A 72,089-nucleotide genomic window follows, 5' to 3' on the forward strand; every position below is an offset into this window, starting at 1 on the left:
ATAATGCCTCTGACAATTCTTGTGCTTTTTTAATGTCACTTTGGTCTATCCTCAGTTTTTCAATTTGCTGGGTTAACAAATGATTCTCTTGTTGTTGGGCCAGCAATTGTTCTTCTGCCTATGTTGCCTTATTCCTTGCCTCTATCACTTCTGCTTGCAATGCATATACCTCATGCTCTTTAGTCTTCAAAAGAAGACTCACTTCGGATGCTTTGTCAATGGTTGCTGCTGAATAAGCTCCCGCAAATTGCGACAGCTTTGTCAAATCTTCAGAGGGATCTAATTCTCCCTTCCAGACAACATTGCCCGTGACTGTTTGCTCATTTGAAACAGAAGGTTGATCAAGCCTTCGCCTCTTCCTTGAGCGCCTTACAACGGCTCTATGCTTAGGGCTGTAGAAAATGTCTAGGGGAGGAATTTCCTCTACCTGAAGATCAACTTGATCAGACGGATTCTGAGTAATTTCCTCAACATTCTGTACTGTGGGTGGGCCGCTGGTTCCTTCAAGAACCGGAGGAAAAGTAGTATCGGGAGTCTTTGAGACATCTGAGTCTTTGGAGGCTTCCTTGCCGCTTATAATGGAATCGAATTGGTTCCATTCTTTAATCAATTCAGTATCAACAGAGATTTGCTTACTCTGTTCCTTTTCTTTCTCGATCCTCTGTTGTTCCTCGAACGCCTCCCGCTGTTGCTCCTCTTGTACTCTTCGTTGCTGTTCCTCCAATTCCTTTTTCTGCCTATCTTCCAGTTCTTTCTTTTCTTTTTCTTCTTCCTCTCTTTTTCTCTGTTCTTCTTGCTCGCTCTGCTTTCTTTGCTCTTCTTCAATTTGTGCCTTTTGCTGCCTTTCTGCCTGCAGCTTGTTTTGCCTTTCCTCCTGTTCTCTAGTTGTAACGGGAGGTGAATTTATTTCCAGCTGATCAGGCTCGCTTGAGGATGAAGTTGGGGTTGTGGATAATAAATCTAGGGGCAAAGTTTGCAACCTTTGCTTTCTAAGTTTATTAAATTCAGCTAATTCCACATCTTCATATCTCATTGCAGCAAGTTGTCTGACTTGGCTTATTGAATCGGCACCCATGAACAGGTCGTCAAACTGGTCTTCTTGATGAACAACTTTTGTCAGCTTAGCCTGTTCTAAGGCAATGAAAGCAGTCTTTTTCGGGTCATAGAGTCTGTTTGGAATAGAAGCTAGAGATACCATTTGGAGTTTTGCTGCTTCCTTTTCTGCATGTTTATAATTTAGCAGCGTAAAAACTCCAATTCTTAAAGGAAAAGATGGCCATCCTCTCTTCTTCTCTTCTTTGAGAGTTTGTGTTACACCCTCAGACATGATTTGATAGGAGATTTCTCGGGCTAGCAATTTATCTGGCATGTACAAAGGAAGAACATGTGGCCTAGCCTTGCTTCCAAAAACTCTGATATAGGAAAAACATTCTTCGCCGAACCAATGGGCTACGGCTGGTAGGTCAAAAGAGGCTTCATAAGAAATTCTAGGGATAGGTCTGTCAAAGATAGAATAGTGAACGGGAACCATAAAACCATTGCAAATTTGATACAAATGGTCTTTGTGAGAAGGTTTCCACAATTTGCGATGATACAAATGAATAGGTGTTGGGTCATGGGTTGTCCATCTCCAACCAAGGACAGGAAACTCAGAATTAAAACAAAGGGTATCCATAATGTAGGCAAAGTAATAGAAGGGGGGGATTTTTCTTTCGGTGACTCTGGTTTTGGCCCTAAAGTCACGAATAGCTAAGACCAACTTATCAGACAGAATAGTGGCCCAATCCATGATTACACTATTGACGGCCGCGTCCATTAAGGGAACCATATCAACATGGATATTTGCAGAATCATGAAATCCCCACAATCTACACATCATAATTCCAGCATAGCAGTAAGGTGAAGCCAAAGAAGCATTGGAGTACTTACCCGACATATCCTGCTTGTGTTTTGCTGGATTTTGCCTCCAATCTCGGAGAAGTTCGGATGGTGATTCATTTTCTCTGGCGAATTTCTCCACAAAGGCTCTGTTATAGAATTGCTCGGGATTGGGCAAATGATACATCCGTCTCAAGTCGTCAGGCTTGAAAGAACCGAAAATCCTTCCATCCTTAGTATGGAAGGTTCTATTAGTAAGAGTAATTTCTTCAATTGCCCAACGTACCACATCAGTATAAGGCAAGACTTGTTCTCTGGCTGCTATTCTGTGCAGAAAGGAGTCAGCCAAATCTTTAAGAGTTGCCTCAGACTTTCTAAGTTCATCCACACTTGCCTCCGTTACTGTCGCCTCTGGTTGTTCTGCTTCTAGCAAATTGTATGTCCCTTGCCATGTAGTACCAGGAAGACCAGTGCATGTAGTGTCTGAGATCAAGCCTTTCCTCGAAACTGTAGCAGCTTGGCCTGAGACAGGTGTTGCAGTAGAACCTGCCACCTTCTTGAACTTCTTTCCCATCATGTTCAGATTTCTCTCGTCAGTTGAATTCTACACAAAGGCAAGAGAAATCGTAACAAAGAAATAACAATGACAATCCATAACGGGATAGATATATCATTTGAAGCGTGGTGAGATTATTTCCAAAAGAGGCTGCGGATCTAATGATTTGAGAATGCACCGTATATGCAATGATGGTGATTTTACAGCCTGCAGCTCCATAAATGACCATTACTTAAGTTATTAAACCGAATGACCCCTTAAAGCATGCAATAGATTTTTTTCAAAGGTCTAATCGTAATTGCTCGTTAATTCGAAGGGGCAAAGCTTTAAATACGCATGCATTACCTTATCCCTTTACTTAACGGCATTTTGAAATCTGTGCTTTTGTCAAATCGAGCTTAAATATAACTTTAATGCTTTGAAATAATCACCTTTTGGAACTGAGGTCATCATTAAGCGTCATCGCATCGCATCGGAAGTGTGTGTGGCATTATCACTTGGGAAAGATCTTTAGCGAACGCCGATTGCGATATCGCATTAGGCGTGCTAACATAATCCTTAAATGTATATCCATTGATTTACCGAATGCCGATAGCGATATCGCATCGGGAAAAGGATATGAACGTCTTATGAAAATGCGTAGGATTATGCCGACTGCCGATAGCGATATCGCATCGGGTAAAAGCTTTAAAACATTTTTCACAAGAAATAGCGCCGATAGTTGATCTCCGATATCGCGTCGCATCGGGGAAAAGGTATGTGCCTTTTCTGTGTGTGAATTGGCTATTGCCGATGGCCGATAGCGATATCGCATCGGGAAAAACCAAGATGGCAACCGACCTTGCGATTACTCTTTCGGACTTAATCAAAAAATGCTTATTATTTGTTCAACAAGGGTTTTATGCACAAATTCATTTGATTATCATACCTTATCTAAACAAGTTTATTAATGCCGATTAAAAATTTTAAAAGGGACCCATTTCATATGTAAATTGTTTATGATAAAAATGTTATGAAATGGGGGGTTGTTGTAGGGCACAACAGTGTGCTGAGAAGAAATTATTTTACATTGATTGTGAAGAGGAGGAAGAAAAGGATAAAAAAATGTTAAAAGAAGAGGATATACACTAGGAACTAACCCTAGAGAAAGAAGAAATGAATTAGACCATATCTTGTAATGCATTGGATGGAATTACCACTCCTCAAACTATAAAGATAGAAGGACACATCAAGAAGAAAAAGGTAATAGTGTTGATTGATTTGGGCAGTACCTGTTAGGACTCAGAAATGTCACCTTTTCGTCCACCTTTCCCTTCACTATTCCTTACATTCCATCGTCCTATAAATCCTTCATCATATCATTTTCATAAATTCATTTGGGTTTCATATTATTATTTTCCAATCTATTCATTCTAGTATTAAGAGTGAATTTATGATTAATATTAGAAAATATACATGTTTTCATATATATCTCAAATATGGGTGAGCTTTGTAATATGTAGGAATATGAGAATGATTAATTCAAAGACACTTCTGGAATATCTCCTCCACCATTTCAAATCCTTCAAATCCTCCACCATTTCATGGAGATAGTTATTCAAGCCTATTCTTAAGGAGAAGACCATGGAATATTTGGTTGGCATATCTTATTTAAGATATGTGAAAAATGTGTGGAGGATTTGAAGGAACTATCTTTTGTAATAATGGGGAAGTGGTTAAGAGTAGTTGAGAGAATAGTGGGTATGTAATTAATGCATTCTTATCTTATCTTCAAATACTCTCATGTATAAAGGAGAGTGCTCCCTCTCCATAGGGAGGGGAGGATAGTTGGAAATTGTAAGAAGATTGATTAGTCTTAGATTCTTTCATTGTTATGCTTTCATGTTTGTCATTTGATTATTGTAATATTGATTTATGGATGTGATCTCACATATGCCATTTGTTGTTAACTCTTCACATGTTGTAATGCTTTTCTTTCACACAAATCTCCATTCATAGATTAAGTTGATTTCAGAAATGTAGATTAGACTAGATTAGTTCTACTTTAGTCCTGCATATATGGTTCACGTGTTTCATTAGCTTACGTACCCTGGATTGACAAGTAAATAGTTGGGCAACTGTACTACAATGCTATTCTTATGACATATATTTTGCCTAACATTTTGGCATCGTTGCTGGGGATCGAAGCCATGGCGCCAGAATGTTAGGCGAAATATATGTCATAATAATAGCATCGTAGTACAATTGCCCAACTATTTACTTGTCAATCCGGGTTACGTAAGCTGATGAAACACGTGCACTATATATGCAGGACTGAAATAGAACTAATCTAGTCTAATCTACATTGCTGAAATCAACTTAATCTATGAATGGAGATTTGCGTGAAAGAAAAGCATTACAACATGTGAAGAGTTAACAACAAATGACATATGTGAGCTCACATCCATAAATCAATATTACAATAATCAAATGACAAACATGAAAGCATAACAATGAAAGAATCTAAGACTAATCAATCTTCTTACAATTTCCAACTATCCTCCCCTCCCTATGGAGAGGGAGCACTCTCCTTTATACATGAGAGTATTTGAAGATAAGATAAGAATGTATTAATTACATACCTACTATTCTCTCAACTACTCTTAACCACTTTCCCATTATTACAAAATATAGTTCCTTCAAATCCTCCACACATCTTTCACATATCTTAAATAAGATATGCCAACCAAATATTCCATGGTCTTCTCCTTAAGAATAGGCTTGAATAACTATCTCCCTGAAATGGTGGAGGAGATATTCGAGAAGTCTCTTTGAATTAATCATTCTCGTATTCCTACATATTACAAAGCTCACCCATATTTGAGATATATATGAAAACATGTGTATTTTCTAATATTAATCATAAATTCACTCTTAATACTAAAATTAATAAATGGAAAATAATAACATGAAACCCAAATGAATTTATGAAAATGATATGATGAAGGGTTTAATAGGACAATGGAATGTAAGGAATAGTGAAGGGAAAGGTGGATGAAAAAGTGACATTTCTGAGTCCTAGAAGTACCCATAATTTTGTTCATTGTAAGATAGCCAAGGAATTGAATTGCTTCCTATATTCAACACCAAAGTGTTAAGTGATGGTTGCATGTGGAGGAACCATAAATTGCTATGGAAAGTGACATAATATCAAGCTATCAATGGGAGAATATGTATTGAATAATCCAATGCTTTCCATTCCAATGGGTGGTGCCGACGTTGTATTAGGAGTCCAATGGCTACAATCCTTGGGTACAATAGCTTTTAATTTTCAAGAACTTTTTATGAAATTTTCTTTGGAAGGAAAGGAATTTGAATTAAGGGGTATCACAGGGAAATCGAAAAAGATAATCAGCTCTAACGGAATGACAAAGCTTCTAAAGAAATAACAACACGGCCTAATTGCACAATTATGTTCGATAGAGGTTCCCACATTGAAATCATATATTTCTCCATATCTCCAAAAGGTCTTGGATCAAGGAAAATTTTATGGGCTGATATTCGTAGGTGTGCTAATTTTCCATTGTTTTTCCAAATAAAAGATTTGCCAATTTCCATTTTTTCTAAAAGTGATTTGCCCAAATTTTATAGTATAAAATTATGTTATCCTAGAACTCGCCAAAATTTTATAGAGATTAAATAAAGTCATTAGAAATTTGGATATCTTTAAAAAATTATCACCAAAATTTTTACAATCTACATATTAGGAACTCGTAAGATTCGCCAAGGTTTCTAAACTTTAAAATAAATTTCCATCCTTAACATTTTCCCTATCTTGGACAATCATTCCAAGGTATTTGAGACTCCCAAATGTTTCCCACCTATTCATGATCATGATCATGCTATTCATTTGATTCTAAGAAGTGTTTCTCCAAACATCAGGCCTTACAGATATCCATATGCCCAAAGGAGTGAAATTGAACGTATGGTTGCAGAAATGTTAGGGGTTGGTATAATTATCCAACCAAATTATATAAATGAAGCTGGTTAGGATATATCCGTTGTAGTCTAGCTGGTTAGGATACTCAGCTCTCACCCGAGAGACCTAGGTTCGGGTCCCAGCAATGGAACCATTTGTTGGCTTATAGGGGCCTGACCCAGGTTCGAAAGAATTATTTAGCCAAACAAATCTTGTACGTACCGTCCCTTTTAGAAATAGCCCACGAAGCGCGAACTGAGGTCTCACCTAAGGTAGCAAGGGAGGGTGTTGGAACCAGGTTTCCGCACCCTTGGGATATCTAGATGTGGTATTGAGGCTTCGCACATTGTTCTGTAGCTTAACACTACTCTGTATTCACACAGATCCGGAATAACGCTTGCCTTCTATTAGCGCATTTTTTACTGGTCTATTCTATTCAAGATGAAATAGTGTAAATCAAATCTATTGAATAGGGTCTTTAAGCAAACATTTAACAAAGATAAGCAGTTCACGTACTTCGATTAAACCCAGATTCATGTGTATTCAAAAATGTAATTATGTGCACATAGATTTAATAACCATACAATAAGCCCAATTTACGATAATCCAAACTTAACACAGAATCACAGAAAAAAGTTATCTTCGATTACTTTCTTCACCATTACATCTAGATATGCCCTGCTCACTCAGCTGCAAGGGTCCGCACACACAGCAGTGGACTCTTTAAGGCCTCTGAGCACACAGCTGTAGAGCCTCTATCCTCTACCCAAACCCTTGACTCGGACTCACAGACGCTTTCAAACTATCCTCCTCAAAAGCCCATTACATTCTAGATCCAAAATAATACCACCAAACTTAGCTCCCTCTACCCATAGAGCCTCGCTCTATTTATACATTCCCTGGCCTGCGATCCATGGGCGGGCCGACTCAACTTACATTTCTCTACACTAATTTGGGCAAACTACACTCTAACTCATCCTATTATAATTTGTGTTTCGCGCATCCCGTGGAGTCTTTGCCCTAACTTTACCCCAAATTTCGCGCTTTGTGCCCCATGACTATTACGTGGGGCTTTTGCTACCCAACAAAGGGATGAATGGAAGAAAGGCGAAGAAGGGTGGGAACTAATTCAAAAGTTGCAGAACATCCTAGTTCAAACAATATTTCCAGAACTTGACCAGGAAGGAAAAATCATATTGGAACCTGAAGCAGTCACAGAACCGAGAAATCGACAGCTACGAAATCGATCAATTTCAGAGTATCTCATCAAGTGGAAGAACTTACCTACTGAAGATTCCACATGGAAGGATGATAATTTTATACAGAAACATCTAGAACTACTCAAGCATTGAGGACAAAACTTTTTGAAGGAGAGGGGCATGTTAATCCCCTACACTACTAGTGTAACCCCTTATTGTTATTAGTGCAACCCCCTTATTATATTGTTATGCCCATGTAGTACCCATATTGTTATTATTGTGCCCCATAGAAGCCCACTATTGTTATTGTTGTTCCCTTACATTATTATTTTTATGTTGGCTCTGATTATATTATGACCCCTTAGACTCCTATATATATAAAGGAAATCTTGTCATTTGTATCATCCAATAATTGTTCATTTGTGTAATGTAAAGGGGGTTTCCCCCTCGAAGAGGCTTATTTCTAAGTCATTGATCTATCTTTTCTATCTTTTTGTGAGCTAGTTTCATAACAAACTATTTGATGACATACTCAATTCAACCATGATACTTTGTAATGATAAAAGATATTATCATGATCCTAGTTTTCATGGAAGATTTGATAACATGGTGTTGATAGGAGTCGAGAAGATACAACAGATCTCCATGGAAGAACAAGTAGCTGATGTAAGAGAGAATAAGTACTTCCGCCACAAGCTTGGGCTTGTAGATATATCCTCTTGTTTGAGAGGGAGTGATGGATTTCTCCTCCTCAGTTGAGATGGAGTGAGGTTGGACACATGGTTCTCCTTGTGTCATTTATTGTGACCATGAATAACAACCATAAGTCAAGCACATGGACATGGATAAGGAAAATGGTGGATTGGATAAAAATCTTGGACAAACATTCTTGACTCATGTATTGTGAAAGATTAGGATTAACACCATAATTAAAGTACATGGACTTGGATAAAGAATGGTCTGGTGGACTAACATTTCCTTGAGGAAAATGGTCTTATCGAGGACATACTCTAGTGATCCTAGGTGGAGTATGTGCCTCGGAAAGGCAATATCGTGTCCTATTGAATGCCTCCCAACATTGCACTTTAATCTAGTGGAGAGATAAAGTGTAATTGTCAAGGCCATGGTAATGTGACAATGCTAGTTATGATGATGTTATCATCATTGATTCTTATTAATTTGGATCCTTTCTTAGATGAATATTTCAACTTGAGATTATCTGGTTGAGCCATCATGAATTGTTATGGGATAAAAAACCCTTAGTTTTGGGTTGAAAACCCCAACAAATTGAAGGGAATAAACCAAGAAGAAGCAAGAAAACAATAATTCCTAATGCTTAAACTACTAAAGTGGGATGGAGAGAAAGTACCTGTAGGTCATACTTTTGAAGATGTTCCCATAAGGTTCAAACCCTCTACTTTATCCAATGTTTCAAAACTTGCAACTCATTCCAGAAAATCATATATACTATAAATAGTTCGAAGCATGTTCAAGATATAAATGTTAGATCATATACGCATATGGATATAAAACATGAAATCATAGATAATTAGATCATAACATGAATTAAGGCACAAATATCATAACATCAGGAACATGAAAAATATTTTGTATTGATATTTGCAAAGAAATCTAGAAGAATAGAACCTGATTCGACAACGACTCCAAGCGAAACCTTCCTACAGATCCGTCCAGCCCAAGCCTAAAAAATCCTCTTTCAAATGCATACACATAGATTTCATATAAAGGAGATGAACATCTCTTTGAGGAAAAGGTTTTCCTATACCTAGGAGTGTAGGAGGCACAAGGATAAATTAGACTTGATCAGGGACCAATTGGATATAATATTAATATCCTATCCTTCTCTCCCTTTAGGCCTTCCCATGAGGTGTATTTATATCACCCCAAAACATTTGTGTCATTTGTGATACAGTTAGGCCATGGGCTCCTGTAGGTGGACTTCTGGTGTAATCTGTAAACCCCACCCAAAAAATGGGGGATTCTATATTTTTTAATATTTCAAATTATATACACGGGTTGGATATAGGTGAACCCATGTGTGTACATGGGTTGGGTATAGATGAACCCACGTGTGGAATTTAAAATAATGTTTTTTTAGTAAAAGGACCAAGTGTGAAGGGAAAGGGTTGCCCAAGGCCATGACTCAGAGCATCAAATCTACTAGGGTGGTGAATGGTGCTATAACATATGCCCCCTAATATATGAGATCAGAAGGGGTACATGATGGAAAAAATGTATTGTGTATCAAAAGAATCATGCGAGGACTTGGGAGGAGATCACCAGATTCTAGCCTGCCAAACAAGTGGAAGAGATCATAAAGAAATCTGATGTCTAAGGCAGGCATACCCATGCTCAAAGATAGTAAAGCATGTCTACATATCAAGTGTAGAGCAGATCCAGTATGTATACAAGTAAAAAGGAAACTAAGAAATATAAGGCCATGTCATAATATCACATATAAAAGAACTAATCAATGATGCTGAAGGATATATTTGATCATTGATCTCACATAAATGATCCTTAAAGTACCAAGTCAAAAAGTGGAATAATGGTATTGCATGCAACTCGGGTGCTAACATATAAATGTTGTTGTCATAAACTCCAACATATAAGATGGATGGTGTCATTGGCAAAAAACTGGAGGTACTGACAAGTGAACCAAAAAATGATGATGCAACCTAAGGTCTTAACCAACTGCCATGGTACATTTCTACACTATGGGAATAAATGAGTTGCAGTCGACCATGTGAGAAATCGTTTGATTACCGGTCATTGATGTATACCGTTAACAAACGCAAGACAACTCTCCAATAATGATGATGAGAGTCAAGGTACCTCAGTAAAATCTAACAAGTGTGAATAAATGAGTTGAAGTAGAACACTCAAGAGAATCTACCAATCAGGAGACATTGATGTATTCTCACTGTCGATAGTGAAGGAGTGTCCACCATTTATTTCGCATTCTTCCAAATTTTAAAGGTTAAGACAAAAAAAATAAGCCAACTCTAATGAGTACATAGACCATGCCATAAAGTAACATAAGCCAATTTCAATGTGTATAAACTGTAAAATGATTGTATATATTTTTCATAATCAATTTTTAACTAAAACTTTACACATGAGTAATAGGTTGTTCTCTGGACAATCATTATTTTCTGTTGAAATCTAAGGTTTCAATCAACTAGAATGAAAATGGCTTCCTTGTCTAGAACATGAATCAAATTTATAGTCATATTAAAAAGTTCCATCCTCTGATGATTTGTTACAAGTTGGTGCATTTTTCTTAGATATGCATGTCTTTGTTTTACATTTAGAACTGGTATCTCCAAATTTGAAAACGTTAAAGTCCAATAATGTAGTTAGGCTCATTATTAAAACTTCACCTCTCCTCTCCCATGATTATGTGAATTTGATTGCAATTTGGGTACTACACTAGGAATTAATGGCTTGAATATAAGCCCTCTCTCTTCAATATCACCCACACACTATTTGAACTAGCAACATGTTTAAATGTTTGGATATACATGTTATTATTTCTTAAAGAGATGCAAGGTGAAATAGTTTTGGACATGAACCATCTTCTGTTGAAGAATATATGACATGTACTATAGCAACCTCATCGACATATACTGATTAGATTGTTGTCTTTTCATAAACATCTTTGGCATAGATTGTTATATATTTTATTTCTAAGCTAGACCATGGCAATCCTTCGGGACATGAAAAACTTGAATCCATCCTAACAATTGTTGTGATAATCCTTAAACCTGGTGGTGGAACACCTCGCTAAGTCATATGTGAACAACTGTATGAGTTTGAGCCTCTTTTTCTGGAAATAATGTTTGAGCCTTTTGATGGAAGAAATGAAAAAACAATGGCATGGACAATTGCAAAATTTCATTTAAAATTTTATATAACTATTTATTGATTTATTTTCCAGTGAGAAGTGGCCCTCTAAACTTGTATTTATGAATTTAGAACTTGTCAAAGTCTTAATTGAAATTTTCAATATTTATTTATCATCATTTTCCACTAATATTTGTAGTGTAATAATCTAGAGTAACTTTGATGCCTTTCCAAATTTGCTCCTCCTTGTGAGTGCAATCATAGCAAATATTTCTCACGTGTTATTTTTTGTATACCACCTAAAACACGTTCTTTGAAACACTATTTTTAGCTCTATTATATCCCCAACCAATAACAATTTTATTAATTTTGAAAGAGGCTTTACAAGAGAAGCATGTAGAACAAAGGAAATTTAGCAAGGGTGTAGCCACCTTTCTACTAAGCCTAGCACATAAGATTTGCTCAAACATCGAGATAAAATGTGATGCAGATGTAAGGGAGTGATTTTGAAATAAATTCCCCTGTAAAAGTGAACTATTGATCTCTAAACTTTCTCCCTATAACTATAACCACTCTCAACCATTTTACATTTATCCACATTCCTAGAAATGTTTTATGGGTAGTCATACCTTACAAGCATATGATTACAACAACATTATATTGGAATAACTTTCATATACATATTGTATATAGAAAATAGAAAATAACATGAGTTGCGTAACTGTATAAAGTGCTCAAAACTCATGGAATTCCATTTAAAAACATCTAATTTTGTTGGAACAAACAATGGTACATGCTACTACATACTCTTTATTCATGAATTCAAATCTACCTAGGTATAAATGAAAGAAATGGTTGCAAGCTGCCACAAGATTGCTTTAGTAATTCCCTTGGGTTCAACAACTAATACTACTGATTTTACTTGTTATTTTATAGGTCACTTGAGGATGAGAAAAATGCAAGGATTTTTAATGACTTTATATCTTGTTCATAGTGTCTTGAGCATGAATGGAACAACATATAAGGAATTCATCGGGAAACCTTTGACATCAATGACGACATAACCAACAAACCCTTATAGATGTGTCAAATCATGATATAAAGTGTATTCTCCTAGTTCCTAAGTAAAATATAGGTGATGTGATGAATAATTATGGAAATAAGAAGGGGAATCATTTCATGTAGTGACCCTCGAAGTCAAACGATATGATGTATAGGTCTTATATCTTTAATCAACTAGGTTTCAAGAGATAGGAATTTGTGTATAGAAGTCTTTAAGAGGGAGATTTTCATTTAGTTTCCTTTCCTCAACTTTGTCTCTTATTGCCCCTTTTACCTTTTTCTTTAAGTATTCATTTCATTAAACAAATTCCTTTCTCTTTAGATATCATAGACAAGCATATGAATATGGGTATTGGCCACATAGAAATTTGGCATAGTTAAAGCTTTATATTTTGGCTTTTAATTTTGTTAACTCTTCACCTCTAGATTTTTTTAGCTTCATTGAATTAGGATTTCCCATTTAATCCCTTTTGGTGATCTTTGAAAAGTCAAACATGAGTGAAAATGGGAAATGGATAGCATTAAACATGGTCAGAATATCGAGGATGCTTCCTCAATAAATTTCCTAGTATTATAAACTAACCCAAAAGATGAAGACACTTCTATGAAAATTATATCCCCGATAGTACAATGAGGAAGATAGTGAAAATATAATGTTACGGAGTGTTATCGACTTTCATTTAGTGTTTACCACTTTCATGGTTAACTCAAAAGCTATAATACCACATCCAAGTATTAAAACAATGCATAGAACATCAAATAACTCATATCAAACCAAAATATACTATCCATATGTGAATTTGTTAATTTAAGAGGTGAGGGTGGAGCATTTGACATACCATAGCTGAGCTAGCGCAATCACATACTTGAAGGAGAAACAAAGAGAACTACTTGAGTGTAGAAATTTTGAGAAAGAAATATCATGCAATCAACAACTATACACCCTTGTGAGGGTGTCTCTAATCTAGTTACTCCTTGGGGAGGAACACATTAAAGTTTTTTCTATGACTAGTACAAGCAAGTACAACACAAAAACATACAAGCAAGCATGATAACTCAAAATCTAAAATGGGTAAAGGATAAATATTTTGGCAAAGATCAACCAAGAAATTATACAACCATAATATTGTTTATATGATTTGGATTGTTGAATTATTTATCATCACAAGTGAATTGTTCTAAAAGGAAAACTGATCAAATCAATTCAATTAAAATTAAATTGAAAATGAGAAAGATATTATACCAACGTAAATTGAGAACATGGTTCATACATCTTGCGACACAAATGGCCTAATGAAAATGATTAATGCTACTTGTGATACAAATGAAATAATACAAATACGTGATACAAACAAAAGATACAATTGATTATTCCTTAAATCATTAAGAGATGGAATTATCCATTAACAATGAATTGATGAAAACATTTTTTGTTAAAGATAAGTCAATGGTAGAAGATGTTAAAGCACCAAATGATACCAAAAGAAATATAAATGAATGCAAACTTAATTTTTCTTTTAAAGTCACAAAAGAAATCATTCATGGATGTTTGGAAGAATATCAACAAGTGCACAATAATTTTTCAAAGTTCAATGATAGACCTTGGGAAGAATTGCAATTGAATAAAAATCAACATGGCTTAGGATTTGAAAAAGACATCAACTTTCATATTCCTAAATATTCCAACACAGTTATATTTGTGATTGTTAAACTTTTTTGTGAAAAAATTGAATGAAGAAGATTTAAATGTTCAAAAAGTTAATGCAAAAGTTCATAATCATTGGTGATATAGTTGATGATAAATGAATTGAGGAAAATATAGAGTGTTTGCAGTGCCATTAAGTTGGCCATATGGAGATGGAGTGTTTTGATCTCCATCCTTTCATTCATTGTGGAAGACAAAAAATCATTCAAAAAAATATATTCAAAAACATGTCAAAAGAATAGTGAAGTTAAAGAACAAATAGTCCATCATTGTTGGATCAAATCTTGGTGATGACATTTAGGATCCAATATTTTTCATAAGTGTTACCATCAATTTTAGACACATGTAAAACCATATTTGCAGGAAAATTTATAAAAGTAAATGGATTTCCATCAATTGTTACAAATTATAACTTTGGGGATCACTGAAACCCAATTCTAGAAAATGGAAATTTAAGTCCATGACTCAAAAATGGTACTCCCTTGCACCTTAAGAGAGGGAAATACACAAATGAAGTGATACATGTACTCTTTTACACCTCAAGGGTGGGAATACCTTGATTAATTAAAAAATGGTTGCAACCAGAACCACCACATACAACGATGAAAGAGCTATTGAAGAAGACTCTAAAACTAAATTTTGGATCCTTTCGACATACTTCTTACCTTACAACTGACGAAGGGAGTGATATTAATGATGATTATCAAACTTGAAGTTTTGACGAAGACAATAACAACCACAAAGTTACAAAAAATTCATCGAGTGCGACAAATATATGGTTGGAAGTTTCTAACTTTTGTTTGTAAGCTTAGTAGTACCTTTCATTCATTCATATATAAATAGGTAGGTCACAATTATTTGAGTCATTCGATGGCCACCGAGTCGCATTATAAGCCATCCAAAACATGAATAGTTTGAGTCTTTTCAGCCAAGCTTTATAAGGCTAATAGTCTAGAAACCAACTAGTAAACATCATACTGAAAACATAAATTCTACCTGACATATACAACAAAATTAAGCCAAAATTAATACTCATATCTTCGACCCACTAATCATCTGAAAATTCCATAGGAGCAAGATCTTTAACACTTTATCCCGACAATTCAGATTGCAACAAACATGGGATATGTTGCTCGATGCATCCTAGATAGGCATTTTGATTCTGCAACTAACATTGTATAAGATGGAGCTCATTTTGATTGACTCGTAGGCTCGGCTTGGCCACACTGTGTGCTGTTGTGTTAGTGTTCGCAGCCATTGCTTTGGCCACTATGCACTTCAATAACCAGTAGAGATGGATGGATTGTCTAAATAGGGTGCGACGATTGCACGTGTTCCCAGGGTCCGTGATTAGTTCCTCCCAGTCTTCGGATAGTGATTCAAGCTTAGGTTGTGAATTCAACTCTACCTACGAGTTAGCAATCAATTTTTTTACCTACATCGAGGTCCCTTCACAGTAAGCCTAAACTATTGCCTACAACTTCTCAGAGATTGTTTTTCAACCCATCTGTCGCATAGTCCCCTACCACGCGGTCCCTTGTCGTGTTGTTCCTTGCCACACAGTCCCCTATCACGTATTCCTCATCTACGTCATCCCCTGTTGCACAATCTCTCATCGCTCAGTCCTATGCTGCTCAATTCAACTAGAAAATTTTCCAACATCTTGACCTTTTTCTTCCTAGTGTCTTCTACCTGTTCTGCCTCAGCCCAAGGCGCCACTGCGAGGCTAAGACTTCATGATATCTGCTGAGGTCAGACATCCTTTCTTCACCCTTCTCCCACCTATCCACGCTCGTGACCTAACCCACTATATAGAGGCCAGAATTGAAGACATCGGAGGCAGATCTGGAATATAACTTGTATAAAGAACCACTTGAAAGACATGCATTAATGTAATGAATGGATGGGAAAACAAATAAAATGGTGAAAACACTACTTCCCTTCATAATTCCACCATAGGAGCTAGAATATACAATTAATAACCCTCCGGAGGTGGGAGGTATCACCAGAATAAGAACGATGTTCCCCATGCCCCCCAGAGCCCTGAGTCCGTAGATTTTCCCCTCATCATTTTCCAAAAATATTGCTCTCCATAGGGCTTGCCCCAACAATTCAAAGTTAAATCAAGTAACCCAATTATCATCATGTATAAAAAAAAATCATGAGAAGGACTTGAAAACCAGTAAACATGCTCATGCGAGAAAGGATATTGCCAAAAAATATAGAAATCAACATTATATAATCGAGAAGGTCTATATTTCCAGACATAGAAACTACTAATTTAACCAATGTTTCTTTTCCCCTCCTGGCACAAATTTTATCCCATGTAGCCGCCCCCCATCCAAGATACAAAGATAACATTATAACATACCAGAATTTATACACCACCTTCGAGCAGAGACATCTAGTAGCTGTGTATACCTCTCACATTCTCAGTGCCACGAACTCGTAACCAACAAACTTAGGCTCCTTAAAGCTGAGGACTTGAGTTTATAGTCGAGATATATGGTCTTAAGTCCACCTTCTCTCCCACCACCTGTAAGTTCCAAGGATTACCAGCCTTCATGACGTGGATCTTCCAAGATCTGCAATGCTACATATTATCAGAGTGAGTACATGTGTGAGGGTGTGGGGGAAACCACCCGCCATCTCAAAACAATAAAGGCTCTTTCATATCAATCAAACCCAAGAAGGCCTCTAGTTGTATCACACCCCGTCGAAGGTTCTTATTAAGAGCTAGGTCCTAGTTCAAGATTTGAGTCAATTGGTCCATTCCTACTTCCCAAATCTCACTTATCCAAGGCTTATCTATATTCACTCCTAGGTGAAGACAACCCCAGTTTGCGAAGAATTTCACAGCTTTGTTGCCATTGCAGCGGATATGTGAGGGGATAATGTAATCGAAATATTGAATAAGCTCATTAATATCCTAGATCAAGTGAGAAGTCCTCCTACTTTTATTAATATTTTCCCATTGGGACCCCTGATTCAGCTTTTTAATAGTTTCTCTATTCAGGCTTCTGTGATCCATAATGAATTAAGCAAAGTCTTTCAGTAAAAATCACATATTAATGACCAAAGAAGAGTCTCCTTCCACCACCATTATTCTCAGCCCTTCATTTCTGGTTATTATCAAACCATGTTTAACAACATTGAATTCAGATTTATTGTTACTTTCCATGCCACAATCCAAAGAATATATTCAGACAACCCGACCATGTGTGTCCCTAATGACCCCTCCAAAGCTCGCATCCCTAGGGTTACCTTTGGATGTCCCATCAAAGTTTAACTTGAGAAAACCATTAGAGGGGCATGAGAAGCGAGAAGGAGATTCGCTGGGAGGCAACTTTAATTTCCATGATGAGGGTGCAATCATTTGTGGGGATAATTTGACATTAGACAGTATCCGCACATCTTGGGGGTTTGACCTTCCAATCATCAAAATGCCATTTATCTGCTAGTATAGATTCTCTTACATTTTATAGTATTCCTTTCCATATTTCCAAGTGTGACCATTTCTGGTCCTTTAAAATCCTTTTTTTTCTTTCCTTCCATATTGCCCATAGAATAAATCCAACATATAGACACCAGGCCTAATTTACAACTGAACTACTGAGAAATTCCTTTCCTCCAACTCCCAATGGTGGATCAAATACTGGTATTATCACAGTTTAGAAGGTTAAAACGAGTATCTATATTTTACCATAGTCGGGTTACAAAGGGGCATAAGTTCAAGATATGCTCTATGGTTTCAGTCTGAGAGGCACACATACTGCAGAAAGAGGGCCCATGGATTCCTCTCTTCTGTAACTAGTTCTAGGTGAGAATCCTACCACTGCACACTAACCACATGAAATACATTACTTTAGGCCAAAATTGTCTCATCCATATTTTCCTCCAGAGTTGATTGTAATGATTCAGATGCTCCTATGCTTCCAGTTGGTAAGCTTGTTTTATAGTGAACATACCATTGGTTTTATGGCCCCACATAAGAATGTCATTTCCTTCAATCAATGCAATTCCTCTAGTGCATAGCTTCGATTCAAACACATCCCATTGATTTGAGTCAAGAGGGTTGTGCCAGTCTTGTTTCATTTTCCACTTTATTCATTGATTCCTGGGGATCAGGTCCCAAAATTGATTAAACATCATGTTGTGGGGTATATTAGTGAAAAGGAATATCTTCACCAAATCATGGCAACTTGATATTTTTTCCCATTGTTGTCACTAATCTGGAGAGAATACAGCTCTCCTCTCATCTTCGATTTCCTAGAATGTATGGTTATGGATTAACTCTTTATTCTCGGAAGATAAGTTCCAAATTGAGGATCCTCTTAGAGTTCCATGCATTATCAGCCTTTCCTCTACAATTGAAGGCATGTTGTAGCCCCAAATTACCTTCCAAAGATCAAACCCACCTTGAATCCATCACCACCAAATGTTTTCCCCCATCACTTGGTTTAGTAGAAAGGGATCCAGAATACCTAACCCCCTTGCCATTTTAGGTTTAGTCAGTCGATTCGATTAAAGGAGTGCCCATTTTTTAGCTTCCTCAGCCCCATGGCATAGGATTTTTTTGAATATAGTTGTCATATAAGAGCAAGCAGTTTAAAGAGCAGTTATACCCAAGAGTTGATATATTGGGATCAATTGCAGCACAACCTTAAGGAAAATTACCCTCCCAACAATGTTTAAGGATCCGGAAAGACCAGTTTTGAAGCTAGGATTAGATTCACTTAAGGAGGGTTTTCCAATAAGAGGTCCTAAGAGAGTTAGTCACTAGGGAATTCCCAGGTATTTGGATGGAAGGGAGCCAATGTGAAATCCTAAAAGCCTGGCTAGGAAATATTGGGAAGGAACCAAGGTGTTGAAGAAAAGGATATTTGATTATTCATTATTAATTTGAGTACAAGAATATTGCATAAAGTATTTCAATATGGCTTTTAGAGCCTTGGATTCCCAAAGGGAGACTTGATAGAATAACATTATATCATCCACAAATTGTTGGCGGGATAAGGGAAGGTCATTGCCCCATAGACGAATTCCTTTTAAATGGCCAACCTGAACAACTGATTTATATATCTTGCTAGCCTTTCCACAACCAAAATGAAGAGGAAGGGTGAAATAGGGTCACCTTGACGAAGACCTTCGGTTGCATTGAAGGTGTGGGAGGGAGAGCTATTGATGAGAATCGAGAATACTGAGGAGGAAATGAGAGAGGAAATCCATTGGATCCATCATTGGTAAAAACAAAGGCTTTCAGTGTGTTCATAAAAAAGGACCAACTTAGGCGATCATAGGCTTTAGATAAGTCCAATTTTATCATCATGCCCTTTGATTTAAGGTTCTTGAGAGACTGGAGTTCCTCCAGAGCGGTGACAATGCCATCTAGAATTCGGCGACCTTGGACAAAATCGGTTTGCTAAGGAGAAATGAGAGTAGGAAGAAGGGGTTTAAGTCGATTGAACATAATGGTGGAGATAATTTTATATATGTAATTACATAAATCAATAGGTATAAATCCCTGAGGGTCTTCAGAAGAATATTTTTTCAGAATCAAGGCTATAAAAGTAGAGTTAAGAGCAGGATGTGCTTGTTGGGATAACCAAGATTCTTCAACCACTTCCAAGATACCCTTACCATAAATAGGCCAAGCTGCTTGGAAGAATTTTGTAGTGAATCTGTCGAGTCCTAGGGCTTTGTTCTTCACCAAGCCTTTTACTACCTCCTCAACTTACTTCATAGTGATGGCTCTCATTAGTGCCAAATTTTGGTCTATTCTGACCAATCGTGGGATGTGTCTTGTAATGCGCCCTATTAATTCTGATTTATCTTGATTTGGTTCTGACAGAAGGTTATGAAAGTGGTCAATCAGGAGGTTTTCCATGTCTTCATGTTGTACTAGTCGATTCCCCTCTGCATCAAACAACAAAAATATACAGTTTTTTTACCTATGCTCAATCATAGCTTTGTGGAAGAAACAAGCTTTTATCTCCCCTTCCTGCAACCATTGAACCCTAGATTTTTGTTTCAACAATATCTCTTCCTGCTTTCTTCATTCCTTGATCTGAGTTAGGCTTTTCCTTCTTCTACTATTAGGGGCCCTAAATGCCCTTGGTTGATCATCTGTTGTTGTACCTTTTGCATGAAGGTTTGCAAGATCTGGTGCTTCTGAATGTGACCAAATTCTGATTTGTTCCAAAAACAAATTAAGGTGTGCATGCAATTGCGTCCCTTAACCACACTATAGTTCCACCAATCCTTTACTTTGTCTAGAAAGGATGTGTCCCATAACCAAAAGGACTCGAACTTGAAGGGTCGATTATGTTGGCCCAACTTAAGGTCGAATCCAAGACATGTCAGAGTGGAGACTTTGAATAAAATTTCCATACTAATAAGGTCTTCAAAGACTGATAATCTATCTAACCCATAGGTAACTTGGTGGGCTCCACCTCTCCGGTTGTTCCATGTGAATATCTCGTTGATGGTTGGAATATCTACTAATTTTAAATCCGCTGTCCAAGTTCATAATTGATCCATTTCTGGCTCCTACCATCTTATCCCACCATTTTTCTCTTCTATAGAGGTTATGAGGTTAAAATCTACCCCAATCATCCAAATTTTTTCCTCACTCTTTGTGTAAATATTTCCTAAATGTTGGAGGAAAATTTCTTTCTCCCCTGGAATATGAGGACCACAGACTGTTGATAGTAATACCCACTCTTTAGCCCCAATATGTCTGAATCTTCTGGATGAATATGGGGCATATTGATCTAATGGTCAAAATGAATCTTAGTAGGGTTCCAAAGTATGGAAATTCCCCCTGCACTACCCCTTGCATCTAAATCTATTACTTTGTACCTGGGACACATCTTACTGATCATTGCTTCAATTCTTACCCCTGTAACCCTAGTTTCCTAGGCCAGCGCTATTTGGGGTTTCACCTTTTTTAGGTGATCCTACAGATATCTATGTTTATCTTGGCTATTGAGGCCCCTCACATTCTAGGAGATAACAATCATTGAGAGAATTTGTTAATTTGGTGGAAAACCACCGATAGCAGTACCACCCATCCATAATTGACTAATGAATCTCCTACCTTTTGGATCGATTCCTGAAGATTTTTCCTTCCACATTTCTTACCTCCCTTGTTTTTGTTTCTGGGTTCTTGTGAACCTCCCAATTGGGAACCATTGATATCCGGTAGTTCAGGTGGATTTTGACTCTAGTTCACCTAATATTTCTAGAACGTGTCCTTATAGATCTTCTTTTGATTCTCCAGAATGAACCTCTCATCTAGATTCCTCCATTCATGCAACTGTTTTTTCAAAATATGTTCTTCGGAACTTAGATCCTCCTTTTATGTATCAATATCCATGTTAGTAGGTTCTGTAGGCTACTCTTGTTCTCCATTGTCTGAGGGTTCCATCAAGGCTTTTCTTTTTGGCTTAGGATTTCGTTGCTTTATTGCCAAATGCATTTGGGCCTATTTCACATGCTTCTTCTTATGTGAGACCTCTTGAAAGCCTTCATTATCCCATGGGTGTTGTAATTTATTGGACAACACCCATTGCTTTATTGCCAAATGCATTTGGGCCTATTTCACTTGTTATATATAATAGTCATTCCATTTGAAATTATTAAAGAACCATCGTTACAATTGGGTTGAAGGTGCATTGTCTTGCTTCGAAATGACAACCTAACACTTTCAAATATGTGTGGAAGGATGATGTGCAGAGCAAGGGACATAAACCTTCGCACTTCAATGAGGCACAATCGCTTAGTAGTTTTCAAACATTAATTAGTGGTATCCATACATTGTATTCATGTAACTGTTTTAGGAATAAATTTTATAATATTTCACGCAAGTGTTATAGGAAATTTCACTTCTGCAAACAAAAACAAATTCCCTAGATCTACTGGTATGATATAGAACAACAGAGGAAAAAAAGAATCAACGCTTTCCTTAAAGAAATTGGAATATAGAAAAGGAGCCTACCTAAAATTCGTAGAAAGTCTTTCTCTCTTCTTCACTTGTAAGTTTCAATCCTAGCTCCACACACTATAAATGGAACCTGCAACAATGACTAAAATAAACAAAGAAACTACAACGTCCACATAGCATAATCCAATATCCTTATTTAATGAGTCAACATGGCATTGAAATACAAGAGCATAAGCATAACACAAGTATAAGAAAACATGATGCCTTTTTGTATTAATAATAAAGGAGAGAGTTACAACCATATATAGAAGTTGACTTTGTAGATGTGTCTCCCCACTTAACTTGTCCTTCCTTGTTGCAAAACACACTTTCACACTCAACCCTAATGCAAATGAATGATGACTCCTTAAGCTCAAAGCAGCAACATAAGGGAACTTGCAATTTCCAAAAGCCAAATCAGACTCTATGGGAGGTAGTACATTTATAGGGTAAACATGGTAGTTTAAAATTTACCAATCTAAGCTTGAGATCCACTTATCAGGAACGATAAGTTCCAGGTATAAGATATAACATTACTAGAGTAGGATCAGATATCCATGGTAAATGGTTAAAACCACCTTGAAAGCTCCTAGAAGGAGAAGATTCAAAATTATTTTTTACTTTTCCCAGATTTCTAGAATCAGTGCACCTACAGAATGAAGAAACCTATGTTGGTCAATGCTATGCTCAAGTATGTAACTTGCACCCAATTCTAGTGGACATAAAGACAGAATGTGCTGGTCCTAAAGAGATATTTTTTTAGCAAATAGATCCAGAAATTCAACTTTTTGGAGAATTGATGCTTAGGGATTTACAAAAGGATTATGACAAAGTGTTCAAGTATGCTGATTGATCTGATTTTTAGGCCTTTTGAGCTGATGTGAAAAAAGGGCTTGTAACAATAAGTAGGTCATCTGAAGTAGAAATCCAGATCTACCAGTAAAGTCAACAAGATAATAATTAAAAATTATTTGTAACAATCATTAGATTTAACATTATTAAATAATTATTGTTACAATTGGGTCGGAGCTAAATTGTCTTGCTTTTAAATGACAACATAACACTTTCAAATATATGTGGAAAGATGGACATAAACCTCTGCACTCTGCACAGTGAATTTCCTCCACACTGGGCGCTGCTTCGAAAAGAGCACAAAAATGTGGATGTTGCCTCTGTACTCCATATCCTCAAAGAATACCGTGAAAACCATTAAAAAATCATGCTCAGTCACAAGGTTAGTGTTCACATATGTTCGACCCAAAATATTGTCGGCTTCCGCGGTTCGAGTGACTTGTGTTCCTTTTGTGGTAGCATTGCAGACTGTGATATGTCTATGGAGATTATAGATTTTTGCTTGAAATTAGAACCAAATGGTCCAAATGAGATAATGGAGGAAAAATTTTGTGAATTTAAGAATTTGATACCAATTGTTGTCATTCAGCTTTGGGAAACCCATTTCGTTTTTATCATAGTACGTGTAAGAATTACAATTAGGAAAAAAAAATGTATAGCGTCAATGAAAACCAAAAGGGTGAAATAGAGAACTAGAATTCAAATAACCAGAGATACGAATTTGTTTGTGCGATTAATGTTATTTCATTCTGGGTCATTGAAGAACTTACGAGTGAGGATGATAGAATTGATAACTTTATTCGTGGGATGGACGACAGGCCACACATCGAAGTTAGGCAGGTCATTTACCTCCACCATGGGATAAAGAAACACACTTTCTTTGTCCATGATTCAAAGGAGGAGGAACACCCCGGGGGCCATGTGCTGCTAGAGATGCTTTACGAATGGGCCTTTTTGGCCCTCTCCATCTCCACTAGCACCTCCAGGAAAACCACGTCGTACTTCCGAAGCTCCGTTGTCACCTTGCCGTATTGGTGGCTGGTTCAAAGTCATAATTGTTGAAGCGAGCGGAAGGTAAGTAGTGCAACGCCAGTATGAAGGATTTTAGCAGTAGCGACCTGGAGTCGAAGAAGGAGACTCACTTCAGCGAGGGCATGCCCATGCCATGTAGTGTCTCAAATATCCTACTCCCCGTCCAATGAATCAGAGGAGAGTGAGTGTTGCCATGTAGTGTCTCAAATATCCTACTCCCCGTCCAATGAATCAGAGGAGAGTGAGAGCTACACTGCTTGTGAATGTCAACAATTCCTTCTTTACCCTCACTACAAATATAATTAGGTGTTTTGAATTGATCGGAGAATCCACAGTATAAACATTTTTGAACCAACGTTTCGAATCCCAAGTGGGATCCATCATCAGGGTTTGAAGAATGATGATAAGAGAAGAGCAATCAGCGAGAGGAGGAACAAACACTTATGATGTCCCTCATTATGCTGATCAATCTTCTCATAAAAGAAATTTTCTAACAATTATTTTAGTGTTGGTGGAAAAGGATGGAGGGATATCGTGTCACAAGGGGTAGCTATAGCAGAGCTTTTAGCATTGGAGATTTGATTCCTTATAATGATAATACACATTATTATTACTAGCACTTGCACCTTATGTTACAAAGGAAACACAGTAAGACATAGAGTGGGGAAGAATAGGTAATCAAATCCGTCAAAATTAAGATTAAATTAATCTATTAATTTTTCATTTACATACATTGAAATCTTATGCAGCCTGGGATAAAAATCTCAAGAATCTCAAGTTATCATTGAGATAAATAAATCTCTATAGTACATACTCGTTATATATATATATGAAGATCTCTGCTATGATTTATATTACTTTCTATAGTCCATGCTCTATTTTAAATATTTTACTCTTTTGTCATAACTAGAAGAATCTCAAGTTATCATTGAGATAAATAAATCTCTATAGTACATACTCATTATATATATATATGTGTGTGTGTGTGTGTGTGTGTGTGTGTGTGTGTGTGAATGAAGATCTTTGCTATGATTCATATTACTATGACAATGCCATTTTTCTCTCGCAAAGTAGCATCCATTGGTTTTTTTTAAGACATTAAAAGAATCTAGTTGTTATGGTTTGTTATGATCGATGGGTTATCTTTCAGATTATATTGTAGATGATATTAGATACATAAAATCATTTTGAAATAAACAGAGACATGTTGTTGGCATTGATTAGCGGCACTATAAGAAAATTATAGTAAAAATATCAGTATTTGATCTTTTATTTTAATTTCTCTGATTGGTTCTCATAGATCTCTGGATTTTCTACTCTTCTAGATTCATTTAGCATTTTGATACTCTATCAATTCAGTATTTTGGTACTCATCTAGTTCAACGTTCCAGTACTGGGGAAGCTCAGCGATCCGGTATTTCGTCCAATACTCATTCGACAATCTTGCACTCGTCAACCACCTACGCACCTATCTAGTACTCGAGCAATAGTTGTGTTCTCAACGATCTTTCTCACCATGCGTGCATTCATCCAACACTTGACCCATCACCCGAGCTTCTGGTTAATGCGCTCATCACAACCATTCCATTGTTAGATTCTAGTAACCAAATTGCTCCACGGTTTGATTCTGGTACCAACTGCTCCAATTGTTCTATCGTTTTAACTCCAGTACTCATATTCTTTGTTTGATGCTGGTACCTGTATTCCATTGTCTACTGTCTGAATCCAGTACCATACTTCATATTCAGACATAGTGCTTTAGCAAACAATCCACTATGGAACCAATGAAGTTGTTGAAGCCATCTCATTTACTTGGTTACCCAAGATCCACTTCCTCCTCATGAGGACAAAGTTACAAATGTAATTTCAATTTCATTACACAAATTATGGTAATGACCCTCTTATTTATAAAAGAGAGGTATGTCGAACAATTAGGTTAATCAAAATCTTTCTTGAATGGTTAATAATTAATCTCTTAGTCTTCAGAGAGATCCAAGAAGGGAGATTAGGTTGGAAACAAAGCACTCTGAGATTTGTAATGCTGATATTGTAATCCTTTTTTCATTAACAATATGAACAACAATTGTTAAGATCAATGTGTTATTTTACTTCTTAACGTTGTAAGTCTTTAGCTTACCTAGTAGATCAGCAAGGGCCCACCGAAGCCATCAAGGCAAGTTTTCCCTTTGTTTAAGTTATTAAATAGTTTAGTCTTTCCAGTTTTATTTTACGAGTGATGCTTTCGTAGTTCAAATTGTATTTGTGCTATAGATTTAATGATTAATTGTTTGAAGTACACGTCAGATAAAATTTGAGATATCACCATTCACCTACATGCGCCACTAGTGAAGACTTATATTTCCTTTACTAATTTTGATTGTCTTGTTTAAATGCATTGAATTGATTAAGAGTAACAGGAAACAAAGTTAGATCCATCTTGTTATTTCATATAAATGGAGATTTGTAACGTTGATATTATAATCCTTTTTTTCATTAATAATATGATAGCAATTGTTAAGATCAATGTGTTATTTTATTGCTTAGTGTTGTAAGTCTTTAGCTTACCTAGTAGATCGGCAAGGGCCCACCGAAGCCATCAAGGCAAGTTTTCCCTTTGTTTAAGTTATTAGATAGTTTAGTCTTTCCAGTTTTATTTTACGAGTGATGCTTTCGTAGTTCAAATTGTATTTGTGCTATAGATTTAATGATTAATTGTTTGAAGTACACGTCAGATAAAATTTGAGATCTCACCATTCACCTACATGCACCACCAGTGAAGACTCATATTTCATGCACTAATTTTGATTGTCCTGTTTAAATGCATTGAATTGATTAAGAGTAACAGGAAACGAAGTTAGATCCATCTTGTTATTTCATGAGCCTATAAATGGAGATTTGTAATGTTGATATTGTAATCCTTTTTTTCATTAATAATATGAACAACAATTGTTAAGATCAATGTGTTATTTTACTTCTTAGCGTTGTAAGTCTTTAGCTTACCTAGTAGATCAGCAAGGGCCCACCGAAGCCATCAAGGCAAGTTTTCCCTTTGTTTAAGTTATTAAATAGTTTAGTCTTTACAGTTTTATTTTACAAGTGATGATTTCATAGTTCAAATTGTATTTGTGCTATAGATTTAATGATTAATTGTTTGAAGTACACGTCAGATAAAATTTGAGATCTCACCATTCACCTACATGCGCCACTAGTGAAGACTCATATTTCCTGTACTCATTTTAATTGTCTTGTTTAAATGCATTGAATTGATTAAGAGTAATAAGAAACAAAGTTAGATCTATCTTGTTATTTCATGAGCCTATAAATGGAGGAACTTGTTCCTTGATTTAGAATATTCAATTGCGGTACTTGAGCATTGTCTGGTTTTTCATTAATTGTGTGACAAAATGAATTACAATTTGTAGAATGAAGTGTTAGTTTGTAATACTCACTATCTAGACCATAGTGCAGCGAACAACAAAACTTATCTATCGTCAGCACATATAGTGCATTAGCTCTACTTATTATGATTCCTAGGTCGATAATTAAGTATCGAGGTAAACACTCAATAAAAGAGTATTATCATATATAATATATATACATGATGCCATAACAAATTTCCAATTTTTCATTAATTGTGTGAAAAAATAAATTACAGATTGTAGAATGAAGTGTTAGTTTGTAATACTCACTATCTAGATCATAGTGCAGCAGACAACATAACTTATCTATTGTTAGCACATATAGTGCATCAGCTCTACTTATTACGATTCTCTGGTCGATAATTAAGTATTGAGGTAAACACTCAATAAAAGAGTATTATCATATATAATATATATACATGATGCCATAACAAATTACCAGTCTTTCATTAATTGTGTGGCGAAATGAATTACAGTTTGTAAAATGAAGTGTTAGTTTGTAATACTCACTATCTAAACCATAGTGCAGCAGATAACAGAACTTATCTATTGTCAGCACATATAGTGCATCAGCTCTACTTATTATGATTCCCTGGTCGATAATTAAGTATAGAGGCAAATAGTGATTAAAAGAGTATTACCATATATAATATATATACATGATGCCATAACAAATTACCAAAACAATTCCCTCTGACCAAAATAGCCTAGAATATAATGACTATACAATTATATTTTGATTCCATCATAAGTATCCAAAATGATTTGCCCTTTAAGTTAATCATGAGTTAAAATAATCTATACAAAGTAAAGAATTTCAATCACAAAAGTTTCTTTATACACAATGTGAAATAATTTCTTTACAAGACATATTCAATGCTTTAATAATTGCAATTATATCAATCATCTTAATTTGGTAATTATAGAAATAATCTAATTTAACACATTATTAGACATCAAATTTGGATATCAGAACCCCCCATCCCCTTTCTAATATTCTCTCACACGGCCGCGCATACTGATACTAACTGGATTTAATTGCACAATGCCTCATCAACACACAGCGGCTAAATATAGTAAAATCACAGGGCATTCGCTAAAATTGCTTGTATGGTTTCTTTTTTCATCCGAGAATAAGAGATTATTGTATTAAAGTGGCCCAATAAAGAATCTGAAAGGGCCCTTGACCCTTGAATGCCCGTAAACTTTACTTCGCATAAGCCCCCAAAATAAGCCTAGACAGTTGCATCTAGTGATATAGAAAATGGAATAAGCATCAAAATAATGATGAGGATTCACAATGCCTAGAACCCTTGATATTCGATCAGTACAAAAAACTCAGCAAGAATCCTTCTTTGCAGCTCCTATAGTTTAAAATCCACGCACATTACAAACCTCTTGTGTGAATTAAATTTCAACATCTTCACATGAAATACTATTGGTAACCATCACATATAACTAGATTGTCTTAGGCACCTTCATAAATTCAAAGTTATGTTGAGAAAGTTAGGTGTATTGATCATTTGATAGCAATATTTATTATCACCAAGTCAACAGCTTCAAGCACACGAATGTCACCGCCTAAAGAAATAATTAAAAGCGAAACTCCTTGCCATATAATAAAATAAATATGACCTTGGCCGAAGAATATTAATGCTAAAGTATATGATGGATCAATGTAAACATTGTACATATTTGATAGCAATATTTATTATCACCAAGTCAACAGCTTCAAGCACACGAATGTCACCTCCTATATTACTCCTTGCCATATATATAAAATATATATTGTATATAGATATATATATATATATATATATATATATATATATATATATATATATATATATATATATATATATATATATATATATATATATATTCGAAGAATATGCCTTCAAAGGTTTACTGGATGCTAAAACCAAAACAAAAGTATCCAAGAATGATGGACTTTCAACTACCAAAGAGTAAACATGCGTCGTACATCTTTTTTCAACATTTGATAGCAATATTTATTATCACCAAGTCAACAGCTTCAAGCACACGAATGTCACCTCCTAAAGAAATAATTAAAAGCGAAACTCCTTGCCATATATAATAAAATAAATATGACATCGTCATATTTGGCTATTGGAATATATATATCTATATCTATATCTATATATATATATATATATATATATATATATATTCGAAGAATATGCCTTCAAAGGTTTACTGGATGCTAAAACCAAAACAAAAGTATCCAATAATGATGGACTTTCAACTACCAAAGAGTAAACATGCGTCGTACATCTTTTTTCAAAATTCAACACAGTAACCAAAAGAAGGATTAAACTCACAAAATTAATTTTGACCAAATGATAAAATCGTAAGTAACCCTCAACTCTGTCGAAGCCCACTCTATCACACTTAATGGAAGAAAAAAAATGGATTCATATTGCATTGAAGGCTTTCTTTGCAGAACCACTGCTAGAACCTGAAGGAATCACCTTCAGAACATTAAACCTTACAGTCTTGGACAAGGGCCTGATACAAGCAATTCATATAAAATGTTAACAACCAATAAAAACACAAAAAAGAGTCACAAATTTTAGTGGATATTCCCATAAATAGATTTACCTGCATTGCCTAATGATAACATGATCCCCTTATTTGACATGGAAACAAGGTGAAATATGGGCTGGTATGTTCGAATGTCTCTTTTCATATCTGTTAAGTATGTAGACATTCAAAAATTACTACTTAAATGGAACTGTATAGAAATATAATTGCAATTCACTATAATGTTCTCTAGTTACCTTTGATATTTCTTGACAAAATGGAGATAGTCCCTACGGACAATAATTATCCGTGTCATTTTAGCACCGTAACATGTTCCAGCGAATATACAACCTCTTATTGAAACAGTACCACTGAATGGGCACTTCTTGTCGATGTAGGTCCCTACATAAAAACCAAGAAAACCTAGTTCACACAATCCAGTGGAGAAAGACCCAAAAACATATAACGAACAAATACATGTATTGACAAACTAGTTGAGAAAAGACTGCAGCAATACAAAATAATATGCACCAATCAGAAAATATTTGCACGAATCAGTGGAAACCGAAAGACCAAAATAAAAATTATAGATAAAAATAAAATAATAAATAAATAAATAAAACCAAGATGATTGCACAACTTCTAGTTCATGCATCAGAATCAAGAAAAAACAAAAACTAATCATAAGAATGACATCTTGATTATTCTTAAGATTCTTAATTTTGCTTTTATTATCATATGCTAACGATGAAGGAAAAATAAAAAAATTAATCAGTGCATATCGATAATATTAAAAATAAAAACAGTAGGGCAATGATCATTCAACTGCCTCTCAGCACTGAGTATCATAGTTTCTTGAAATTAGTTCCAAAGCTTTGAATCTTTCAGGTAAGATCGGATATGAAAAACAGAGTCTGTAAAGAAACAATTAAAAGTGAAAATCGTGTTTGTAAAGAATACCATCTTTCTCTGTAAAGAAATAATTAAAAGTGAAAACCAAGTCCATATTATTTTTATGACAGTAACCCCGCAGATGATTTTCCTACATCTGGAATGATTGTTTGTTGGCCACAGCTGATACAGGGCAAGCATGGGTTATCTTTGCAGATGATGATTTCTTGCTAAGTTCCCTGCTGGTAGTGAATTTAATTAATTTCCTTGGCACTGATTGACCAGATAGTAAAAGTTGGTTCTGTTGGAAAACCTATGATGGAGGGAGTTCCTACATTCTTTGAAAATGCTTAAAAGGTGTCTTAGAACACAAGATATATTGTAAACGCAAGAGATAAAACTGTTGCAAGCTAGTTTTGTTGGCAAACCTATGATGAAGAGAGTTCCTATCTTCTTTGAAAATGCTCAAAAGGTGCCTTAGAACACAAGATATATTGTAAAATATTTAGACAAGATTGTTGCATCATTGCTTATGCTATTAGAATTTGTACTCAAAAATCACTTCCATAGCTGGCATGCTACTTTTACCACTAACGTTCTTACTAAAAAGGGGCTCTTCAGCTACAGAGACCTACAGAACGTGTGTTCAAAGAATTCAAAACATCCTACAAAAAGGATTTTTATTGTATCAATTTGGATGATTCATCATATAGATATTTTTGAATCATAGCAGCTACATCCCTGACTTCACAGACACCATATATTCTGGTAAACAATAAGAAAGAAATGTGATTCTGCATTCAATTAATTCATATGGATTGATAGTTGAAGATCTAAAGCATAGTGTGAGCCTGGTAAGTGATTGATGGACGTATTGGGCATGAGAAGTCTGTTCCAGTCTATATCAAATTATAAAGGGCTCTTGTTTACAGGTTTAATTGTGTTTTTATCATGATGGAGTCAATTTTCAGTCTTAAATATGAAGACTTAAAATGTATTTCAACCTCAAATGTATTTATGGGAAACAACTAAAAGGCAGTGTTAGAATTTTCTCCAGAGTCTAATACACATGGATCAAGTAAGTTACATTTAAATTGGGAAGCACAAAGACATTTCAAATGGCACCAGGATCCCCCATACTAATAAACAATATTTTGGGAATTCATAACAACTACACCATTTCTATACCTGGTGTGTCTTCTTACTCGTGCAACCTTGCTACAAGGAAGCATTTTGGCATTCAAATGGATAATTTAATAGAAACAACAATTAAATGCACAATAATATATGCAAACAAAATATATCGCAATAATCAAATATGCCCAGAATTTAATCACCATAACTTGAATAGCTTCTTTGGGGTCTTGAAGCCAAGACCCACATTCTTCGAAAACCTGTTGCCACCTTTTCCAGGACGTTTCCCCTTCCTAGACTTCTTAGAACTGCAACAATATAAATTAAGGATCAAAAGAGAAGCAAATCAAAAGATTCTAAACATGAAATAAAATCAAATAATACTGCAATATGATTACCTGAGAAAGACTTTTGGTTGCTTTAAAAAATCTCTCTCAATCTATGAAAACAATACAAGGAATTTGTATTAGAGATGTCCCATTAGTTGATAACAATGACAATACTAACAACAACGTTTTCACTATTCACCCACAAATACAAGCTTCAGAGTGGCATAGAATATTGGAAAAAGGCGTTTGGCTTCTATTAAAGGGCTTGTTATGGTTAACTGCTTTTTTATAAATAAATCCATCTACCAATACTTGAGCATAGCAATAGAATAATAGAATGGATGATCGAAGAGCCTATCCCAATATTACATATATACCCATACCCTGCATTGAGATTAATAGCTTTAACATGAGCTTGCAACTCCAAACATGCAAAAGAACCATGACAAAATCAAGAACCCTATTTGATAAAAGTACTAAAGTCCAAACTCAAATCCCCATTGTTTAAAAAAATTAAAAGTCTTGGGCAAATCCTAAGCTGGACGTTTGTAAGACAACTAGAGAAAAAAAACCACCTCAAGGCACCAACACATTAGAATATCTTGTTTTTATTATTTACAAGATCCTAATAAGGTTGGCTTCATGGAAACTTTGTCTACTAATTTATGTTATTTACAAAAGTTTCCAAATAAGGACCAAACAATCTAACGCGAATCCTACAAGCCAAACTAACAAGGGACCAAAAATAGCTTTTGGCCATTCTACACCCCAGATTATTGAAGGTCTAACCAGTAAACACTTATCAAATCTGGGCCATTAATCAATGCGTTGAACCATTCCACACAAAAACAAACACCATACAAAACTTTTCCAATGAAACAAATCCCTACATTAGCCCTATTTCAAGTGAATCTCAGCAAGTGAATGCCCCAACGACTAAAGCTAAAGATCCTTGCCTTATTGCATATAGCCAGAACGAGGGACTATGCAGAATGTTGTCCACAAAAACATAACCTTCTCACTTTCTAAATAGGGCAGATAGCAGTTCAATGCGAAATAACTGGTAATTGCAATGTATGTCACCTTGATCAGCGCTAGAGTCATACAAAACAAAACCGCTGCAAATAGCTTAAGCCCCAATCCCATGTTTTTCATAGGAAGAGAGATAGGATGAAAAAGAAGGGTTTCCTTAATAAAAACTAGATATTGTGGACCAAACAAATGTAAGAAAAACAACAGCTACCATAAAACAACATGAATCTGAAAGAGCTCAATAAACCAAAATCTTCTCCACTCAAGAAGCTCGCTTGTTCTTCCGCGAAAACCCTAAAAAATCCAAACTACATAAAACAAACCATAAAAAGCCTTGAAGGAATAGAGCTAGAATACCTGTTCTGCCATGGCTGCAGGAATTCAATACTTCTAACTTCTCATTTCAAGGCCTCAGTCGCTCCTGCTCCTACCTAAGAAGTTACAACATTTTGGATGGAAAGATGATGATTTCATTTTTCTCACCAACATTATGAGAGAAGATTTCTTCTGCTTCATCATCGTGATGGTCTTTTTTTTGCGCATGAGGCGGAGGTTCAGAGCTCGAGTCCAGGTAGAGCCCTTGTTGGTAGTGCAAGCCAAGCACATGTCAGTTGCAAAACAAATGGCTCACTAGCAGTGTGTCCGTCCCGCTTCCTCATTAACAGTTCAGTTTTGGATCAGTGTTGGATCAACGATCACAATTCATTCAATCATCTAACACCACAAATCCATGGTCAACAATAGGACACAGTGGCGGCTGGGGCAATTCATTTCAAATGGAAATGCCTTACGGCATAATTATCTTATCTCAAAAACATGCAAGAGGAAAATGGACTCACTAATGTTTAAAATATTTCGGAATTGAGAAACGAAGATGGTCCATGGAGACAACTTTCAATTCCTGTTAAGGTTCCACTAACATTTCATAGCCTCATCACCATAGTAATAGATGCAATAGGGCTCGATATTGTTTTCTTCACCTTTATTATAGGTTGCATACCCTAAAAACATTACATAAACATTGAAACCACCTAAAACAACTAACCCTTAAACCCCTAACATACAGAAGGAGGGGGAAAACAAATTTTAACAATCAAGCAGGCACATTTTTAATGAAAAATAGGTTATTGTATATTCTTCAGCATTATATAATGATAAATAGCTCAGAACATCACAGGTAGACATCCATATAACCTGGAAAACATTTTTTCTTACCCTAGTCAAAAAGTTGCCTTTGGACAAACATTTACTACAACGAAGCAATAATCATTGAAAATAAGGTAGTAACATTAACCTAACCCGCACAACAAATCCAAAACACAAGCCAATGCTCTAGGCATTAGGCATTTATGTAAATCAGGAACCATTAAAATTATCATATCAATGCTAACTACCCCACAATCCAAAAACACAATTCTCCCTTGCACATGCTCTTGAAAATACCAATTGCCAGCAATGCATATCCATTTTTGTAATTGTACAAAAAACAAAAAATGGTGTAATCATCAGAAGTCACACTAACCCTTAGAATCACAAATTTTCCATTAGTTGTGGTAGACTGTATTGAGGGAGTTTGTATCTAGACGTGAATTGTTCTGCACCAAGCTGAATCGCAGTCTGAGTTCTGTGATAGAGAGATCCATAGTGGTTCCCATAGGCAGTGGGTGAGCCCCCACAGCCTGCAATCCACTGCGTGAAGTGGAAACCATTCAGGAGGGATAGAATTTGTGTGTAAGGTGGTTAAGGCGGTTAGGGCATAATAACTCTTTTTTCTAACTAATCATATCCTCTGATCGAACGACTAAACCTATTTCAATCGTCTAACATATTATCTAACGATGCAGAAAAATGACAAGTGGGCAGAGAGGGAAGTTCATTTCAGAGGGAACGTCGTACGACGTAATAAATAAATAAACTAACATAGATCCATCTCAACCCTTGGGCGTTCTTTTATACCACTAGCCTATATCCATCTTTAGCTCCGGATCTACCAAGCGCCAAGAGGGATCAAATCTCTCTCTTGAGGTGCAAACATTTTTTAGAGTGAAGAGATGGATCTAGGTTGGTTTAATTATTACCCTTCATATAGGCTACATTAGAGAACAATACCATGTGGAAAAACCATGGGTTGGAATCCAAAAATGTTAGACAGGACATTACAACATCTTTGTCATTCTAGGAAGTCAAAAGGTTAAACATTACAACATCACTACCATATTGGGCTGGAGAGCACCTCTCAGCGCAATGAGAGGTTTGCACATTGTCTTTGATCAATGATACCTCTCTATGCTTGATAGATCCAATCCAAGGTTAAAACAGATTTTCTATTTAAAAAAAATGGAGGAAAAGATCCTACATTTAAGTTCAAAGCTAGAAAGGTGATCAGCATGCACTAAAACATGGCATGGCCCTTATAGCAAAAGCATGGCTGATATGAATCCAACCCATATGGAAATAAAGGACCTACATTATATAACATCATCAGAACACTAGCTAAGAACATTGCACACACAAACTTATGAAGCCTTAATATAAGGAAATTGTTCCAACCATCTAAAAGCATTCACAGCCAATAATAATTGATGTTACTATTAAGCATCATGTTAGGATGTGGTTACTATATCAAGGAAATAAACTACATTGTGAAATTCAGTTGTCTACATTACTGCCATCTTCCCATGCAGATATTTCAGCCATCTTCTAACTCCTAAAACATGGCATGGCCCTTATAGCAAAAGCATGGCTGATATGAATCCAACCCATATGGAAATGAAGGACCTACATTATATAACATCATCAGAATGCTAGCTGAGAACATTGCACACACAAACTTATGAAGCCTTAATATAAGGAAATTGTTCCAACCATCTAAAAGCATTCACAGCCAATAAGAATTGATGTTACTATTAAGCAACATGTTAGGATGTGGTTACTATATCAAGCAAATAAACTACATTGTGAAATTCGGTTGTCTACATTGCTGCCATCTTCCCGTGCAGCTATTTCAGCCATCTTCTAACTCCTAAAAGCATAAAAAAAGGGGGGAAGAATACTCTCCATACTTTTCTCATAACATCCATTCAAAATAAAACATTGCAAAAATAGATAGGCAAAATCATTACTGGAATATTTTAACAAATGGTGCATTGTTTACAAAAGTTATGTACCCATGAATCTCCCAAACATGAAAAGGTTTCAAAATAAATTATTATGACTTATTGACCGGTTCTGAAGCTTCAATCATCACAACATTGTTCCCTCTGATGACCTACAGATAAGAAACAAAACAAATGAATCTCCTAGTAAATTGAATTTAACTAATTTTATATGACATTGAAAATTTTGAAAACGACATGAGAAAGAGGAAAAACCTACCACCATGCCTATCTCATTTCTTTCATTGCCATTTACTTTGACAGTACCATCCAGGACTAAATTCATGAACTGGTCAAATCCTCGTAGAGTACCAACCACCACTCTGTTGGCGTTCAACTTTACTGAATTCAGAAATTAATTTTCAATATATTAGAAAAGTGAAACAGTAACTAAAAAATAATTGTCTACTCTTATTCTCTACCTCTATTGTGTTTAGGCAAGAAAATTTGTCATGTACAGATATCATGTCAAAATATACAAGCCATTGAATTCATAAATTTAAAGAGATCAAAATGCCTTTCCTTGAAACTAAAAAACAATGGAATTAGATGTCAGACTTCTTATCATGCAAAAGAAATTAAAGTATCATTGAAAATGCAATCTACGAGTAAAACAGAAAAGGCAACATCATCACAGCCATAACCAAGCAAAAGGAAATGAAGCAAAAGGGATAAAACATACGGTAGGTAACTATCTACAAATTAATAAACACTAAAACAAATGTTTATCAGACAGCACAATTTGCTTATTGGGATTCCCACGTGTATCAATCAAGTCAGAATGGAACAAGAAAATAAATTGCAAAACCAAATGTTCTCTAAACTATGTAATAGTTACCCAGAAAGGGAGAAATCATAAATATTCTACAGTAACATCATATACTTTCTCAAGGGAAAGAAATTATATATGCTTAAATCATATCTTCTGAATATGTCATAAGTCAACTTTTTCATCTGGCTGAGGGAGAAGGGATAATTTAGCAAGCACCTATATTCATTAGATCTGAATCCCTAAGACATTTGAATAGCATCAAGGAAGATTCAAAAAGCACCAATCCTAAAGATGAAGGCTTTGGAAATGGTTTTAATCTTAATGGCATTGAAAATATCTTAATCTTGACTAGGCAAAGAACTATTTATTGCACTCCAAGTTTATAAGGATTGGGAAATCACTGAAATATTGCTGAACATGGCAGTTAGATTTCATTATCATCACCTAGTTGCTCTATCCAATTTGGTTTATTTAAATAAAATACGAGAAGGTTAGTCTGCAAAGATTGAGTAATGTTGTAAACATGAAGTATGTAAGCAAGTTCATGCAGTGTAACATGCACAAGCTATTAGGAGAGAATGAGAGTTATATTCTGCTTTTACCAGTGTTTTCTTAACACATTAGAGGAAGATATATTTTTTAGGAGGAACTAAAGGCACACTATGCTATAAAGAGAATTAATTTCTCAAGCAAGATCTCAAGAACTTGTGAAGCAACATCTTGTATTCAACAATTAGAAAACATAATTGCCAACAGACTAGAGGCAGGAAAGTTAATGCAATCAATGCCTAGAGTTAGGCTTTAGTTTCCACCACACTCCTAATTGCAAAGAACCGATGAGGAAATCACTGTAAAGAACTAAAAGAGTAGATCCCTGTTATAATCAGGTGGGTTTGGTGGGCACGAAACAACGAGAACAAGACAACTGACAAATCATACAACATGAAAGGACAGCCTTAAAGAAAATGACCTGTTGCATGCAATATATTTGATAAGCTACCAGCAGTTCGGGGAATAGGTATTGGTATCAACTTCCAAGTTAACATAAAAATAGTTGCATCATTATAAATGTCTCTTGTGGGCGTTTCACACTTTCTTGCAGTTGTCTACAGTAGTAACATATCTGATCTATTAATATTCAATACTCTAGAGTTTTCTGATATATATTGACTACAGTAACTGCAGTTTTGTTTCAACATCGTTGCACTTTAAAAATTGCAGATACTCAACTGAGACCAATGCATATCATGACCTGTCATTTTCTTTATGTCTATGAGAAGAGCTGTTTACTCTGCCAATGGCAACCTAAGTGTTGGTTTATAGGCCAGAAGTTCAGGAACTCTCTGCTGCACCTACAGTTTTCTATGAGAGCATGCTCAACCACTAATGAAGTAAAACTAAGTGAAACTTCAGTTATTCTGTAGGTTTTTATTTCAAAGTTTAGTACTGAAGCTTGCGACAGCTGGAAAAAGGTGGCAAGGTAATGATCAGAAAACATAGAAAACAACAAAAATTATTAAATCACAAACAAACAAAAAGTTAAAATCTCATATGTTTGATGTAAATTAGAAAACCAAGAGAAACAACTAAGAACGAAGGTTTCATCTACTACTAGTGGACAGCGGTTGCCACCAATCATCACAATCCAAAATTCCACTGGGCCATTGCACTTGCAAACACTGTAAAACAAGAAGGTGTGCTAGAACGGGAATGTGGTCACTCTAGCTTGGAAAGCTCACTAGTTAAGACAAACTGCACAAGTGCCTATCTTCCCATAAGATGATTGTTATGGAACTAGCTCAAGAAAATATAGAAAAGATAGATCAACGCCTTAGAATTCAGCCTCTTCGAGGGGGAAACCTCCTTTACATTACATAAATGAACAATTCTTGGATGATTCAAATGACAAAACCTCCTTTCGATATATAGGAGTCTAAGGAGTCACAATATAATCCAGCCGACCTAACAATAATAATATAAAGCCACAAAAATAACAATAGAGGGATTCTATGGGGCACACTAATAACAATATGGGGGAAATAGGGGCACAACAATATTAATAAACGGTATAACTACAATAGTAATGGGGTAATCACTAGTGTTATAGGGACCCAACATGCCCTTCTCCTTCAAAAAAGTGTTGTCCTCAATGCTTGAGTAGTTCTGGATACTTCTGCATAAAATTCTCATCCTCCCATGTGGAATCTTCAGCGGATAAGTTCTTCCACTTGATAAGATACTCTGTAATTAAACTATTATAGCTGTTGAGTTCTTGTTTCTGTGACTGCTTCCAGTTCCAATATAATTTTTCCTTCCTCGTCAAGTTCTGGCAATATTGTTTGAACTAGGAGCTTGTCGCCTATAACCTTCTTTAAACTTGAAACATGGAAAACTGGGTGCAATCGAGAAGCTGCAGGAAGCTTCAATTTGTATGCCATAGTACCAATCTTTTGCAACACCTTGTACGGACCATAATACTTTGGTGATAATTTATTATCATTCTTAGCTTGCTTGAGGGACATTTGCTTATATGGTTGTAGCCATAGGAATACCCAATCACCTACATCAAAACTTCTTTCACTGCAATTGTTGATCTGCCTGTTGTTTCATTCTATTCTGTGCCAACACGAGGTTATCCTTTAAGAGTTGGAGGACTTGTTGTTGATGTTCGATGTGATGTTCCACTGCTTGAACCTTATAATTTTCTCTTAAATATGATGTGATGGATGGTGGTTGATACCCATAAAGTGCCATAAATGGGGTCATTTTTGTTGATAGATGGAAGAAAGTTTTATACCACCATTCAGGGAGAGGCAACCATTTGACCCATTGTGTTTGTTTATCATATACAAAGCAATAAATATATCCTTCCAAACATTTGTTTACTATCTCAGTTTGCCCATCAAGTTGAGGATGATAAGATGAGCTATGAGCTAACTGAGTACCAAGACAAGAAAATAATTTTGTCCAAAAATTTCCAGTCAAAATGGAATCTTTGTCACTTACAATAATCTTTGGGCTTCCATGTAGCTTTTGAATTGTTTCCATAAATGTAGTAGAAACTGTATTGGCTTTAAATGGATGTGATAATGTACAAAAGTGTGCATACTTGGTAAGTCTGTCAACTACCACCATGATGACACTCTTTCCCTTAGACTTGGGTAAACCTGTGATAAAATCCATTGAAACCTCCTCCCAACGTTGGCTTGGAAGGGATAAAGGTTGTAATAGACTCGGTGTCTTAATTGTTTCAACTTTATTTTGTTGGAAAACGAAACATTCTGCCACAAACTTTTGAATATCTGATTTAAGGCTATCCCAAAAAAATTCCTTCTTAACCCTGTGGTAAGTTTTTAAAATCCTGAGTGCCCTCCTAAGGGAGAAGTGTTCAACTCCATAAGAATCTTTTGTTTTAGCTGGAAATTCTTACAGAGGTATAAGCGATCTTTGTACCATAACGAATCATTTTGCCAGCTAAATGTATCAGACGTATTGGAATCTTGTTGTAACTTTCGAATAAGTGCCCACACTTCTTCGTCATTCTTCCACTCCTCCCTTTCTTCGTTTATCCAATCTGGTTGGATAATATAAATGGTGCACAACAATGCTTCCACGTCCTCATCCTTTCTTGAGAGTGCATCTGCCACCACATTTTGCTTCCCTTTTTTGTAGATGATTTCAAAGTCATAACCCAACATCTTTGTGACCCACTTTTGTTGCTCTTCAGAGGATAATCTTTGTTGTAAAAAGTATTTAAGGCTATCATGATCCATTTTTACCTTGAAGTGTCTACCCATTAGGTAGGGTCACCATTTCTTAAGTGCATGGAGTATTGCCAACATTTCCTTCTCATAAATATCTTTGCTTAAAAACTTTCCCTTGATTGGACGACTTTAAAAAATAATGGGTCTTTCATCTTGCATTAGAACAACACCAATTCCATTTCCTGAAGCATCACATTTCACAATAAAGGTTTTTGTGAAGTCCGGTGTAGCTAAGACCAGTGCTTGGCACATTGCCTCTTTAAGATGTTCAAAGGCCTTTGTTGCTTCCGGAGTCCATGAAAATGCATCTTTCTTCAATAATGTTGTTAGGGGTGCTGCTATTCTCCCATAATTCTTAACAAACTTGTGATAATACCCTGTCAACCCAAGAAATGCTCGCAGATGCTTTATGGATGTGGGGATTTTCCATTCCTTAATGGCTTTAATTTTGCTAGGGTCTACCTTAACTCCTTCATGAGATACAATATGACCCAAATATTCCACCTTTTGGACTCTGAAGAAACATTTGGATCTTTTTGCAAATAATTATTTCTCCTTCAATAGTTGTAGCACCCTGTCAACATGTTCAACATGATCCTTCCAAGATTTGTTGTAGACTAGTATATCATCAAAAAATAATAACATAAATTTTCTAAGGAATGGTTTGAAAATTGAATTCATCAAACCTTGAAATGTTGAAGGTGCATTGGTAAGGCCAAAAGGCATAACCAAAAATTCATAATGACCCTCATGAGTTCTAAATGTTGTTTTCGAAATGTCTTCAATATTCATTCTGATTTGATGATATCCTGAACGAAGATCCAACTTGGTGAAGTAAATTGATCCATGCAATTCATCCAGTAATTCATCAATGACAGGAATGGGGAACTTATCTTTAATAGTGAGCTTATTGAGCTCCATATAATCTGAACACATGTGCCATGATCCATCCTTCTTGTGCACCAATACTACTGGAGTAGAGAAAGAACTTTGACTCGGTTGAATTATACCAGCCTCTAGAATTTCTGCAACCATATGTTCAATTTCACTCTTTTGAACATAGGGATATCTGTACGGCCTGATGTTTGGAGGAACACTTCCTGGAATCAGATGAATAGCATGATCATGATCACGCATAGGTGGGAGACCTTTGGGAGTCTCAAATACCTTGGAATGATTGTCTAGGACTTTTTGGAGATCTAGAGAAATAGATGATTCCAATGTGGAAACATCTAGCGAGCATAATTGTGCAATTACATCTCTTTGCTCCTTTTTTAAAAGCTTTTTCATACTATTAGAGCTGATTACCTTTCCTAATTTCCCTGCAATACCCCTTAATTCAAATTCCTTTCCTTCCATAGAAAATTTGATGAAAATTTCTTGAAAATTAAAAGTTATTGTACCCAGGTAGTGTAGTCATTGGACTCCTAGTACAACATCAGCACCTCCCATTGGAATGGAAAGCATTGGGCTAGTCAATACATATTCTCCCATGGATAGCTTGATATTATGGCACTTTCCAAAGTAATTTATTGTTCCTCCATTTGCAATCATCACTTGACACTCTGGTGCTGGATATAGGAAGCAATTCAATTCTTTTGCTACCTTATAATGAATAAAATTGTGGGTGCTTCCTGAATCAATCAACACTATTACCATTTTCTTCTTGATTTTTCCTTCTATCTTGATGGTTTGAGGAGTGGTGATTCCCGCCAATGCATTATAAGATATCGTCGGATTTATTTTTTCTTCATCTAGGCTTTGTTCCTGGAGTATATCCTCTTCTTTTCACCTTTCTTGCTCCTTTTCTTCTTCCTCTTCACAATCTATGTAGAATAATTTCTTCTCAACACACTGATCACCTTTAGTGTATTTTCTATCACAACTGTAACAAAGCCCTTTTGCTCTTTTTTCTTCCAATTGTTGTGGTGTCAACCTTATAGGTTGTGGAAGACTAGGGGCAACAACATTTCCGTCTTTATAGTTGTGAGTGGTATGCTTCCTGGTTGCCATAATTTTGCTTTCCATTTTTCTTGATAACCTGACTGCCTTCTCTAATGAATCAGGTTCCCAAAGGCAAACATCATGTTGGATATTATCCTTTAAAGGCCCTATGAACACATCAATCCTATGCTCCTCTGGAATATCTTTTACCCTTATGTTCAATTTTTGGAACTCCTCAATGTGCTCCATTATTGAACCCTTTTGTTTGAGACTTATCAATTGGCTAAAAAAAGTGTTGCTTTTTGTATCCTCATAATGTGCTATCAATTCTTCTGTAAAAATTTCCCAAGTGATAAATGGTTTACAAGAGAAAATTCATTGATACCATAAAAACTAATTTGGTTCCAAATATAAAGTTTCCATACATACCTTTTGTGTGTTTTGCACATTATTGAGATTGAAGAATTGCTCCATCTGTTATATCCATGTGGCAGGATCCTTGCCATCAAACTTCCTCATATCGATTTTTGGAATATGGTGAGTCTTCGATCCAACATTAGTGTCTATGGAATCATGATTAACATTTCTTTTGTTCTCATCATGAGTTTCCTTTAGTACCCTTTCACCCTTAGGGACCATTTCTTGTAGCAAATTATTCATATTTATCTTTAATTCGTCCATGTTTGTCTTCAAATCTATCTTCAAATCATCCATCTTAGCTTCCACATCAATCATCTTAGCTTCTACGCCTTTCTTTAAACAGTCCATCTTAGCTTCTACACCTTTCTTTAAACCATCCATCTCAGCTTCTACATCTTTCTTTAAACCATCCATCTTAGATTCTGTTCCTTTTTGTGCAAGGGACAGTTGTTGCACTTGGTCTTCTAATTTTTATATATCATGTTGCATTTCTTCCTCTTCTTCATGAGTCATGCTAGAGCTTTCAGGTTCCTTACTAGGTGTTTGCATTTTCTTTCCTCGGGGCATCAGTTATCGATAATAATGCTCTATTATGCCCTTTGAATTCCTTCAAAATAAACTTTCAAACCAAGCTTAAGCAAAAATTTAAGAAAATATACACACCTTTTTTCACTTTGTAGGAGCTCGATATTTCCTCTGATGTATCTCTGTACTTTCCAATCATCTAGTTCTGAATTTGTGACCTATAGTAGCCCTTTTTTTTCTATATCCAATGCCACAAGTCTAAGCCAAATTGGATTCTCCAAGGAAGAGTTATGTGAAATCTCCCACAATGACTTGCTTATAGACTAGTTCAGTAGCATGAACTTGTATGACGTGCCACGAGTCACTATTTCGACCTTTGGATCTAAAACATGCATACAAAGAACTTCAGTCCATCCTATTTCTGTACCTTCTTATGAAATTTCAATCCAATCCCAGAGAGAAAGTTATGATGATTTTCCCTAGGTCACCTGTTTTGAATGTAATTCAGGAGTCTACAAAAAGACCAAATTCCTCAGATCATATCTCCGCAAATATCGCGTGAAAAGATCTGAAATTTGGATCAAAGGTTCAGCGCGATTTCTTATCAAATGGGTTTTTTTGCGACTTATGAAACATCACAGAAAAAATTTTATAGTGAAAATTCCACGATGACCTGTTTGGAGCAGCAAAACCCTAGAATCCAAAGCTCTGATACCAAATGTTATGGAACCAGCTCAAGAAAAGATAGAAAAGATAGATCAACGCCTTAAAATTCAGCCTCCTCGAGGGGGCAACCTCCTTTACATTACATAAATGAACAATTCTTGGATGATTCAAATGACAAAACCTCCTTTCTATATATAGGAGTCTAAGGAGTCACAATATAATCCAACCGAAGTAACAATAATAATATAAAGCCACAAAATAACAATAGAGGGATTCTATGGGGCACAGTAATAACAATATGGGGGCAATAGGGGAACAACAATATTAATAAGGGGTATAACTACAATAGTAATGGGGTAATCACTAGTATTATAGGGACCCAACAATGATGAAGAAAAGTAATGTAAACAAAAAATACAATAAATCAAACACAATGTATTTGACACCATGGTTCCATGACAATGTCTGATGTGCCCACATTGTGGGATTTATTTGGTGGCTTATGATAATGTAGTGAAACCTTAGCCACATCATGGTTTCCATGACAATGTATGATGTGCCCACATTGTGGAAATATATGGTGTCTTATGATAGTGTAGTTAAACCTTAGCCCAACTGTTGAGGTAAGTGCTAACTATTATCCAAAGGCCCATGCAAGGTAACCATACGAGAACCTGGCAATGTTGGCAGCCTAACCTTCTTCAGCTTTGAAGTCATTATGGAAAAGAAAGTACTGAAAGTCGAAGTGGTTTAAATGAACAGTTGAAATTCAGAAATTTCAAGATATTACTAGAAAGGCACAACAGAGGATGTTGCGACTCAGCCTTTGCAGAGTCGCCTCTCAAAAGAAGCTAAAGGGAGGAGTCTCTTTTCACAGAACAGGTCTCTATTAAAGAATCAACGGGAAACTCTGATGTTTAATTCTATAATCATGAAGAACGATTTTTGAATAGTGAATGAGTTTGCACCAATGTCATCAAAATCTAGATTCTGTAGTAGTGAAACGGAACTCAGCATGATACATTGTTTTTTATTGAACCATTTAGTGTACATCGCTAAGTAGCTAACTCAAACAATGTATCTCTTAAGCATGGTTTTAAAATCCAACCAGGTCGAACCGCTACCTCGTCAAACCAGCCAATTCATTAGGTATAGAGGTCAACCCAGCCAATGACCCCAGTTTGGGCTAAGGTAGACCACAGTTTGGCACCAAACCGACGATGCACTAGCTGTTTGGTACCACACTGGCATGAACCTGCTGGTTCCATCATAACCCAACCGGGTCATTGAGAGTTCACACATGTGCGGCCGCAGACACACACAGAGCACTTTTGGGTGGGTGTGAGTGGTTTTCTGGGAACGTAGGCGTTGTTTCCCTCTAAAAATAGCCCCTCCAAGCCTATAAAATCATACGTCCCCTCTCATTTTCCTCACACATCTCATCTGGAGTTGGGGGAGGTGAGCGGTGATCCTGATCTGGTAGTGCTAGTATAACTAGAGCCGGTAGTTGAATCAAGCTAAGGCAAACACCAATGGGAAGCATTATTCATGCAGCTCGACCAACTCGTGCTTCTGTTAGGTCTAGTTTTGCAGCTACAACTACTACTACTACTAAGGTTGCAAAGAAATCTAAGGAGTCCTCAGACTCTGAGCTAGATGATGTTTATGTCACTCTTATTGATGATCTGACCAGTCTAGTTTTTCCTTGTTCCAGTTCAAAAACCTGTTTGATAGGTGGACCAGGTCAGTTACCGGTCCTAGTTTTTAACACTATGCTCTTAAGTTGAACCCTGTGTAGTAGGCCTTTTCTTGTTTCTCCGATACAAGAATCAAATTAGTATGTTTTGGACTTACAATATCTGAGAATACCCCAACCCACGGGATGTTAAAGACCATAGTTGCACTATTTATTTCATGTAGTTCTAAAATGCTAAAAATAATTGAAGTCACCTTAGTTAGTTTCACTGTGAGGTCCCATGAGTCTAAGACTATCATCAAACATCCTGAAATGGGTATCCCACTCTTAACTATCAATGTTGAACATTTACATATGTTAATATTTATAAAATAGGGTAAATACTCCATACTAAGGTTGTATACCATCGTGAGATTCCCCAACACAAAAGATGCAAAAGACCAGGGTTGCACTGTTTATTTTATGTATTTTCTGTAGTGCTAAAATGCTATAAAATAATTAGAGTCTGCTGAAAATTTAAAAACACCTCAATTTCTACACTGACTGTGTGAAATCCTAGGAGCCTGAAGACCAGACACCTTGAAATTGGGGTCCCACATTTTACCTGAACACCAAACAAAACAACAATAAGCTTTTAACTTCAAGAAATCCAAACCTCGGCATAAAGCTAAGACTTCTACCCTAAATCCTGAAGAGCCAAACTCATATTTAAACCCTCAATAGTTCCTCAACCCTGAAATGATGTTTAAACCCTGAACTGATCCTAAACCTTGAAATGATGTTTAAGCCCAGAACTGATCCTAAAACCCTAAACCTTAATTTCTTAACCTTATGCCACTGAAAAGTAAACTACCCATGCAAAACCCCTACCTACATAAACCATCCAGTGTATGTACTGAAGCAACAAGAACAGATCCAAACACAAGTTTAGTTTAACCGAACTGGGGGTGAATTATATACTTACTTCTTGAGATCCGGGGGCTGCCCTGACCTGCTCATGATGCCTCTTAAGAGGGGAAAAGCACAAACAAAAAATGAGCAGCAGCGTGTGAACAACCCTTAGACCTAGGCTGTCAAACAAACCCTTAACCACATAAGTTGGGTTGTCAAACAAACCCTTAACCACATCAGTTGAAAGAAACTTGGATTGTAAACTTTGGAGAAATAACAACAATTTGTTCAGCTTTAGAGCATATATTAATCAAATTGTGCATACAACGCTATCAGAATTAATGCAAACAATAGTAACTTTCATACATTTTACACTGAAAATAAGCACGAAAAGCCTTGCGGAAAACAGTTCAATAAACCCTCGGCGAGGGTTGAAACCCACAACAAATAATCAGTAAATTACAGCTTGACAAAATACATATTTTTCTATCATTTCAAAGTAAATATCAAGAGGAAAAAGTCTTAAAAAAATTATAACTTCACATAATTAATAACACAGTATTCATGGTATCTCTGAAATAACTATGAAAATACTGAGAAGACTAAATTAAATTAGTCATAGCAGGGTCGAATCCTCAAAATAAGTCCAAAACATGAACTATTAAAGTATAATGTTAACCACCGAGAAGATCGGTTCTCAGAGAGATAACCACACAGGGTTATACAATATTAATCTTGCATATAGTAAAACAAGGCGAGGGCCTCGAACCTCCAGAGAAACCTGAATAGTCATGCATGGCTATATCAGCCAACAAATAAAACAGTACGCAGTGGAAGAATTTTCTTCCACCCTAAACAACCCAGCTAACTGGAAACGGAAACCCCCATTAGGCAAGGAAGATCAGAGACGTTCAGTATTCCAACCTTAAAAAAACCTTAAATTCACTTATAAAAACCTTAAATTAGACGGTTGATTTCTGTTCCATCGTCTAACAATAGATCCAACGACTACTATTAGGACAGAAACGTATTTTGGGGGTTTATTTCAATGGGAAATTCCTTATGGCGTAATAATGTATAATAACATATTATTATAATGAAATTTAAATTATAATAATACAAATCGAATTACACATTATTATTATTGTTTTGAATAATACATATTAATCAAAGGAGCTTTTATTATAGGAACTCCTTATAAGTTAAGGGGTTATCTATAACTTTATTATCTCCTTGTATGGCTTTATTTGACATCTTTATTGAATTTAAACTATTATTATAGTTAAAATGCCAATTTCTTGAGTAAGTCTTTAAGAGTTTCACCTACCCTCTGCAAACTCTATCAAAACCACCTAAACGATGGACTGGAAACCATGGTCATCCCATTAATTATTTTTCCTGCAAGCTGATTTTACCCATCGATCTTACTACAAACAACCAGAATTTTTGTGAGGGAAGCTCTAGGAGGTTTGTACTTCTTTCTAAAATTTCATCAGAGTTGAATAGATCAAAGTTCATTCGAGGATGGCCAACATTCGAGTCTCATTGAATCCCCTTAATTGCAGTGAACATTTGAGTCCTGTTGAATCCTATTGAATACAAACATTACAATGAAAATTCCAGTGAATCTACAACCCCTTGGTTTAACTCCTATCATACTGACCAGACTAGAAAGTCGAGGATAAGGGGCCCACACATTATGAACAATTAAGCTCTAAAATCTGGGAATGGGAAAGATATTTTTTTTCGGGTTTTAGAAAAAATGAGGGTTTGTCGAGAGGATGGTTTGGGTTTGAGGGAGGCATTATTCAAAGTTGGGTGGAGGAATTAGGAGTTTGGCACTACAACATTGAAGGTATTGGAGATTAATATATACAATTTTTGTAAGTTACTTAAATTTTGAGGTTTTTTTGGACACATTTTTCAACATTTTCAAATACATTTGATGAAAGGAAAGTGCATCAAAAATGCATTCAAACATGACAAAAGGATAATAAATTTCAGAACCTATGGAAGCAAAAGATCTATGACAAGTGAAAATTTCCTCATCACCCAAATATGGGAAGTGCGTTTGGGTAAATTCTGAATGGTATCATACCATTTTAAAATGAATACTAGCCCATTTAAAATGGGAGCAAACAAGGAAAAAGCAATCTCAAAGGAAAAGTATTCGATCCTTTCACAATAAGAGATATTCAAACAAGTCCCCTTTGCAAGCATGTGGCAACAACAGGCCCAAAGGAAAAGTCATTGATGATTCTACATTCTATAGTCCCACATCTACACATCTCACCTGGTCATATGATCTTTATGTGAGAATTGTTAAGTGCAAAAAAGAGGTTGGAGGTTTTAGAAGCTAAAGAGCATGAAATAGATCATACAATTCATGTAATAACAATTGAAAACTAGGCTTTAGCAGAAAGTAATAAAATATTGAAGGAGCAAGTGGCATTGCTACATGAATCTCTCATGATAGGGAAGACAAAATGCAAACACATGAAGGCCGATGTGAAAAACATGAAGAGATTTGTAGTGGAGAGTACAAAGGTGATGAATGTAAAACCATCCAAGGATAAAGGGAAAGTGGTTGCCCAAATAGACAACCATGAAGAGATAACAAGAGAAGCAAGGAAAGGAGGTTCCAAAAAAGTTTCCAAAACCTGGGTTCAAGTTATTAGCAATTATGCTACTATGGAAGGAGAAGCAAACATTCAAGTTGGCAACAAGCAAGGTATAGAAAGCAAGGAAAGGCAAGACTCGGGAATAAAACATAATTATTAAAGCGGTGAAAGACTATGGGAAAAATGAATATAATCTTGACATTGCAAGGGACTTCTTGAAAGACAAGCTACTATGGAAAGAAAAAATATGCCAAAAATGGAGAGTAGGTAATTTTAATGGTGATATATCTAGACCCATAAAAGTCATCATGCATAGCTTGTGTTATAAATATATCATTATAAACAAGAAGCAACTCTTGAGGGGTTCTCTCTTTTTTCTAGAAGAAGATTTAACTCTAAGTCAACAAGAGGAATGGAGGGAGGAAATTTCAAAGGTTAGGGTAGGAAGAGATGAGGGAAAGAGATCATGTATTTACAAAGGTAATTTTATGATAGCATGATTTAGACTTCCTTCCAAAACATGGAAGCAAGTTGATAACAAAGAAGAGGCAACAAACTCTTTAGCAGGAAATCAGGAAGCAAGGTTAGTGTGGGAAAGTTGGGACAAAGACTCAACTGTGAGTCTTTCATCTCAACTGCAGGGGTTACCCATGGTGACACGGACCTGGGTTAGGGCCTATTGCAGAAGGTATAGACATAATTTGCCTCATAGAAACACATAAGCATGAAAGGTACAAGATGGCTTTGTTTGAAGTGTAGTGGAAGATGACACGGAACAAGGCAACATGAAATGACAAAGGACACAAGGGTATCATGGTATTAGTGATAGAAAGAGAAGATCGTTTCATTCAGCTAGAAAAATAAGACTCGAATAAACAATTTTTTTGGTTTAAAATATCAGAAAATGGAAATCTCATCAGAATTGTAGCATGTTGTTTTGCGCCACAAGTTTCAAATATCTACAAAAGTAGATGATCTGAAAATGGAATGTACTTGTTTAAGGGTGCAAGGTATCCATTTCCAATAATTTCAACTGTGAGTTAGACACTCCAAATGACCTCTAAAAATGTGTAAACTTCTCATTTCTTATACAGAGATAGACTGTAGGGGCATTCACCGGACATGTCACCTCTAAAAAGAGGATGAGTTCCAGAGGCTACCTGGCCTCTATACAGGCTCTGCCTAAAGAAATAACAAAGTAAACACTTAGAAGTCTTTGACATTCACATACTTGAAGTTTAAGGTCTTGCGGAATAAGACAAATAACTTTTTGTAGCTAAACAGGTGATTATGTGTGTATGTAAGTTATGTATATTTGATGTTTAAAACTTTATATCAGTTTTTTTTAACATATCATCTTCAGCGAATAAAGAGATCAAAATGATAAAGTAGTTCACCCCCTCTAGGCTACATCTGCTGCACCAAACCTTTCAAACTAGGCTTGTCCTCTTGTATTAAAAATGCTACAAAGGCTAATACAAGAATATGAATGTCTCAAAGGATAGATCTGACTGTAAATACAGAATCAGAAGATAGCAATTAGCCAAACATGCTCTTTCCCAAATACTAAACAGTGAAATTTGTACCTTTTACAGTACTTTCCCCAATTGGCCCTTGTGGCTCTTTAAACTTGCATGGAGAATTTAGAGGTGAAGATGACTTCAAATGGTTTTGAAACCTTTGCCATTAGGCTCATAGGGTTTAAAATAGCAGACATAGGCTTTTGAATCACCAAAAACGGATGAATATAGCCCCCAAACAACTCATGCACTGAAATGGCCCTAGTGGCCCTGAAATCTTACCTGAAGCTAAACAGTGAGAAGAATGCCTCAAAAGGAAAAATGAGATGCAGAAATGGATTCAGAAGGCTGGAATACTTCAGGAATGACCTTCGTTCCACATTCACTGGCTTCACAATTCCCAAGGCAGCTCCCAAACTGATTTGGCCCTAGTGGCTCCTGGAACTTCCACGAAGCTAAAACACCTGCAAATGACCTCAGATGGCTATGAAACCTATGCCAATGGCTTCAAAAGGTTGAAAATACCCAAAAAAAAAAAAAAAAAATCATCCAAAACCGACTTTCCTAGCCAAAGTTATGGCCATTTAAAATTTCTCTAGTTTGCCCCTAGAAAAACTCCAGCTAACTTTAGTGAAGGTCCAGTTAGCTCCGCCAAATATGGCGGGACCACCCAAATTTGGCGCTCCGCCAAATATTCGGCCAGTCTAACTGCACTTACATTAAATGCTGGCAGTTTGTCTCGGATTCCGTGCGCGGAATATTCCTTTTTCTATTTTTTTTTGAAAAATTAAAATTTCTAATGTTATGGACAAATTCTTCTTTTTGCCATAACTTCCTTATACGGCGACCGTTTTTCGAACCGTTTGTGGCGCCGGAATCGGGAAGATGAGAAATTTCTAGTCATTTAGGTTCCAATCAGTTCTAACCACTTTTATTTTTGACCATTTTACGACACTTGGTCCTGAGCCCCTGATCACACCTCCCAAATGAGAAGGCTTTTGGTCCCCAAAAGCTTACTGAATCTTTGAACTGAACTGTACAGCACTTGAGGAACAGAAATATCCTCTCCCTTTCAGCCAAAAGAGCATACTGATGCCAAAATGTCTTGCCTTGCCAACTGTCGTCATGGCGACTTTTTTGTTAAACTCACATGGACAACAAGATAATGTGAAAGATAAATCAGGAGAGTACATTTTTTTATTAACATCAGATTTACATTTATAGTACAATATGTGACTCTTGGGTTTCAGATCCCAAGGTCTCTTGGACTGCTTTTGTCCATTCGACTTCCACACTAACCCATTAGGATTAGGTGTCCAACATTCCCCCCCTTAATCCAAAGGGTTATGTATGAGTCCAAGAAGAGAGCTGTAATACAAAATGTGCAAAAAATGCATGGCAGCACTAGGCTGAATATGCTCTATGAAATGTTGGTAAAAAAGGGTGGTGGTTTAAGGATGACCACCAACACTGGAACGCTTAGTGCAGTTCCCGGAACTCTTCCAAAACTGGCAAGAAGCTGGAGTCTTCTGCTAGAGGAATTGTTCTTAATCTGTGATGGTTTAAGGATGACCAACAACTCTGGAATGCTTAATGCAATTCCTAGAACTCTTCCAAAACTGGCAAGAAGCTGGAGTCTTCTGCTAGAGGAAGTGTTCTTAATCTGTGATGGTTTAAGGATGACCAACAAATCTGCGATTCCTGGAACTCTTCCAAAACTGGCAAGAAGCTGGAGTCTCCTGCTAGAGGAAGTGTCCGAGATTGCCAACTGAAGGCATGTTCAGGCATCTTTGTCTCTGGCTACAACTCTGAAACTGGTGTGGCAGGTTGTGGCTCAGGCTCGCTTGATGTGACTTTGAAGCTTGTAGATGACCATCATTTCCCCCCCTGTCAGGTACAAGGTGAGAAGATGGAGAAAACTCAACTGCAAGACTGTTCAATACTCTGGAACAAGTTCTGACATGCGTTTGGAATATCTTCTTGGCTGTTGATGCCCATTGCCAAGAAGCAATCCATCCAAGATGAATCTTTGTTCTTGCAGGACGTTTATTTCTGAAGCATCTGTGTGAGGAATGGCTGGTTTTATGACAGTGCTTACATGGATGAAGATCAAAACAGTGATCTTTCAAATGGCCAACTCGGTCACAGTGTTGGCATTTCACGATCTGTTGTTGTTGTTGTTGCTGTGTAAGAGGGGCAGAATCTGGAACAACTGGAGGTGAATTGTCATGAGGAGCAAGTGAACCGTCATGAATGAATCCAGCACTCTGAAACTGAATGGGCTTGGCATAGTCTGGAATATGAAAGGACAAGTCCTTGTCATATCCAAGACCAGTTCTGTGCTTGTTGTGGACAAGTTGTTCCCAAGGTCTGATGATGGGCTTGGGAAGTGCAGATTGAGTTTCTACATCTGCATGTACAACTGCTGCTTTATTGGATTCTGGATCTGATTCAACCTCAATCTTACTAATTTCACCACTTGTTGGTTTAACCTTGAACAACATATTGTTTTGAGCAGAAAATAATTTGGAATGACAAATCTGTTGAAGCTCATCTTGCTGGAACTGAGATTCTAGTTGCAAAAAATCAATCTTTTCTTGTGCATCATGCAGGCAGGTCTTAATGTCACAAAGAGTGTCTTTGCTAACATTTATCTTCCCACCAATAGTGGAGTGTATTAGTGTATTCAGTAACTCTAATACATCATCAAATCTAGCCATTGTCTCAACAAAGAAATGAACACCCAGCAAGAATGAGAGGCTCAAAGTCCTTCCAACACAGATACAATAGATATGTTTCACCCTTAAAATGCTCAGGTATACCAAGATACGCTTTGTATGGATGCACAACTAAATGACTTCTTCCTTCTTTGAAATTTGAACTTCAACTACAGGAATGGATTACATATACCTCTGATATATCAACTCTAATAATAACAGAGATCTGAAGTAGAATATACCAGCAAATGTTAGGAAGAACAGTGGCTGTAGATAAGTGTTATAACATCAAAGAAGCTCCATCATTACAGAGAAAACACCACAGTGATAATATATGCAACGTATTCAGATCCAAGACAGAGAAATAAATATGGAGTGTCTTCAATATATTCACAGCCACACATCCAATGAGATGAGGAAGTTTGAGACCCTCTATAGCAGAGGTACATCACCAAACATCACTTCCAATAGTCTATACTCATTAAGATTTCAAGCACAAGTACAGTGATATGCTGCTCAACTGAAACAACCACAGAAAATACAAGTTTGTAGCCTTGGGGCTAGATCATTCTTTATGGAAGTCGTTGTAGAAAATACAAAGTTGGCCTATGCAGGTAACGAACCAACTCTAGAAAGATAAGCCACGGGACTGAAATGAAGTTTCTGAAAATGGACAGGCAAGAACTCCTCGACTTCAAACACCAAAATCATTTAACCAATTCAACTTGGCATCTCTAAAAGAGTCTGCTACAACAAAGATAATATGGACTTGTGCAAAATACAACTCATTGTTCGATGCATTCGACTTTCCAACAGTAATTTATCAACCACCACAGTATGCACTCGGCCTTTCTAATGGAGGAAATATATATCTTGCCAAAAAAGTGGTGCAGTGAACAGTGTATGAATTTCAAAACCCAAACATGAGTCAGTTGATGGTTTCGGGCTTAATATATGTCTCAACAATATTTGTCCCAACATTTTTAAAAAAGAAACTTCACGGGTTCTAAGAACATTTAGCGGTATTTAACAAACAATTTGTCTATTCCATCTTACTGGTGAATACCTGTGAGAACTAAATTAGAAAAGACTCTCTCCATCCCTGGTGACAAATTCCTTTGAGCACTGCACCTACAATATATCATAGACTCCTCCCTTAACGCATGGAAAAAACACCGCGTTAGATCATAAACTGCGTGCTGGTGGAAGAAGGAACAATAAACTAAAGAACCATCACATTTAACCACATCACAGGTGAAGGCATCTGCATGACATTATATGGCTCGATAATGAGAAACCCTTTTCTGGTCTTGTTGGCACTACTCCAACAATTGCAAATAACCAGAGAATAACAACCGTTACTGAGCAGAATGTAAAGATATTAAAGGAATCAGCATCAACACTGAATAAGTGAAAAAAGGGTCCCACATATGCTCAGATAGAACTGAACTTCAACTGCTTCAAGCTTTAAACAGCTATGATTTGAGGCGATTCAAATGTTAGGCACATATAAAATTTGAACACATATAAAATTTGAACAATGCATAGACAAACTTGATTCTCGTAACGAGTTTCTTTCTGAAGATTTCGTGGAAAACTTGAAGCGGATGGAAACTCTGTACGGAGCAAAGGACTTCGTTTCAACTTCTCAGCTCAGTTTGCTGCAGCCTGGCGCTTTCTATTTGACTAAAGTAGATTCCGGCGTTTCTATTCCCGCAAAGTTATTGGTGCTGAACAATGCATAGACAACAATTTGATGTTATACAGGTACAAAACAGATACATTTAATATAGATCAATCCACCTTATCAGTTGGAAGAACAATGAGAGATGTTCCTGTAGGTGCAGGACGACGGAAGAACAAGCACTCAACTTCACATTATAGGCATATGATGATCGCTGATGACCTTGCGACGGCTAGAGCTGATGCTCCCGATTGTTGCTCCTCCTCCAACACTTTCACTGAAACTTGAAACATCCAATTACAACATAAAATTTTACTAAAACAGTCCACCCAAAAATGAGACGTCTTCAGATCTACCAAACTACCAAGGGTCAATTATTTATCTGAAACATAAATGGTGCAACTCAAAGTATCCCCGTGTCGACAGCATCATCATCACCCTCTAGAAGTGCAATAACAGATGATGACACAAGCAAGCCTATTTATTTTGGCTGTCGAATTATAAGGATTGATGTAGTCAAAACGCCAAGTCTGATAAGCATATCAGTTGGTATACGAGCAGCGCAATGATGATTATGAAGGAAAGTAGCCATAATAACACCTCTCGGGCCATGAAACTATAAGAAACTATCCTTTAAACTCCAATTCCACTTAGTGCAGGGGTTTCACATTTACAAAACATAGTCTCCTCCTGCCAATTCAATTAAACCTTCACTGTATTAGTGAATCACGCAAGCTCGGCTCTTCGTTCACCAATGGCACAACGCAGCATGGCGGAACAGGTTTGAAACCCTCAACAAGTGAAAAAGATTACGAAGCTCTTCCGACTTGTACCACAGTTTAATGCTCGCCCTCAAATTCTACGCATTCATGTCGAGAAGCTACGCAGAGAGGAACTACGCTGAGAAGAATTGCGCTAACTTCAAAAATGGAGTCGAGGAATGCCAAGAGTCACTTGCAGTGGAGAAGGTATGGTGGTATTTGAGAACCGGGTATGGAGGCCGAATGCGAGGACTACGTATGGCAGTGGTAACATAGTAAATGGAGGTCTAGCACTGTATAATGGGAGTAACTGTTCGTCGGAACCATGATGAGTGGTATGGTGGTTTGAAGCCACAATGCCAAAACAATGTCGGTTTGATGCTAAAAACATGAGATTTGCCAAACACAGTCAAGCCAAAAATGTGTAACCCACACTCGTAGGAGGAGCGATATTACCTTCTTTTGAGAATTTGAAAATCAATCCTGAGCACACCAACATTCAATACTCCACAACTTTCAACCTAGTCCACGCTCACCTTGGTCTCCACACTCACGGCAGCAGCGTCGGATAGAGAATAATGGTAGAGGAAATGGCATTCGATGCACAAGACGAGGAGTGTTATGTGTAGTGTTAACTAGGCAGGGTATTTTTCTATTTCAAGACGTGTCAGAGAATAATCACAGTGTTGTTATACCAGCGCTCCTACCACAACGTTGTTTGCTTAAAAACGCATATGACAAAGGGCGCAGTCAATAAAATTGACAGGCAGGCATCTCAGAACCGTTTGGACAGCCCTGGATAGCGCTGGCAATGTCAGGAGAAGCTAACATTTAGCTGAAGAAATATTCGTGAGAAAATATTCCTGAGATGCAGAATTGATGGCAGAAATGACTGCACAGAAAGGCCATAAGACAAATGGCTCACATTAATTATGCAAGGCAGGAATACGCCCGCTCTGATACCATGTTAAACTCACATGGACAACAAGACAATGTGAAAGATAAATCAGGAGAGTACATTTTTATTAACATCAGATATACATTTATAGTACAATATGTGACTCTTGGGTTTCAGATCCTAAGGTCTCTTAGACTGCTTTTGTCCATTCGACTTCCACACTAACCCATTAGGATTAGGTGTCCAACATTTTTGCTGCATAAGCCACGTACTTGTCGAATCCCGACCAAGCTTGTTCGCCAGAAAAACTAAAAGTTTGCAGAAACCAACAATGAAACTTGTTGATATATGAGCTGAAATATTTCTCTAAACATGTGGGTTTTCCACTGTCACGATGCCCATCCATGGCACCTCTGCTCCAAAAGAAGAACTGCCTCCCAAATGAGAAGGCTCTTACAAAGATGAAACACTTCATCATTTCTCCTCTTTACAATCTTGGAGATCAAATTAACTTTTTCCAAGTCAATATTACATTACATGCATGGCTAAAAACAAAGTAATCAACCCTTCAATTTAATCACACATACATGTTTAAAAAACAAGGAAATCATCATGATCCCTGTGCACATGCATATCATTCTCATGCATGCAGTTTATCCTTCAACTTTCTCTTAAGTACAAGATCCTCAATCACATGTACATGTACTTTCAAAGCTAAAATGAATATAACTTTCACTGCAATAGAGTGAGTCTCATACTCAGCTTTCCATCCTGCAACTTGCATTCCCTTAACAAAGAAATGCATTCAATCAAAAGACATGCAACTTTAATTGGACAAGAATTCTAACCACTTATTACCAATCCATTTCAAAGGTGCTTCCTTTAACTGCACATCAATATCAACATGTGTATAATCCTGACACATATCAATGATGGAAACTTCCTTCCCATTCTTGCCATACTCTTCCTCCAATTTCTTCAACTTTTGTGGAAGCATTGTTGGATTCAGAGTCCAACAACTTTCAGCAGTATGTCCATGCTTATGGCAATAAGTGCAACACATGTTCATCTTCTTGATAGCATGATTTACATTGTTCATTGGAAATTTGGCTTCTTGCCTCCTTTCCTTCAAAAGTTTCCTGCATGTTGCCATTCTTTTCCAACATCTAGAAACACTATGGTTAAACAAACCACAAAAAGAACATGCAATTCCTTTCCAATGCTTGTGTGGAATTTTTCCATGCTTTACATGATCAAAGGAAATATGATTGAAATCAGATTTATACCTTTTTCTTTCACCTTCATTACCTTCATGAGGAGGTGAATCAAATGAAGAAGAAGCTCCTTTTGGAACACCATCAATCCCTTCAATGGTTTTAGAGCTTTTACAATTCTCTTGTTCAAGTGCATGCTTATGCACACCTTCTTCTTGCAAGGCATGTTTCAAACTCTTGCATTCCTCAAGGATACAACCTTGAGATAAAGAACTGGAAATGAAACTCCTTCTAGGAACTGTTTCAATTGCCTTCATGGCTACTTTGGAACTTTCTCCATAAGATTGTCTATAACCAAGACCCAAATTCTTAGGCCTTACCTCAACCATTATTGGCTCAACTATACCCTGTGCATGTTTACCCAATCCTTGTCCTTCATATCCCATTTTGCACATCAACTTAGACCCTATGCCTCTGGTATGTTTCTCAAAAGAACCAACATAAACATTCTTATAAGAATTTGAAGACAAACTAGAATTGTTTACCTCTTCTTCAAGCTGATACTTGGCTAAGGCTTCTCTGGCAACAAGGAGTTGTCTCTCCAACTCATGCATCCTTTCCAGATTCATGTTTGCAATATGAAGTTGGCCTTCCATTTACTGCAATTGGTTAGAAAGCAACTGCTTCTCTTCCCTCATGGAATTCAACTGCTCTTGGAGTCTAGAGCTATGTCTTTCATCCTCATACATTTCTCTCACCATATTCATCATGATGAAAAATTCTTGCTTCAAGACTTCATCAAAGAATCTTGTGAAGGAGGACGATTTTGAGAACTCACTTATGGAAATTGTCATTATAAAAATGAACAAAAGAGCTTCAGCAAACTCAGAAAACAAGCAGTAAAGCAGTCAATCTTCAACACTGCTTAAGACACCTTTCAAGCTACACAATCAAGCTATGATGTCAATCAAGCAAACCTAGTGCTCTGATACCTTCTGATCTGAAAATGGAATGTACTTGTTTAAGGGTGCAAGGTATCCATTTCCAATAATTTCAACTGTGAGTTAGACACTCCAAATGACCTCTAAAAATGTGTAAACTTCTCATTTCTTATACAGAGATAGACTGTAGGGGCATTCACTGGACATGTCACCTCTAAAAAGAGGATGAGTTCCAGAGGCTACTTGGCCCTCTACAGGCTCTTCCTAAAGAAATAACAAATTAAACACTTAGAAGTCTTTGACATACGCATACTTGAAGTTTAAGGTCTTACGGAATAAGACAAATAACTTTCTGTAGCTGAACAGGTGATTATGTGCTTATGTAAGTTATGTATATTTGTTGTTTAAAACTTTATATCAGTTTTTTTTAACATATCATCTTCAGCAAATAAAGAGATCAAAATGATAAAGCAGTTCACCCCCTCTGGGCTACATCTGCTGGACCAAACCTCTCAAACTAGGCTTGTCCTCTTGTATTAAAAATGCTACAAAGGCTAATACAAGAATATGAATGTCTCAAAGGACAGATCTAACTATAAATACAGAATCAGAAGATAGGAATTAGCCAAACACGCTCTTTCCCAAACACTAAACAGTGAAATTTGTACATTTTACAGTACTTTCCCCAATTGGCCCTTGTGGCTCTTTAAACTTGCATGGAGAATTTCGAGAAGAAGATGACCTCAAATGGTTCTAAAACCTCTGCCATTAGACTCATAAGGTTGAAAATAGTAGACATAGGCTTTTGAATCACCAAAAATGGATGAATATAGCCCCCAAACAGCTCATGCATTGAAATGGCCCTAGTGGCCCTTGAAGCTTCCCTGAAGCTAAATAGTGAGAAGAATGCCTCAAAAGGAAAAACGAGCTGCATAAATGGATTCAGAAGGCTGGAAAACTTCAAGAATGACCTTCGTTCCACATTCACTGGCTGCACAATTCCCAAGGCAGCTCCCAAACTGATTTGGCCCTAGTGGCTCCTGGAACTTCCACAAAGCTAAAACACCTGCAAATGACCTCAGATGGCTATGAAACCTGTTCCAATGGCTTCAAAAGGTCGAAAATACCCAAAATAAAAAATAAAAAAAACATCCAAAACCGACTTTCCTAGCCAAAGTTATGGCCATTTAAAATTTCTCCATTTTGCCCCTAGAAAAACTCCAGCTAACTTTAGTGAAGGTCCAGTTAGCTCCTCCAAATATGGCGGGACCGCCCAAATTTGGCACTCCGCCAAATATTCCGCCAGTCTAACTGCAGTTACATTAAATGCTGGCAGTTTGTCTCGGATTCCGTGCACGGAATATTCATTTTTTACTTTTTTTTGAAAAATTAAAATTTCTAATGTTATGGACAAATTCTTCTTTTTGCCATAACTTCCTCATACGGCGACCGTTTTTCGAACCGTTTGTGGCGCCGGAATCGGAAAGACGAGAACTTTCCAGTCATTTAGGTTTCAATCAGTTCTAACCACTTTTATTTTTGACCATTTTACGACACTTGGTCCTAAGCCCCTGATCAGTAGAGGGCTTGACCACAAACATCCCTTTTCATCCCTAAAAGTAGATAGTGCAACATATTCTCAGCTAGGTGAAGTCCTTGTAGTGGGTGATTTCAATACTAGGACCACAAGTGGGAAAGCTAGCATTTTTTTGTTGTAAAGAAGATTGTGACTCTATCTGGCTTATAGAAGAGAGTAATTATCAAAAGGAAATAATTTCAAAGGAAAACGGCTACAATCTCTTTGGTGAAAATTTTCTTACTCTATGTGGGGCTTTTGATTTAGTCGTTTGTAATGGTTTGACTAGATGGGAAAAGTCCGATAATTTCACTTGAAAATATTACAGTGGAGCAAGTGTAGTGGATTATTTAATTTAATTACATAGTTTGTGTGAGAAAATGGAGGAAGTTTTGATTGGAGATCATCTTTGGGAATTAAAATTAGATCACGAACCAATTTATTAAGTTTCTCTTGGACCATAAAAGAAGATGTTAAGGTAAAAAACTCACCGCGCTCAACAAAATCTCCCAAATGGAAGAATTCTTGACCCTAGAAAATTGCAATAGCTTCAAAATAATGCTAGAGAGGCTCTTCGTGAAGGTGAAAATCCCATTTTACGGCCTTTGTAGTCATAAATTACCAAATTTAATTCAAACTGCACGTACAGAGTGCAAAAGAGAAAAAATTAAGAAGTCTGAAACAAGTTGCTTTCCATTTAATGCTTGGTTTGACGAGGAATGGAAAAAGGCAAGGAGAATGTCGAAAGAGTCAAACAATGATAACATAAAGCTCAATTCTCACAAGAAAATATTAAGAAAGAAAAATATTGATTTCATGGTTTCGAGGAGAGAAGAACTAATATTCCTTGGGAAAAGCAACCCCAAATTATTTCGGAAGGATCCAACCGAGAAAGATGCAAAATAAAAACAATAATAAAACTTCTAAATGGTTCAACTATGAAAGACAACTTTATGCATAGGATCCCAAGGTTGATCCTCCTCCCTTGGTCAACATTTATACATAACTCTTCACAGTGCAAGAGGTAGAGATGGGTATCAAGAAGCTGGGTGCTAAATAAGAGAAAGACTTAGTTGAAATCCAAGCAGAGTATCTAAAGTGGAGCTTAAAAATTATTGCACCTCACATTACAAAAAATTTCAACAACATCATACAACAAGTTCCCCCTAAATTGGACAACTAGTCTGGAAATAGCTCTTTTCAAGAGTGATGACATCAATAATCCCTCCAATTATAGGACCATAATGATAAACCCCTTGTTTGCAAAGTTATTTGGATGCAAGTTAGAAAATAAAATCAACAAATGGATAGAAGAAAGAGATAAACGTGCTAAAAGGAAAGTAGGTTTTAGACCTAAACATTACACAACTGATCATGGTATAACTTTAAGGCACATAAATGAAAAATTTTGGAAGAAAAAAGAAGAAGCATTTTGTTGCTTTGTTGATTTAATAAAAGCCTTTGTCACGGTTCCTAGGGATAATATTTGACACAAAATGGAGGAACTTTGGGTTCCTAGGAATTTGAAAGAAACTTTTCATGAGGTGTATGAAGAGGTGAAAGTCAAAATTCAAACTTCAACAGGCATTTCTAAAAGTTTTAGAAGCGATATCGGGGTCAAGAAAGGTTTCCCATTATCTCCTATCTTTTTTGGTTTATATATCGACAAGCTTGAAGAGTGGCTAAATTTGTAAGGGGGTGACGATATCTATTTAGCAAGTTTGTTATAAGGCTTCTTTTGTACACATATGACTTTATTCTAATTGCTAAATTTACTTTTGGTTTGTAAGAGCACTTACTTTCCCTTGAGCATTTTTGTAGAAGGGTGGGGATGCAAGTCAATATTAGCAAAATGAAAGTATTGGTTTTCTCTAACAAAAGAAAACATAACTAGCATAAGTTATACTTTGAAGGAAACATTCTAGAAGAAGTTACAGATTACAAATACCTCATAATTGACTTCAATAGAAATCTAAGCTGGGATGGTTGTAGAAAGAAAAAAACTTTGGGGGGTTGAAAATTTTTTATGATTTTCAAAATAGGTGTAGAGAGTTAGAGTTATGGGATTGGAAAACCACTCTAACTCTTTTTGGGATTTAAGTGATTCCAGTGGTTCTCTACCATTATGAACTGTGGGCTAGCAGTACATCTGAGATGCAGTGGAAACAAATTGAGAAAATTCAGAAGCATTTGATTACAAACAAATTCAAAATTAAAAGTGCAATTCCTTATGCTATCTTGTTAAGTGAAATAGGAGTTGCTCCATTGAAGCAATTGGTATGGTGCAAGTCATAAGGTATTTAATTTTTTTTTAGCAAATGGAAGAGTGAAGATGGCCTAAGTTTGTGTTTAATGACATATTGTGCAAAAGAAAGAAGACTTGGATGCGGAAGAATAACAGATAGTTTAGTAAATGGGGTAATTTATTGAGCATGTGTTCCACAAATAGTAAAGAGTTAAAAGATTTTTATTATGGATAAGTTCCACAAATGTACTTGGGAGGAGTTAGGGAGAAAGAATAAGTACTCTATTGAAGATTTTAATCCCACTCATAATCATCAACAAAAAGCATACATAAGAGCCAATATTTATTGGAGAGCCAAAATTATTATTGCTCAATTAACAACTAATTATCATTAACTTTGTTGTGAAACAGGTGCTGGAAAACGCGAAAAGAAGTGTGAGAGGAAAGAGTATGTATTTTTTTTATCTTCAAGAAAAATGGAAACAAAAAATCATTTCATTTTAGAATGAGAGGTTTTCAAATATCGCAGGGAAAGTTATGTAGATATTATGGCTGCTAGCTCTTGGGATAATCTATTAAGTGATGGGTTTGTCGAGAAGTTGTGAGTGTTTATTGTGAGACTTCACAAGAAAAGAGCCAAATACAAGAACCAGATGGAAAAAGAATCTGTCCCATAAACTATCTTTAACCTTGTGAACATTAAAATAATTTCATTCCTTCATTGTACTGCAATAATAATTTGTTCCGCGCAACTGTAATTCATACCTAAACAATACTTCATACATAAAGCTTCACATAAATTATTGAGACTTTGAATCGCACTCTCTGCAAAACCATGGGAGTTTTGGAATATGTAGAGTGGACCTGAAGTATTTAATTTAATTTTGATAAGAAGTGTGAGTATTCGTGAACGAGATGCATATGAAATTATTTTTTATTTAACATTGTATGGTAGGATTATACTAATATTGGCAAATGGGTTATGCGATTTCAGATTACTATGAAAATGGTTGACAATCACAACAATAGGGGAAGTGCGGAGTGACTCTGCGGAGCCGACTACGTGGAAAAACAACTACCTTTGTGCGGAACTGCAAACTACTTACATGGACCTTTTTTTAGATATGGTACAGTGAAGATGTATGGATGGAACAACAGTGGTGATGAGTTTGAGATTCATGACACGGACCAATTAGCAACAAACGTGAGCATGTTTACCGAATCAGCAATGAATCGTCTTGTAGCTCCAAATTCGATGAGCCTCTACGTTAAACCCTAAAAACTAGGGTTTGTTTACCTGTCATTTTCCATTCACAACGACAATAATTTGAATAAATGAGGTCGAATTTTGATCTCAACTGTATAATAATGCGATTTTTTGGAAGTTTTTCCAGTAGGTTTTTCTAGTTAAAATCCGAGCAGCAATTTATTGGAATCTCAAGTTTGATAGCTAGTTTTTTCCAGGATTCCACAATCAAAACGTCTCTGGGGTTTTTCCAGGGTGTTGAATCCAAATATGCAGTTAAAAAACCATTTTAACTGCAACAAATCAAGATTTAACCTCAATTTCTTCCGCCACCGAAATCTCCAAAAAATGGCATTACAACTCCTATAATAATTTCGTGAAATATTTCTTATTATTCGAAATACAGAGAAAACTTTACACAATGAAATCTATCTACCTACAACAATTTCTCACACAACACATGGACAAATGGACCAATAGTAACATCCTAAGGACATTGTGTTCATCTGAATTGTTATACTATCATTCAAATGTGGAGAAGTTCATTGTGTGGGAGTTTGTAGCTTCGCACTCACGTATAACTCCGAACTCTCACACGTGTTCCCAGAAAAAAATCTCCCATTATTTAAACTTTATTCATGCAACAAATGAAAACAATTAAAGTCTCTTTTGCTTCGCTATGTGTGGCTCCAATCGCTTCCATGTTGCTACATAGAAAGAGCTAAGCAGCCATATATTGGGGATTTAATGCTCTCAGAGCAGCGCGCCCCTTAGCCCGATAACACGAGAGCGGGCAAATACTATTTAATTCTGAATTTCCTGCTCCCGCGTTATCGCGTTAAGTCGCGTGCTGCTCTGAAGACATTAAATCCCCAATATATGACTGGTTATCTCTTTCCGCTGCTACATGGTCTCACTTACTTTAACTTATTATGATATCAATAATAACAGTTTGTTGATAGGTGTCTCTATATCGACTCCACGTGGATGTATAGTTGTTGACTTTAAATTTGTCATATATTTGTTGATTTATTGACAGCAGCGATCGATTCTCCAGAGAATATTTTGAGAATATGCTTCACCTGATTACGTTAGGAACGACAACAGTTTATGGGAGTGCGAAGCGTTATAAGTAAATTTTTATGGAAAACGAAATTATTTTTCAATGTCGGAGCCCGTGAGACGGCATGGTAACGTGGCATATTTCATTACTGGCTTGGAACAACGCATCGGTAAGAAGCGTCGCTTCATTATCTTGTTCCACTAGTTAGATCAAGGCACTTATTTCCTTGATCGAAAGATCTGGTCGTGCGGAGTCATATTGTTCATTCTTCAGTTTGGTTGTCATTCATGGGAGGCACTTTTTTTGAGGTGATCATTGCAACCCATTGCATTTGTCGATTAGGTTTGTTTGATGTCTCTCTATGAGTTTGGAACATCTGGTTTTAATGGGTAAAGCAAGATTAATGGATTTGTTGTATATGCACAACAATGAAACAGTAGAGCGTGCCCTCTTCCATGAGCGCTCCATATGTGGTATAAGTGTACATGCAATGGAAGAGGGATTCATCCAAGTGGGTAATCCAACATCACCTCCTCCTATTCACTTGGGCAGGTTGTTATTATTATTATTATCAGTTGCCATAGAAGAACCCCAAACCCTACACCATCAACGAATTAAATTTAGTTCTTATTAATTAAAATATTATGTCGATTTGGACAAATTTTCAATTTAGCGATAAGGGATTCCCAAGTAAAATAATTTAGTGGCTGTGAAATTCATTTAAATGGTTCCCTTTCAATTATTAATGGTCATGCAAACACATAATAATGTTGGGTGGAGAGCTTGATTATCTTCTTTATTTAGAGGTATTGTCGCGTTGGACCCTAATTCCTAATGGGGCAAAATCGTCACTTGTTTAATCATCGTTAGGAGGTCCATGGGTGGGTGACGGCAATTTTATGAACCCCTTTTGCGAGGATTCGGGGTGCGGTCCATGGGTGGGTGACTGCAATTTTATGAACCCCTTTCGCAAGGATTCGGGGACAGCACCGTGATGCTAAAAATAGAGGTAAAATCACCTTGTAAAATATTGTAATTTCGTAGTCAATCTAAGTCGTTTATTAGGTGGATGATCTGATGGTAGAAGTTATGTTTACTTTAGGGGTTTTTTCTAGAAGGCACCCCTCACTATATATGAGGAAATTGTATTGTGTTTGTGTATATGTGTATTCTTAATGAAAAAGAGAGAAGAGATTGTGTAAGAGTGAAGAGGAAATTACAACAGATCTACTATAGGTTGTATCTCTTCATTTTGTTGGATAATATAAAAGAATCACTCGTTGTTTTTCCATAGACGTAGCCCAAATTGGGTGAATCATGTATATATGTGTCTCTCTCATTTTATGGTTTTTCTGTGTTTGTGTTTGTGCAATATTTTATGTGTTCCATTGCTCTATAATATATAATTTTCTAACAAGTCATTCATACCATGGACATTGCCAGCAACGGATGCATAATTGGAATTCTAAGAATAAAATATGATGTTCTTGATAATGACGACCAATTCAAATGAAACCCACGTGTCATTTTACGAATCATTTTATGAACCTCCCAGCGAAAATATTTTTGCTGACTTCAATGCAATTCCTAAATTCCTAAATTTTTCCCCTGTGGAAGCACTGACCAAATTCTAGACTATGATGTCGGGTTCTACAATGCCAGGTAAGTTTTGTTGCCTTGTTTCAAGTGCATTGATTCAGTACTTTGTATATTTTAGCTACAGGCCAAGATTTAAGCTTGAGGTGAATTTCTATTTTTGATGATGTTTCTTTTACCATCTTAATGTACTTAACATCCACCACCTATCATGGGTGAAACAAACCTGTTAATTGGAAATTGAACATTGGTGGGACAATAACATCACTAGGTTTTCAAGGCCCGGGCGAGTCCTGTGTGAAACTCACTTAATAGTACCCTGCAACTTGACCAAATAGAAGAGCTTGTGATGTTTGGCTTGCCCTCTATGGTTGTTTAATCCACCCAAGCTAAATGCTCATGGATCTTGACCTTTTCAAGCCAAAACCAGTTTTGCAACTTGACCTTTTCAGGCCAAAGTCAATTAATGTTTCTACTAAGTTTAACGTAAACACTTTCAACAAAAAAACAAAAGTCTTTCATTTTTCATCTATTAATGCCCGGGATTATGTATGGGCAGTGGTGCTAACAAAGTATTTTCAAGAAAATCAGGATTATGTATCGGTAGTGGTGCTAATAGAGTATCTTCAAGAAAATCAGAAAAAGTAGACAGGGAGAAACTAAGAAGAAAGAAAATAAACGAGAATTTGTTGAGCTGACCTCTGCATTGGGTGAGTTGGAAAACCGTTCAATTTATGAAATTTTATGGCTCTGTAATTGTTTATTATTCTTGGTTGAAAGATTAAATTCTAGACCAATTCTCTATAATGGATTAATAAGATATAACAATTATTTTAATCATGCACTCCCCCGTTGAATCCTACATTGCTATTTTTCAATCATGGGTATAGCTATCACAGTTCATAATTTATTTAAAAGACTTTTACAAAAGAGAAGTTTTTGAAAACATGATAAGTAAATTACTCATTTAAGTAAAGTTTTTCAGTAGAAATCACATAAGAGAAATTTTTGGCCGATTTGTTTCAAACCAACAAGTGTGGTTCATCATCAGGACTAGATGAAGAGGCAAACCATGTAGAGACATAATTTCAAGTAACAGCTATGAAATTACTTGAAATTATGTCTCCACATTGCTCTCTATTTAAGCCTTTGCCGTCGTCTACCTGCCAAAAAATTTTCTTATATGATTTTTACCAAAAGACTTTGCCTAATTCATTATAGATCACAGAAACCTCAATACAAAAATAAACTAATAATTTTAAATCTTATATTGTTCTTCTTCAATGTCATTCACAATTCACAATTTCTCAAATATAACAATGCATAATATTTTATAATGAGACCAATGAACAATTTACAAACTCATTTTTTACCAAATATGGTTATCCCCATTTAAATAAGATTGACGCTCATTGCCAAAAACACAGCAAAACAAAACAAAACAAAACAAAAAATTCATAAACCTTCATTGAATTTGAATTTCATTATAATAAGATATTTAAAAATATATTTAATTTTAAAATTAAATATATATTTACCCAGAATTAAAAATATATTTAATTTTAAAATTTAAATCTATTATTTTTTAACTATATTAATTTTAGTTTAACTTTTGATATTCAATTATATGAACAAATTTAATATTATAATATTAAAAAAAATTCTTTAAATTGTTTTATTTTATTTGGTATTATTACAAATATGAAATTTACTTAATAATATTATAAAAAATATATTTTTTATTTTTTAATCATATATAAAAGTATCAATTATTAATGTTTTTGAGATAATATATTTTTAATTATTAAATTTTAAAATATTTTGTATTTAATGATGATGATGGTGGTGGTGGTGGTTAACATTCGCTGAGACAAACATTGGTCTATTGGACCTAAAGAAACAAATTATTTATCTTGATTTAAGATTTTATTCATATGCTCAAAAAGCTTGGAGAGAAGCTTAATTTTGACATTGTAAAAGGTTAAAAAAGTCAATATTGTAACAAAGATTGTGACAATGAAATCTAATGTAGTTATACGTGAGGCACTATAATAATATATTATGATCTCTTCAATAAATTAATAATAATTAAAAATATATTTAATTTTTAAACTTCAAATTTATTATTTTTTAATTATTTTAAATTTAGTTTAATTTTTGTTGTTCAATTATACTATTTATAAACCAATATAGGATTATTGAATATGACAAACGCAAGAGTTGTAAAATAATATTGAATTAAATAAATACTTATATTCCAATTTTAATTAAAATATAATTTGGTTTAAAATAAATTTTAAAATAAAATGAATTTATATTTATATTTTTTTTATTAAAATTAAAATAAAAAATAAATATCAATGGTATCATATTATAATAATAATAATAATAATAATAATAATAAATATTAATATTAATATTAATTGTTAAGATAGTCTTCGCCAAAATCACATAATCAATCTTTTGTCGACGCGTTTCGAATCAACCAGTGTGGTTCATCGTCAGGACAAGTTGAAGAACCAATCCGGCTTAGCTAGATTAAATAGAGTGTGCAGAGACTCCAACGGCTAATTTGACCTAATGAACCTGGTCAAACTACTAAAATAGTTAATTAATATTTCTGGAAATAGTTAAAATAGGTAAATAAAGGAATTCATTTGTTAATTTAAGTATAATATTAATATTTTAATTATAATGGTCATTATATAATATATATTCAATGATTTAATATTATTCAATTATTATTTAAATAATTGAATAATAATAAATTAATTTAAAAATAGATATATTATTAATATTATTACGAATATTAAGAGAATCTATAGTATAATATTAATATTTTAATTATAATGGTCATTATATAATATATATTTTAAATGATTTATTATTATTTAATTATATTATTAAATAATTAATATTAATAATATATTTATTTAATAATAAATAGATATATCATTAAATAATTGAATTCATTTGTTAGTTTAAAAATAAATAGATATATTATTAATATTATTTCAATTATTAAGAGAATCTATAGTATATTATTAATATTTTAATTATAATGGTCATTATATAATATATATTAAATGATTTAATATTATTCAATTACTATCTAATTACACGTGAATGGTACAAAATCACTACTATTTTTATAGTTTGGTTACATTAGGTAATTATGTAATAATTACTTAATGGTCCATTGGTAAGTTAGTTCTTCATTATTTAAATATAATGGTCATTAAAATAATAAGTTATATAAAATAATATATGTTTATTGAATACTCTATAACTACTAAATAATTATTAGTCCCAAAACATTGGTTATGTGATTTTGCCGAAGACTATCTTAACAATGTTATGGATCACAGAAGTCTAAATTCCTTATTAATATTAATATTAATAAATATATATTTATAATAGTTATTATATTATAAATTATTATTATTATTATTATTATCATAAATGAATCATAGTCAATCTTGGTTAATCATGGTTAATATGAAAATCAACCATGGTCAACCATATTCGATCATGGTCATCCATGGTCAACCATGGTCAAATGTCGCACTGTGGCAAAGATTGTCTAAATATGAAAATCAGTCATTGTGAACCACCATCAATCATGGTCAATCATGGTTAACCATGGTCGAATGTCCCATTGTGGAAAATATTGTCTCAATATGAAAATCAACTAATGTCGCATGGTGATTAAGATTATCTGAATATGCAAATCAATAATGGTCAACCATGGTCAATCTAGCCCAGTGTCACATTATGGCAAAGATTGTTTCAATATGGAAATTTATCATGGTCAACCATGTTCAATCATGGCCAACTATGATCAACCGTGTTCAATCATAGCCAACCATGGTCCAATGTTGTATTGTGGCAAAGATCATTTCAATATGAAAATAAATCATGGCCAACCATGGTCAATCATGGTTAATATTATTTAGCGTTTATAATATTTATCTTAGAGTTTATACACTTTGGATTTACAATATTAATCTCTTGGGTTTTATATTATTCCCTTAGGGATTTTAGCATTAATCCCTTGGGTTTATTAGTGTCTAGGGTTTATAATATCAATCCCTTGGATTTATTAATCTAAAGGTTCATATTCCTAGGGTTTAATATTATTGATAGGGTTTATAATATTAATCTTAGGTTTAATATAAATCATTTGGGTTTATAATCCATTGGGTTTATAATATAAATTCCTTGGGTTTATTAATCGCATTGTGACAAAAATTGTTTTGATATGAAAATAAATCATGGTCAACCGTGGTCCAATATCACATTATGACAAGGATTGTCTCAATATGAAAATCAACCATGGTCAACCTTGGTCAACCATGTTTATTTTAGGGTTTATAATATTAGTCTTAGGGTTTATATATGTTGGGTTTATTATTACCTTGTGTTTATAATATTAATCATGGTCAACATCGGTCAAACATGGATGACCATGGTTAATAATGGTCAATCATGCTTAACCTTGGTCAACCATGGTCAATCATGGTCTTACATCACATTGTGACAAAGATTGTCTCTATGTAAATCAACCACAGTCAATCATGGTCAATTATTACCAACCATGATCAATAATAATGGTCACATTGTGGAAAATATTTTCTCTTGGTCTAGCATCACATTGTGACAACCATGGTCATCCATGGTCAACCATGGTCCAGCGTCACAATGTGACAAAGATTGGCTCAATATGAAAATC

The 72,089-nt window shown here is 35.7% G+C and overlaps 1 protein-coding gene across 2 annotated transcripts; it reads right to left on the minus strand.

Annotated features, from left to right (window-relative positions):
* Positions 1–36,155: 36,155 nt before the first annotated feature.
* On the minus strand, positions 36,156–48,189 carry LOC149185594 (putative small nuclear ribonucleoprotein G). 2 transcript variants are annotated; one of them, XM_089412440.1, is made up of 3 exons: positions 48,045–48,189; positions 36,818–36,939; positions 36,156–36,710 (listed from the first exon to the last, which is right to left on the minus strand). In XM_089412440.1, exons 1-3 carry the CDS (start codon positions 48,070–48,072, stop codon positions 36,651–36,653), a joined length of 210 nt encoding a protein of 69 aa, XP_089268566.1. In that variant the 5' UTR covers positions 48,073–48,189; the 3' UTR covers positions 36,156–36,650. The 2 variants fall into 2 exon arrangements, 1 of the variants encoding a protein (XP_089268566.1); XR_016256052.1 differs by lacking the exons at positions 36,156–36,710; positions 48,045–48,189 and adding an exon at positions 47,349–47,456 and having other exon boundaries at positions 36,816–36,939.
* Positions 48,190–72,089: the final 23,900 nt, after the last annotated feature.

Source organism: Pinus tabuliformis, chromosome 3_1, assembly GCF_031772625.1.
Source record: "Pinus tabuliformis cultivar Carrire ecotype Pingquan chromosome 3_1, CPIR1, whole genome shotgun sequence".
In the NCBI taxonomy this organism is placed as follows: domain Eukaryota; kingdom Viridiplantae; phylum Streptophyta; class Pinopsida; order Pinales; family Pinaceae; genus Pinus; species Pinus tabuliformis.

Coding starts and splice junctions, on each gene's coding strand:
- LOC149185594 (XM_089412440.1), bottom strand. CDS start 48,072: ATGCATGACTATTCAGGTTTCTCTGGAG. Junction 36,940..48,044: donor CTATTCAGGTTTCTCTGGAG/GTTCGAGGCCCT, acceptor TTCTGAATTCAG/TAAAGTTGAACGCCAACAGA. Junction 36,711..36,817: donor GAAATGAGATAGGCATGGTG/GTAGGTTTTTCC, acceptor TCTTATCTGTAG/GTCATCAGAGGGAACAATGT.